Source organism: Canis lupus, chromosome 29 (genome assembly GCF_011100685.1).
Source record: "Canis lupus familiaris isolate Mischka breed German Shepherd chromosome 29, alternate assembly UU_Cfam_GSD_1.0, whole genome shotgun sequence".
Lineage (NCBI taxonomy): Eukaryota > Metazoa > Chordata > Mammalia > Carnivora > Canidae > Canis > Canis lupus.
In genome coordinates, this window is record NC_049250.1 from 11276986 (window position 1) to 11349074 (window position 72089).

A 72089-nucleotide genomic window follows, 5' to 3' on the forward strand; every position below is an offset into this window, starting at 1 on the left:
GATATACCCAAGCCTCTCATGAAGGTTGTAATGTGTGGGTGTTTCTAACCTGTATACATATATCACCTTCTGGGTTTTAATTCCAAAACAGATAATTATATGTAATATAATTTCCAGGCCTTACAATCCAAGCATTCTATACTCACATGTTCCTTAGTCTACCGGAAACTATCGCTATTGATAACATCTATGGGATGAGATCATTGTGAGTATCTGTGCATCATCACTGGGTACGTATTCATCTCCTCTGTAGGGATTACTGAAACTTTGATCACTATTTCCTTTGACTAACAAAACTGACTTTTCCACAATACCTCGGTTATTTTACAACTGCACTTCTTCCAAAGTTCCATAAGTTTTCTACAGTGTCCTCATCTCACCTATTAAACAGGCAATTTTTCTTTTCTTGGAGTAATTCAAATCTACCCCTACCCTTTGACTGCAAATGACTTCTAAAGGCTTTGCATGAGGACGACTGACTTCTATTGAAGAATCTGAGTCATGGACCACTCTCTAAGAATCCAGTATATGCCAATGGGTTATTTCACAACTCATGGCAAATTCCCAAAATTTAAATGAGGGAAAACAGTTCTAGCTCAAGAAATCACTTTGATTTTTAAAAACGGTGGCTTTACATTTATGCCAAGTGATATCATGATGTTGTGGGTGAGGTTCACAGAATGCTCACTCAGAGCCAGGTGGTTTTTTGCACATGTTAACTTCCTCATGCCCAAGCACCCTGTAGGACCGTCCTCCGTGTATTCCTAATTTTTTTTAATTTTTATTTATTTATGATAGTCCCAGAGAGAGAGAGAGAGAGAGAGAGAGGCAGAGACACAGGCAGAGGGAGAAACAGGCTCCAAGCGCCGGGAGCCCGACATGGGATTCGATCCCGGGTCTCCAGATTGCGCCCTGGGCCAAAGGCAGGCGCTAAACCGCTGCGCCACCCAGGGATCCCCCGTTGTATTCCTAATTGTTTGCTATTCTGAAACAGCTGACCAGCTCTAGGCCTTATAAATAAGGGACACACGTTCACAGGTGCACAATAGCAGTTATTGCCATCCAATTTTTGTTTGAGTGAGCAGATGCACAGAGAAGTAAAGCAAATTACCCAAGGTTGCGCAGCTGGTAAATGTGAGACCCAGAACCTAAAGCCAGGAAGCTGAGATCCAGAGCCAACCTCTGAACCAGCGGGTTTTGTTGTCTCTCAAGAGTGAACAGAGAAGAGTCTTTACCAAAAAAATAAATAGTGGCCCCATTTATAGGTAAAGCATGCTTTAAAACCAATGAAGTAAAATGTGCAACACAGCCAAAACATTTTACTACAAAGTTGCAGGAAATGGAATCATTGCTTTTCAAACACAGTAAGGGCAAGAGCACCACAGGCTGAGCCTTGGCCTCTGCCCCCAATGAAGGGAACTAGAAAGGCTAGAGTCTCCCAAGGAAAAAAGCAGGTGAGTTGTCCCGTTGCTGGGATGCCGCTCTGTAGAAGTGGAAGTGAGTGCATTGAGTCCAGATGCAACCTTCATACACACAATAGAGGCTGTATGGGTTGGAGAGCTTAGATAGAGAATAAGGCAAGGGCTGCCCTGGGGGAGGTTCACCTGGATGAAGCCCTCCCCTGCATATAAATCCTTTCACTGTTGCCATTTCCCTCAAAACCTGTTTGCATTCCTGCCCTCCCACTAAACAGGTAGGCATCTGGTGACTGTTGTTTCATGACAGCCAGTTGTGGAGTTTTTGCTTTACTCAGGTTTGGTCAGTGGGAGGTGGGGAAGCCAATCCACGAACTCTGCAGGGGAACAAAAAAGGTGCTTGTCTTAATTATCTATTGCTGATTCACAGGTTACTCTAAAATCCAGGGGGTCAGAAAATTTACCACCTTATGGCTTCCATGGGTTGGGGATCTGGGCACAGCCTGGATGGCACCTCTGGTTCTCGCAAGGCTATAGTCTGGGTGTGGATTGGGGCTGTGGTCATCTCGTGGCTCTACTGGGCCCAGATCCACTTCTGGCCTCCCTCCCAGGGTGGTTGGCAGCCTCAGTCCTTGCCAACTGTTGAGTGGAGACATCAGGTCCTTCCCCACATGGACCTCTCCACAGGGAGCTTCCAACATGGCAGGCAGTTCCCCTGAGAGAGAGAGAGAGAGAGAGAGAGAGAGAGGGGAGAGAGAGCACCAAGATGAATCCAGAGTCTTTTCATAACCTAATCTTGAAAGAAGCATGCCATCACCTCAGCCCCATTCTGTTTGCTAGAAAGGAGTAAAAAAATCCAGCCTGCACTCAGGGAGGGATTAACAGGAGGCCATGAATACCACAGGGGCTGCCTTCAAGACCAAAGAAGGACAATGAACCTGACGGATGTGATGAGGAAAATCTCTTATCTAAGCCTAAGACCATGATTTATAATACCAACACACTTCTCTGCCTCCCTAAGCTCCAAGAAGTCTATCAAATCATACAAATATAGGGGCACCTGGGTGGCTCAGTAGTTGAGCGTCTACCTTTGGCTCGGGTTGTGATCCCAGGGTCCTGGGATCGAGTCCTAATTAGGCTCCTCCCCACAGGGAGGCTCCTCTGCCTATGTTTCTGCCTCTCACTGTGTGTCTCTCTTGAATAAATAAATAGATAAATCTTTTCAAAAATTATACAACATATAAGAAAAATGCAGTGGCATTTTCTTATTTCTTGTCTGAGTTATCCACAAATCCTCAACAATTTTCCTACCCTACTGCACCACTTGACCCTTTAGAGTCCCAGGGCTGGTGACCTATCATTAGTTGTGCTGCCAGTATTTGAGGCATGCACGTATGTAGGGTAGTAATTTATCATCCATACTGGAACGTTTTGAGAGGAAGGGATACTGTTTCTAATTATACGGGGACAACCATCTGACCGGAATGCAGAGTCACCTCCTCTAAAGCCAAGGCAGTGATTTAAGGGATGTCTCTCCCTCTTCTGCTCCCCCTACCATCCTTTTCTTCCTTCATTCCCTCTTCACTGGCTTTCTCCATACCACTGATTTTAAAAGTGATCTGGGGGGATGCCTGGGTGGCTCAGTGGTTGAGCATCTGCCTTTGGCTCAGGTCATGATCCCAGGTCTGGGGATCTATTCCTGCATTGGGCTCCCCGCAGGGAGCCTGCTTCTCCCTCTGCCTATGTCTCTGCCTCTAGTGAATAAATAAACAAAATCTTTAAATAAAAAATTAAAATAAAAGTGAGCTGGGGGCAGAAGCATCATCCATGAGCAGCACTGCTAATATGCTCCCCTGGTCTGTTGCTCTCAGCCCTCATGGAAATCTTTTTTCTCCAGCTCCTTTGGACAATGAGACAGCAGCCCACTCAGCGGTCCCTGCCATGACTTGAGTTCCAGGCACCACTCAGTCCTGTCACTGTCACGTTTACCTGACACTTTTGCCACTTCAGTATGTGTCCTCCTTCCCATGGCCAATAATTCAGGGAGTGTGTGTGTGTGTCTGCCTATGGTGTGTGTACATGTGTGGAAGGGGTGCATCTACATGTATGGTGTGTGTGCATATTTGTGTGCATTATCTATATGCAAGCATGTGTGTAGTGTGTGCATGTGAGACTGTGTATGTGTGTCTGTGTACATAGGACTGTGTGTGTATGGAGTGTTCCTGGTCAGAGTATCAGATATCAGAAAAGATTAAGAGTCCTACTGTCAGTACTGCTGGGTTGATTTTTGTTGGTTTTTTTTTTTAATATTTTGCATTTTTATTTTAGAGAAGGAGAGAGAAACAGTGTGTGTGTGTGTGTGTGTGTGTGTGTGTGTGTGTGTGTGTGAGGGAGAGAGGCAGAGGAAGAAGGTCTACACTCTACTCTCTGCTGAGTGTAGACCCCAATATGGGACTTGATCCCAGGACCCTGAGATCACAACCTGAGCAGAAACCAAGAGTCAGGTGCTTCACCAACTGTGACACCCAGGCACCCTGATTTTTGTTTTTATAAAGCATTTCATAAGCATCTCCTTGTACAGAATATCCGTTAGCTATTGTACCATCCTTTTTTTAAGATTTTATTTATTCATTCATGAGAGACACAGAGAGAGAGACAGAGGCAGAGAGAGAAAGCAGGCTTTTCACAGGGAGCCCAATGTGGGACTGACTCAGTCCTCAACCCTGGGATCATGCCCTGAGCCAAAGGCAGACATTCAGCCACTGAGCCACTCAGGCATCCCATTGTACCATCTTTTTATGGTATTTTTTAAATTATGCACTTAAAAGTTAATACATCATTAAAAATACATACTCTGGTGTTTGCTCCTGACCTGGAATAGGAACTTCGTTACTAAAATTGAAGATGAAAATGAGGAGCCATTGACATCACTTATTATCCATTACGGCCAAGTCTGTCCCCTCTTTATGGAAACAATTTTTTTTCTAGTTCTTTTAACCATCACCCATGGATAGACATTAGCCAGATTGTTTTTAGATAGATAAAATGTAGGAAACTACATCCATCAACTGAATTATTCATTCAAATAATACTATTTCCCATGTTTTGTTACTCTCCCATATTTCTTAGTAACCATCCTTAAGCTCATTCTAAGAAAGCACATATATGAACAGAAGAATATTTTCTTAAGACTAAAAAAGAAATTTCATATGCTCTTAATAGCAATCATTTCTGGATCATAAACTCAAGAGCAATCCAAATTGAAATTAACAATTACAGTTTCTAATGATCTGAAGAAGCCATATGTCTTTTTAACTGTTCAGTTGTTAAGGACAAATGAGCACAAAAGTGGGGTTTTTTTTTTCCTTTTTCTCAACTCATCCAAATTGAATTGGCAACAAATATGAAATCATTTTTCAGAGCTATTACAGAGTGCATGTACACTATTATCAACTATAGTCTAGACTGCTATTAGTTTTGCAGCAAGGAAATATTTCTATCATATGGTCCTTATCAAGAAAATTAAATAGAAGGATTGATAACTGGTGGATAATATTCTCTCATAAGCTAGCTTTTAAATGGGTCACATTGTTCTCCATTGCATTGGAAACTGAAAATAGATGCTCTATCAGCAGTGTTTGTGAAAAATAGCACATTATCTGGAACTGACTGGTAGGGGTAGGGGGACAATATATTTCTTTATAAATTGAGCCTCCAGCAGAACCATAAAGTTTTAAAATCTGACAGGGGCTTTACAGCTCATCCATTCCAAGCCCCTCATTTTCTATCTAAGGAAAATGACATCCAGAAATATTAAGGGACCAAAGTAAAACAACTATTTCATATAAGAATTATAATTTCAACTATCAAAATTCCTGTTTCATCCTAAATTCATTGTATGTCATTTTTTTTTCTGTATATAGGTAGAGAGTGGGAGAAAAAGGGAATTTTTCCTTGGATTATCTTCTGTAATAAACATCCTTTAAGATTCTATAGATTTGGGGACACCTGGGTGGCTCAGGGGTTGAACGTCTGCCTTTGGCTCAGGTCATGATCCCGTGGTCCTGGGATCGAGTCCCACATCAGGCTCCCTTCAGGGAACCTGCTTCTCCCTCTGCCTGTGTCTCTGCCCCTCTCTGTGTGTCTCTCATGAATAAATAAATAAAATCTTTTACAAAAGAAAAGATCCTATAGATTTTTATGCCTGAGGATTCTTAATTATAATAAAAGTTGAAATGGAAGAACAAGGCAGAGCAACCATTCTTCCTCTAAATAAAACAGAAGTAGCTGTTCTACCCCTCTCAGCAAACAGGACTTGGCCCCTGCAGCGGTATGGGGCTGTGTCCTGTCCACTGAGCGCTGACAGGGCTTGCTACCCCTGCCCACGGGGGCTACCACAATTGTGCCTTCTGCGTGGACTCCAAGGGACCTGTGTCCTCAGCTTCAGCCACTTCAGTCTCCCTGAAGTCAGACGTTAGGGGGCGGAGAGAGGAATCAGGAGAGGCTTTTTCTTTCCCTGCTTCATAAAGGCCTGTTCCTGCCGCCCCAGAACCAAGGTGATGGGCAAAGCCAGCCTGCAAGAGCAGCTGTTGAGCAAGATCAAGTAGTCCTCGTGCCGGACTGCCTCTGACCTCTAGGCTTACTTACCATTTTCTAAGTACATTATAGGTTGTATTTCATGTATTTGGGGCCTGAAGGGGGCTGAAGAAGTGAAAGTTTTGTGTCCAGAACACATTAAATCAAGTTCCAATTTAGGACAACCTTTTTCCTGTCTCTTGCTTGCCATTTTGAAAAACAAGAAAATGAACAGCTGGAAGGCTAAGTAATTAGTATTTTTTTTCCCCTACATACTTGGTTTCCTGCATCTCAGCTCAAGGACATACAGAGAGACTCTGGGCTCTGCTAAATTAGTAGCTAGTGGAAGTCCCTTGATAAATTAAAAAGAAATGAATTAATATCAGTGCTTTGTAAGGTGAGGCCCGAAGCACCTCTCTGGCAGAGATAACTTAGGGTGACCCAGTTATGATTATAATGAAGAGCTGAACAGGATGATATTCCCAGCAGAATCTTACAACTTAGAAGACTGCACAGTAATGGTAACCCACATATAAACAACAGCTTACATTTGCAGAGCACGAAAAGTCTGCAGATACTTTGCGAAGCCATTTGCAAACATTCTCTCATTTATCCTCATGGCCCTGAGAGAGAGGTTTGATTACTAGCTCCATCTTAGAGATGCTGAAAAGGAAGCTCAGATAGGTTAACGGACTTGACGTAGGTCACACAGCCTCCATATAGTGGTATTGGGCTTTGAATCTATGTCATCTGACTCCTGAGTCCACACACTTAACTGCCATTCTAGAACTGTGAAAAGGAAGACATTTCCCAGGTTGTGATATGGTTGAGCACTTTGAATACACACAAAATTATTTAAAGACCAGAGTCAAAAGAGTTATAGTGGCTTCAGAGTTGAAATGTAAAAGGTTTACACAAAACGGCCTCATCCTAAGTAAGAGGGACGGTAGAAAAGCCTGTGCAGGCCCAGAGAGGATGATCCTGGTAGGTCATTTAGGAGAGAAGAAAGCAAGTGTAACACTCTGGGTTTTGTCGTTCTCAGAGATAGAATGACTTTCCTTCCACCAACAGGCCCTAATGCCAAGTAAATAAGTAAAACAAAATAATTTCGCACAGCGAGCTCTCACTGCATTTCAACCTCATTATTCTCATCCTTGAAAATGTAAGAAATGATTAAGAAAGAAATGGAAAGGGGAAGCCTGTGGGCCTCTGTCTCCAAAGTTCAAAATAAGTGCCTGGGTATGGGAAAATCTCCAATCTGGGTTTGGATCTTTTCACTGGAGTGAAGGAGTCTGAGCCTTTTGTTCGGGAGAACGTTCCAAAGATATTATGCAGCTGGGAGAATAGTGAACATATGTTAGGAACAAACAGCAACCTTAAATTGAAGTGAACCCAATTTTAACTTAGGGATGTGTGTAAAAAATCACCTATTTTATTTGCCTGAAAAGGCCTGTTTCAAAGAAGAATAACAGCCTTTACTCCAGACTGTGTCATTTATGTTGTTTAATCTTGGTTTTGTGCATCCGAAGAGTTCTAACAGATTTAGTGTTATTTTATGTAAATAGTTTCCAAACTTGAGTCAAATAGGGCTTCCCTGTGGCCGAGAAGATGGAACCCCCCACACTTGGGCAGTTCAGCTGAAGAATTCTGGAGTTCCCCATCCCTCTGCAGAACAGCCATTTGGTTTATGCAGCAGTGTTTGGACTAAATAAAACATGTTGCCAGCTCTTATACCAAATACTGGCAGTTTTATTACAGATTGCAAAACCAGAAAACCACAGGTATAAATTTTACACATTCTTAACTTATTTAACGTCATATATGCTAGTTGTCAGTTTGCCACAATTTCTTATTTCTACATGTTGAGAAGTTATAGGGGCATACGTTGGATTACAGGTTGCTTTCTAGTGATCCCCTTGTTAAAGGAAAAGCTATGGCATTGGAAACATACCCTGTGTTCATTTGCACCTTCTTTTCAATCGTACGTTGTGGCTTTTGCTGATTTCAGAGAGGCCAAGTACCTACAAAGTTCAATCTCGACTACATAAAGTCTGGTAATCTTCCAAAGCATTTAAGTCATGAATAACAGTGCCTGAACTATGCTTTAGAGGAACAGAGCTAGGCTTAGACAACAATAGTAGTATTTCATTTCCAAAAGCACTTGACAGATTGGAAAGGTTTATTAATAAATACAGTTTGACCCAAATGGAGAAAAATTGTATCAATTTAAATCCACCATGCAAGAATTTGCAGAAGGCTAATACAATGACAAATACATGTTGAATGCCTTCTCTGGGTCAGGTGCTCTTCCAATGATGTGGACGCTGGATACAGTGGCTTTCAAGATGCTTCCAGAAGGACCACCCCTTCTAGGGTTTATGGTCTAGCTGAGGACTGTTGGAGGGTGAGGGTGGGGGTAGGTGGACAATTATGCCCTCAGTGGCAGGTATCTGTGTTGAGTGTCATCCTCTGAGAAGCACAGGCCTCCACAGAAGCTGTGTGCATAGCAGGGAAGGGGAGGAGAGGGGGAGAGTCGGGGGAGGCAGTCCCTACCTCAGCTTGTGATGTGGAGAAGTATATACACATGTACTTATTAGGTTTTGCATGTAGGAGTGATCTTAGCGGAACTGATATTTGAATCAGGGATGACAGGGAAGGATCTCCGACAGAGCCAAGACTTGGAAGCATTAAGACACAGAGAGAATTTAGGGCACAGCAGGTAGCAAAGATAGAGAGCCGAGAGCATGCTGAGAAGCAGAACTGGCAAGCCAGGTGTACAGGATTTCACAGAGGTATCAGAACCCTGGGAAATGCAAAGCTAAGTTTTCCCTTAAGTGAAGATATAAGTCCCTAATATGACTAATCTCAATTTTAAACCATTAATTCAATATGAGAAAAATCGATTATTTTGCTCCTGAAATCTCTAAAATCAGAGGTCTCCCAAAGGCACAATTAGTATTTGGAAAATGCCTGAAGCGATTCCCATTCTCTTTCATGTTCTTTTTGCCATTGGATTATTTATTAGGCATTCAGAGAGTTCAATTGTTTCTCCTCTGGTTGCCTGAGGTAAGAGGATGTAGGCATCTCTTCTGCCATTGGCTCCCAATATTACAAGACGATCATTTTCTAGCAGAGAAAAGAGAAGAAGCCTCTGTCCTGTGTTGTAGCTACACCATATGCCAAGAGGTCAACATAAAATGCTATCTCTCTAAAGCAATCATGTAGAGACTTTTCTGGCTGTGGAACTTATGAAAATGATCCACAAGGTCAGGCAAAGTTTTACAAATCTGGAAGCCTCATAGCAAGTTTATCCCAAATAAGCAGGCTTTATCTGGATGTTGAAACCGTAGAAAATTCCATAACTGGTTCAAGGATTACTTTCCTCAGTTGAAATTACTCTGCTGTCAAGAATAGATTTCTCAAAAGCTAGACTTTTATTTTTTTTAAGATTTTATGTATTTATTCATGATAGACATAGAGAGAGAGAGAGGTAGAGACACAGGCAGAGGGAGAAGCAGGCTCCATGCAGGGAGCCTGACATAGGACTCGATCCCGGCACTCCAGGATCGCGCCCTGGGCCAAAGGCAGGCGCTAAACTGCTGAGCCACCCAGGGATCCCCAAAAGCTAGACTTTTAAATACTCACCATCTTGACAAATTATGGATGTTACAAATACATGACCTTATGTTTTCCCAGCTATAGAATTGGTCTTATATATGACCAATGGTTTCTGTCAAAGATCACTTTGTTGTTTTCCTCTCAGACGTATTAGGCTTTTAAAGTACATCCTGTAAGATTTTAACCCATTATTATGAGATACTGTAAATTGATTAAAGATAATAATGATGCATTTGAGTTTTCCTAACAATAATTGAGTTAAATTTGATTTAATAGATGAGGGAATTCAGGGACACCTGGGTGGCTCAATTGGTTAGAAGTTTCCAACTCTTGATTTCAGCTCAGATCATGATCTCAGAGTCATGAGATAGAGCCCAGAGTCTGGCTTCTTACTGAATACAAAGCCTGCTTGAGATTCTTTCTCACCCTCTCCCTCTGCTCCTGACCCCAGCTCAACTGTTCTTGAGTTCTCTCTCTCTCTCTCTCTCTCTCTCTCTCTCACACACACACACACACACACACACATACACACAAATACACACACCCTCACAAAAATGGAAGTAGTGGGTTTTAAAGAAAATCACCTTCTCCTTCATAGCACTTTGCATGAGCCCTCTACCTTTTCTTTCTTTTTTTTTTTTTAAAGACTTATTTATTTATTCATTCAGAGAGAGAGAGAGAGAGGCAGAGACACAGGCAGAGGGAGAAGTAAGCTCCTTGCAGGGAGCCCGACGTGGGACTCAATCCCAGGTCTCCAGGATCGCACACCCTGGGCTGCAGGCGGTGCTAAACCGCTGTGCCACCGGGGCTGCCCATCCCTCTACTTTTTCTAATAGATTTCTATAATGCTGTTTTAGTGTTAGTAAAACTGATCTCGTCTATAAGTATATTAACTTCAGCCAACCTCTAAACTGTCTAAAGATAACCAAAAGAATTATAAGTCCAATCATATTTCTACTAGGACTAAAACTGGATTTGTCCAGTTTAGCAGCTCAACAAGTGAGAAGTTTTAAGAATTCTAAGTGTTATTGTAATATTTCCAAAGTGAACAAGCTCTTAGATCTTTCAAGAGGCTATTCTAAGAATGAATCTGAGACCTCTTTGATATAGACTGAAGCCAGTAACTGGAAGTGCATCAAGGCAGGGTTCCAGAGAAGATGGAAGGTCATGGTGTTCTCTGAAGCCAAAAGTTGGCACATTCTATGGTGGCAGTGGTTCCATGGGTCTTGTAAATAGGAATCTGTGCTATCTGGCCCATGCATAGTCACCATGGTGACTGCATTCATGAGTTCACCATGTCCGCGCCAAGGTGATTAATAATAGAGGTTGGCTGATATAGACTTGCTGGATCATTCTGTCTGCTCAGTTGTTTTGTGCTTTTTCTATGGATCCTCTTCATGGGTATTAACATATGATACAAAGGTCTTCACATTCAGGCCCACTCCATATTTCCATCCACATGCATCTATATAATCTTCCATTCTTTACTCCCACACCTCTGACCAGCCAACCAAGCCCTTTATGATGTCCCAGAGTTCTCATTATTTCCTAGCCATGGGCCACTTCACTGGCTTTATAAAGTAGGTTACTAACTACATTGCCCATTGGGAGACTCTTCTCTCCCCCTACTCTATCAAGGCCCCCTCTGCGGGAACCTGCAGCATGGCTGTCATCCATTTACAGTTTGCACCCATATATCAAGCTCCCCCTCTGTAAAGCAAGCTTGGGTCTTTTCTCCCATCTATAGGATCCTCTATAGAGCCATAAGACTAGCAGAGGGAGCACTGAACAACACTTGTAGATGCATTGAGACCTGGACAACTGCTCACACCATTTGCTTATGCCCGCTCGTGTTGTTCGTGCTCAATCCTGGATGCAGCCAGTTCACCACCCGATACAGTGGACTGTTGCTGGGTCAGTCTGACCTTATGATTTCCAAAGTCTGCCCATGATGGACAGATTCAGTTCAATGATCACGTGGTGTTACTTGGTCAGTCATTCTGTCTCTACCAGAGCCCACCAACATACCAGGAAATGTTTCTTCAAAAAGCGTATAATTCCATGCTGCTGATGAAATGGCATTACTCCAGAACTCTGGGGAACTCCTTTTCAATTCTCCCACTAGGGCTCACCACAAATTTCACATAGCCATCTTTTCCCACCACTGATACCTCCAACACCTGCTGCAGAGACCTTTCCTCCTCTGGTCATATTCACAGCTGGCAGGTAGCCTTTTGATCCACTCAGTATTAGAGCTGGAGCAATATTCCCAGGTGTGGAATATGCTGCTCTGGAGCCCAAAGAAGCCCTGTGGGTATTGTGATGCCTTTTTCGTGGTAGAAAGAGCAAGAGGTAGTCCTCTGGAGAAGATGTCCTAGCACATCCCTAACCACCAGATCCTAAAAATCCTACAAATATGGCAACTGCTCAGTCAACTGCATTCCTGGATGTGCTTGCAAAAATCTCTATATTCCATTGTGGGACTGGCTTTATTCAGGGAATATCCAGAAACCCTTGTCTTTTCTCCATACCAATGGTTTTCAACTATAGAGTGCACAAGAATACAATTGCATTCTTGCTAAAATTCTTAAGCCCTGCCTATGAGTTTCTAATTCCAAATACATCTGCATGAGCACTGGAATCTGCATTTTGAGAAAGCACCACCCCCATCCCCTGGTGCTTCTGATAGACTTTGGAAAGCTCTGCTTTATGCCTTTGAACGTGCTGTTCACTCTGCCTGGGATGCTCTCCTTCTTTCTGCACCTGGCCAACTCCCACTCACTCTTCAAGACTCAGCTCCAACAAATGTCATCTCTTTTGTGAAGATTTTCCTAACTCTCCCCAGGCTAAAGTTAGTCCATCAAGATACCATAGCAATACCTCTTTTAATTTCCGTAGTTATTTATGTGAAGTCTTATGTTCCCACAAGGCTGTAAACATCTTCAGCACAGAGATTTTCATGCATCTTTTAAATTCAACAGTTATCCTGATGACAGGCACATGGTAGGCACTCACCGCATATTTCTTAGATTGAAGAGTGTGTGTATCCTGAGGATGTAAGCAAGAAAATTGTAACTGTGAATTGATTTGGTTCCACATTATAAAAAGTTTGCATGCCGACATTCACCCCTTTAATTTTCTCACCAAATGACTAATATATGCTTTCTCCAGAAATCTCATCATATACTTTCTTTAATCCCTTTATGGAGCTATAAGACAATGCCCTAATCCCTTAAGGACTGACATTTGATGAGCACCAAACAGCTCTAACCAAAGCATAGCTTTTTCCTGGACAGTTCTAGGAAAAGTTTTCTATGAGTTTCCCCTCCATTTCATGGTGAATTGTTTTGCTAATTAATTATTAATTTGCTTGACCTGACCCATTTCTAAAGTGCTGCAAGTTCAGTCCTCTGAGGATCCATGTTTTTAATAAAGCACAGCATGACTAGGAGTTCCATCTTTGCTCCACCTTTGCCCTCTGAAATCACACAAAAATGAATTTCTTTCAGCCCGAGCCATATCAAATTGTTGATGGTGTTGGTTGTGTTAATGCCCTTCCTGAACACTATGATCCATTTTATTTTATTTTATTTTATTTTATTTTATTTTATTTTATTTTATTTTAATTTTATTTTTTAAAAAGGATTTTATCCATTTATTTGAGAGAGAGCATGAGACAAGAGAGGGTCAGAGGGAGAAGCAGACTCCCCACTGAGTGGAGAGCCCAACACAGGGCTCGAGGCCAGGATTCTGGAATCATGACCTGAGCCTAAGGCAGATACTTAACTGACTGAGCCATCCCTGCTATGATCCATTTTAGAAAACAGCATAATGCCGACATGTTAATGGAAGTCCATATGGTGAATGCTATTGGTATTAGGAAAGAATGAATCAAATGAAACATCAGAGCAACATTGGATGCAACTTGAGAAATTAAATGAATTCTTCGGGAACAATCAAAGAAACTGAGAACCCCTGACCAGATCCTTGGTCTTGTGTGATACTTTACTACTCTCCTGAATTGTGCCAGGTACATAAACAAAAGCTGTAAGGCACATTCTCTTTAATGTCACTAAACTATTTTCTCATATTGAAGAAGAACCCTGATAGTTTAATTCCCCCTATGAGAAGCTTCTAGTGCATTGAAGTAAAATAAAGTCATTAAAATTGGGTAACAAATAAAATAAAAATATATATTAAGCTTTTACTGTACAATATATACTAACAACTGTCCTAAAAGAACAAAGAAATAATAATTATTTTAAATTATTTTCTGAGTTTACTCCTCTAAACAGAATTAAAGACATAAACACATGAAATGCTTCCTGTACATTTGAATGTATACTGCCTATTACCAAAAGGATAAAGTAAAATTTTCCTCTTAATAAACACATTCAAAATAATTTAAAAGATATATAATGTAAAATCACACTAGAAAAGCTCCTCTTTATTTGCATAGTCTCTTCAATCTTTCCTTGTTTTTTATGAGTGGATACTTGTAACTGAAAAGAAATTTGAATTCCAAAAGAACAGGAAGTGTTGCAGTATGAATAGAGGATCAGATATATTTATCTTGTTTATCACTGATAAACTTCAATATGTTCCAAACAGTGAGTAGGAATTGTAGCAAACTTTTCCTAGTTCAGAAAGAAAACAATGAGCTATAGAAACATTTCCAGGATAATCAAGCAGAAATTTGCTGAAAGGAAATGTGAAGAATTTTTTTTAACAATACAAGAAAATAGTCAATATTTTAATATTTATCAAATCTTTACAGCTTCTAAATTCTGCTCCTGTAATAGTAGGTGAATGGATGGAATATATAGAACTATAAACTTAAAGAGAATGAATCTTCCACTAACCACATGGCCATTTACACTGACAGTTTTTCAAAGTAATCAACAATCTCTTGGGCTGAATAAAAATAATTTCATTCTAGAGATATATTCTCTTCATGATTCTGACATTTTTCACCTTCTTACCACCAAAATGATTATATCTCTTTATAAACTTATACATAGCAATGGCAATGAAGCACACATTGTAAATTAATTATTTTTTTGTTAAGAGCATCATCCTTGTGGACCCACATTAAAATTAAAATATTCCTAGGAAAAAAAATAAAAAATAAAAAATAAAATATTCCTAGGAGGAGTAACATATGTTATTATCATCTTACTGAAAAGTTACTTATCACATCCTTCTTCTCTGTGACCCAGGTTGCAAGAGAGGAAGTGGGAAGGAGAGAAATGAAGTAAGTGTGCAAGAATGGGAAGCAGTAACCTCGAAGACAAACAGCCCTATGGCATAATGTTGCCAGCTCTGACAACCATCATTCGGGGTGCTTGCCATTGCTTCAATGAGTTTTAGTTGCAAGCATAGTTCCAGAGTAAATACCATTCATTGCCACCATCAGCTACTCAGAAGACAAAGGAAGGACCAAATTCTTGTCTTTGTGACAAATTCGGGCATGCATAAACTAATGCTGTGCACAGTAAAAATTTTCTTGATGAAACAGAAGAATGCTATTGCTCTCTGACACCTGATTTTTTCAAATCCCAAAAGGAACTTTTTGGTCTGACGTATAGACTGTGTGTACCATTTAATGGCATTTCATTCACTTCACATGCACATCATGGAAGGGGGAGTTGAGTGGGCCCAACTGTTTCTTTATTGCTGGATGTGAACAATACATATCCTGTCCCAGGAATTGATCATTAATTACTCTCTAAGTGGAAAGAATGATGTAGTGATGACGATGATGATTTTGGTTTTCTCGACGCACAATGGTCATGAATTAACCCGTGATATTGTACACTGATGACACAATAGTTATCTATGAAAACAGATGCAGGCAGTCTTTCGTACTAAATGATTTTATCTCATCGCCAGAAAGAGCTTACCCGATGGAGTTTTGCCCTGTAGGCAACTACACCTACTAGTTACTTTTCTAGAAGGTGTTCCAAGCTCTTGATGAGTATTTTGGGGGAATTTCACCAATTAAAGGAGAAAGGGCGGTTCTGAGTAGAAAATCAGTAAGAAGTATTCAAAAATCCCTATCCCATTTCAGCAGCAGTTTCAGGCCAAGTTCAAGTATACACCTTGAGTCAGAATGGTCCAGAACTTGCTGTGGGAAAATATGGGCCCCTGATGACAGCTACCAAACAGAGTTCCCACATATACACATTAAATCTGGTTCTAGCGTGCCCCTATCATTCTGCCATCAATACTTGGAAAACTTAAAAGGTAGTGATTTTTCTTCTAAAACACTGTCCTTGAAGTATATTTCTCTAAGCCTCACCCTGCCTGTCCCCCATACCACTAATATGTTTGCTGGCATAGAGGAAATTCAAAGGATGTTTGAATCCTAACCAGTATTTACACTGCTGCTGAGTGTGAGTCTTTCAAAGGCCTCAAAAATGTGCATAGTGTTGATGTACCAATTTCATTTCTAATAATTTTTCCAAAGAAAATAAACAGAGATTTGTGCAAGGGTTTATTTAGCTACAAGGGTTCTTATTGTAGAGTTGTTTTATAATATAAAAATAAGTTAAAAACCTGAATGAACAGCTATGTAAAATCTTAAAATAATCTGTGGTGGATCCATACACTGGAATATTTTGCTAACTTTTAATAGCATGAATCATATCTAACCAGATGGAAAAGTATTTCTAGTATAATATTACATGAAAAAGCTTAGAATGCAGCATTTTGAACTGTATAAAACGTAAGATGGGACAAGAAATTGGAAGGACACACACCCAAACACTGAGTGGGATTATACATGAATAATGAACTAATCAATATCTTCTAGGGTCTTCTCTTTGCTTTTCTGTATTTCCCAAATAATCTACAGAACAATATACATTAGCTTTATATTCACAAAAAAGAAATTTCCAAAACAATAAAGTGTAGATGCCAGTGATTGGAAGCTCAGAGCTTTGGGAGAGCCAAGCTGTATGTGTCACACATAAGTTGCAAATGTGTGTGTGTCAACTTTGTAATGGGTTAAGTGGAGATGTGTGCTGTTGCTACTTTTATGTTAACAAATTACAATGCCTTGATTCCCTTCAGGGAATTTTTTTTGGAGGGAAACTTTGGATGAGTGTCTAATGTTACTAGTGGGTCGAAACAAAAAAGCTGAGGAATATAATGTTGGCCAGGGAATAAAATGTTGGGAATAACACTAAACTTCCTGCAGGTGCTGTGTTTAGAATTTCTGGGAATGAGAACAGAGGTTGACAATTTCTCTGGCCCTATACATGGACTGGTTTTTCCTCTGCCCCCAGCACCCCATTGCCTACACTTTCAGGTGCTCTAGGCCCTCTGCCCTTGGGCTCAGGAAAGTGAGTGATGTGGTGGCTGAGAAATTCAGAATACCCAGCACTAATCTGGTAGGAAGCACCAGCCCACATGGCTATGGGCCCGCGCAGGTAGGAGTTGAAGCCATTTAAGCTCAGAGTGGAAGAAATGTTCTTCAGAATGCAAGTGGCTGAAGTAGATAATATAAACAACAGGAGACTGTGGGAAGGAGCAAAAGAACAATTTTAAACTAGGTCTTGGTGACTGCAAAGCATTGAAGTCATTCAACCCCACTAAGTTGGGGAGCTCCTGGGTGGCTCAGTCGGTTAAACGTCTGCTTTCAGCTCAGGTCATGATCCCAGGGCCCTGGGATAGAGCCCTGTAGTGGGAAGTGGGGAGCCTGCTTCTCTCTCTCCTTCTGCCCCTCCTCCCCACCCATTTTTTCCTCTCTCCCTTTCTCTCTCTCTCTCTCTGTCTCTCTGTCTCTCTCTCAAATAAAATCAAGCAATCAATTCCAACAAGTTGAATCCCATCTATACCACTAACCTACAGAAAACCCTTCGGCATATGACCCTAGGCCCCAGCCTCCTCGTTTGTGATACAGAGACACCAAACTGATTCTTATATTCTCAGGAGTTATGCTCTATAAAGTTGCTATAGATGCAGTGAACACTGAATCACTGTGCCATTGTCCCCACGGGAAATACAGGGTTAGGTTCCTGCGAAATTCTTGTCGTGATATTTTTGTCAACTTGTCAATACATAAGGCTTGTTTTATATGTGTTTTTTTAAAGACACGTTGCTAATATTGACTCATTAACCTCAGATTCACAGTCAACAGCCTATATAATCCATGCCCCTGAACGAAGCTTATCTAGCACATCCATTTCCTCTACAAGGCACATCATGGCCCTCTTGTTCTTGGGAACACTGGACAGCATGTCAGGACTTTTCACAGAGGCCATTTTAAACAACAAAATGTCCAACATAAAACACAAAAATGCAAAAAAGGAGTGCTAAATAGACCACAAAAGGACACTTGTTTACAAGTGTTGCTTGTTACCATGTGAGAACTGAAATAGGAAAGCAGAACATCACCTTGTCTGACCTCATCTGGAACACGTGCATCAAGCAACTCAAATTCTTGTTTGCTCTGCAAGTGTGCATGTCCACTAGTAACTGCAAAAGTGCCACAAGTATTGACTTGTGGTTACAAATAAATTTTAGCAAGTAGATGAATTTCCAAATACATAAGCCCCACACACTGAAGACTGATGGTAATAATTGCACCTACTTGAGCAAGTTATTGTAGAGGTAAATGAATATTTCATGTCACATAACATTTGGTACATGTATACCAAATATCTGCTGGGAAAAAAAAATGACCTTTTTTTTGGTAAAATATTTGAAGTTCCTGTTAGAGTATTAAGCATCTAACTATGCATATTCCCATATACTGTAAAAAAATACTCTAGAAAGAGGACTACAAAACAAGTTAATGTTAAAAATCACCTAATAAACTGGTACGGTTTTTTGCCATGACTTTTTTCGAATGCACTTAAAAAAAAAAAAAAACCACTTAAAATAATACCATCTATATGTTTTCTGTAATAGGTTGGTTGCGATATAATTAAGACCTCTGGGAGATCTGAAGTGGGGAAACAGGGGAACAAATTAATTGTTTTGCAAGAAAACCTGCCCTGACACAGATAATTAACCCTTATTCAGAAGTAAATCATGTTATTTCCTCAATAAAACATGAATAGGAGTCAGTAAAAGATGCTTCAGTGTAATTTTTTTTTAACTGTAAGAACCACCTTCTTTGGGATTTATTTCTACTTTGTCGTGATAATAAACACAAAGGATCCTCTCTATCTGGCATAGAATTTCCTTGCCAGAAAGCAAATATTTGATAATAATGTAAGGAGCTGTAAACTCAATTTCTCTAGAGGTCTTCTAGGAAGAAGTTTACCTGTCCGGCCAAATGAATCGAGAAGATTTAGAATCTAACCTTCCTGGATGTGACCAGGTGGCCATTTTCTTCAAATTCATTCCTCATGACTCTACAGCACCTGAACCTTTCTTCTCTTTACGGCTTGGAGCTCAAAACTTTGTCAAGCTTTTTCTTGCTGCTGTCATTACCTTGTAGAGTTCTAGCTATCATATCTGTAATATCTGCCTCAGTTGTCTCAACTTCCAGACCCACTCATCCTGCATTCCTGGCTCTGTTTATGGGATCACTGTCCTTGTAGTTCCCTGGACTTGGGTTCACCATTTTCTTCTTCCACTTCCTTGCCACATGCCAGGGCCATCCAGTGACTTCATCCTGAAGGGATCAGTTTGCAGTGTTTGTAACATCCACCCCCATCTCTCCATCCCCATGGCCTTTTTCCTAGTTGAGTCCCACAGTCTTATTGCCTGAGCCAAGGCAATCAGTTTGTAACCACCTCTCTGTGATCTCTTACTCCAGGCCATTCTACCCATGGCTACCAAATTCCTTTTCATAAATGTGTTTTAGGGGCACCTGGGTGGCTCAGTGGTTGATCATCTGCCTTCAACTCAGGTCATGATCCCTGGGGTCCCTCTGCCTAGCCTCTGCCTCTCTCTCTCTCTCTCTCTCTCTCTCTCTCTCATAAATAAATAAAATCTTAAAAAAATTTTTAAGAATAAATAAATTAAAAATAAATAAATAACCATTTTATTGCCACACCTGGACAGAATTCTTTAGTGACTCCCCAGCACCCACAAAATGCTAACTCTCCTTTGCTTGGCAGAGACAACCTTCAGGGACCTCTCCATGAGCCTCCCTTGCAGCCTCTGCTCCCATGATTGCCTTTCAGGAAGCCCAGACCAGGCCTAAACCTCCTCTTGCAGCAGTTGGTCCTTCCCTCCAGAGATCCCGTGTTTGGTCCTCTCCTGGTACATTCCTTCTGCTTCCAGTTCCCTTCCCTCCCTCTTGGGTACTCTGCTGCTAAAAGTTACTTCAGGTCCCCCTCAAATGCCACCCCCTCCCTGCCACCTTGCCTAATCAGGCCACCACAGTCACCTTCCTCCTGAGGTCACAGTGCAAGCTTTGAAGCACACTAGAACCTAGCTTTGCTGTAATGCAGATATTTGAGGGCAAGGTTCTTCATTGGGTGAACTGAGATTTTTCTCTACATTTTGGGAGTGTAATGGGAATGGAGACATCCAAGAAGAATGAAATTTGAGGTGGGAAAAATACCAAATGTATCCCAAGAGTGTTGTGGAGAGGAAAAACAGGGCTTTTTCTGGAGTAAACACCTTCAAACCATCCCTAAACAAAAAGGATTCACGGCTTGAGGTCCCTCAGCCAATGGACCAGCCCACATCTCTCGGTTGAGCAAAAAGTTTGTGGTCCTCACAGCATGTAAGGAGACAGAGAGATAGTTCTCAAAGTACTATGTCCTTGGGGTGAGTGCAGGATGATTTTTTTCAGTGTGCCCGGGGACAGGGGCAGGGAGCTTGACAAATAAGGAACTTCTACATATTTTGTTACTTAGACACTTCTGTTCCAGTGGACGTGCCTAGCATTTCAGCAGGCTAGTGCATAGGTTGTATGTTCAAAAGAATGATGGAGAACTCCACCCAGAGAAAGCGATCTTAGTGTTATCAGGAGCTAATGGTAACTTTAGGGTGACTCAAGGGGCTTCTGCTGAGGTCCTCAGCCCCAGTCCTGCTCAAACTGGCTTATGCAAGGGGACATTCCGTGGAACACCTGCCATGTCTCCTTGGGGGGATGTGTTTGTTCTGTGGTCACATTCTTTCCCTGCTTTTGTCCCTTACCCCTCCTCCCCTTCGCTGATAGTTTTCAGCCCTCTGATCTGAGTAACTCCCCATTAATTAGGTCTTAGCTAGCAAAAGAAAACCTTTTTTTTTCCTTCCAGTAATCATTTTCTGTAAGGGAACAGAAGAACAATGCCCCTTTTAAAAGGCATTTCTCTAATCCATAGGAGGGAGATCCAGCCTTATCTAATATTTTAGATAAAACGGAAGACTCCCTTGGCTCTGAAAACAACAGTGACGAAGCTACAGGATTTCTGATGAAAGGGTTGGTGGTTTGATACTTGGTGTGGTAAACCGAACATCTCCATCCCTAGAGGGAACCAATGACTTGGTATAAAGCAAGGCCCTGAAAAGCCTCAGGGCAAGGTAGCCCTGTGCATACCTTAGAACTGAAACTCTAGCTGCTGCCTGGCAGGCAAACATTCTACAGAAAAGGACAAGATGGGGCAAGAATCAAAATAGAAAGCAACCTGTTTGAGAGGTTTCTGGGGTCGGAATGTTTGTGTCCCACTAAATTGGTATGTTAAAATCCTAACCCCCAAAGGTGATGGTAGTAGTAGGTGGAATGGTTCAGAGGGTTTTTGAAGGGTAGAGACCTCAGAATGGGATTAGTGCCATATAAAGGAGGCTTCAGAGAGCCCTCGTAGCCCTTCTCATCATGTGAGGACACATGGTGCCAGGTGTGGACCAGAAGAGAGCTGTCACCCGACCCTGCTGGCGCTCTAGGACTTTCTGCCTCCACAACTGTGAGAAATAGCTGTTTGTTGTTGATAAGCTTCCCGGTCTGTGCTATTTTGTTATAGCAGCCCACAGATCAAGACAGAGGTGTTTTTCCATTTTTAGCTTGGGAAGGAATCACGTTCGGAAATAGAACAAGTTATATAAGAGAAACTTTTTACATGTACTAATTACTAGGTTGCGGAAATTAATTCTTCACATTGTCTTAATGTATCTCTCAGATAGAGATCTAGAAATAAAGAGCATAGTAGCAGGGGTCATTATTTTGGGGGTAGTGGAATCACTGTTTTGGCCTGACTGTTGTTTTTCACTCTTTCGGGACAGTTCCTGTTAGCCTCTAGAACCCTGGTTCTCAACTTTGGCTGTACCCCATAATCACCTCAGAAGCTTTTCTTTAAATGTTTAAGCCCCACCCCCAGGGATTCTGGTTTCTCCGCGGTAGGACCTAGGGGGCAGTGTCCTTTAAATGTCCTCTAATGAGGGATGCCTGGGTGTTTGAGCATCTGCCTTTGGCCCAGGTTATGATCCTAGAGTCCTGGGATCGGGTCCCGCGTCGGGTCCCTGCAGGGAGCCTGCTTCTCCCTCTGCCTATGTCTCTGCCTCTCTCTGCATCTCTCATGAATAAACCAAATAAATAAATAGCCTCTAATGAGCAGATGGGTTGAAGACACTTCTCCAAGAGTCCTTTCCTTCCCATCCAACCTCTTCACTGTATCATATGGAAGATCGTTCAGATTTTAGAGAAGGAGACAAGGGGGTTTAAATGAACAAATCTGCTCTCTACTCTCCTCTGGCAGGTGCAGTGGCTTCTTGTTCTACTAAAATGCAAGTTCCCAGACTTCCATGTGTACAGTGGGGCAAGTTAGACTGCGAACAGGATGCTTTGTTCCCAGGCTGGTCATAGTAAGCAGCCTCGGGGAATCCTGCCCTCCAGGGGGTTCGAACCAGCTCCTGCTCTTCTGCATGGGTCTTTGGAGCTAAAGCCCAACGAAAGAGAATGTAATTCTTTCCAACCTGATGCATCTATTATTCCTGGGAGTTAGGTCTCTCTTGATACTCTCAGGGGAAAATGAGAGAGCTTGGATCAAGAATTCAGAAATTGTGTTTCTTAATTGAATATAGGTCTCCTGTTCTCCAAAAGTTTGCCTTATGCCACTTTGCTTTTATGAAAGACCTACACTGGCACCTGTTTTCACTAACCCAAGGAAATTTGAAGAGGATTTTCACCTTTACAAAGCAGTATTTACTTCTTTGCTTCACGTTGTTTCGGTTTATGAAAGGTTTCATAGGAGCTTCACTTACAGATAGCAAGGAAGACCTGTACCATCTAGTACCAACCCAATGGAACCTTGACTTTTCACACATATGTTTTGCTTATGTAATAAAAAAATAATTTTAAGGTAAAAGAAAATTGCTGCTCATTTGGGGAGTGATTAGTACTGCTTATTTCAATTACCAGCAAATAATCCAGGGGAAATCGGCCATCCCCTGACTATTGATGGTGTTATATTCATTTCATTGGGCAGTTTTTCTATTAGATAGATTTAATGGAGATAGTACCTGAAGGAAGATGATGGAGGGAATGAAAAGAAGTTTCACTGATATTGGTAGAATTCATGCTAATGAGCCGATGAGTGTGAAGGATGGAATAAAATAGGTAGGAAACTGTGCTTTCATCAAGAGAATATTAAAATATGGGGGAGGGGACCCTCCATTAGAATAATTATTACAAAGAAGAAAACTCCAGACCCTTTGCTGACAAGTAACTGTATGGGACGTGGGGCCTGTTACTTAAACAATAAGCCAAAAATTGCCTAGTTCTCTTTCAATACCAAGGGCCCAATCTACTCTACCAAAATCTAAAAGGTTATGTGAGGTTTCTGTTTGCCTCAAATTTTGAGTCACCAAAAATTGCTTAAAATAAGTGAGCCATCAGCCTGAATTTGGGAATTTTCCTATATTCCAAATATCCAATGAGTATGTTTGACCTCTGTATGTGACACTTACGTGACTTCTTTCTACCATTTATATTCTTCAGGTTGATCCATTTTCCTCCATATAATTTGTAGAAATCCTTTAGATATTTTTATGTTCAGTAAGAATAACTAAAATAATATTACCACTTATTAGAAATTTGTATACTTCCGGTGCTATCTAAAGTACTTTCAGATACTATTTCATCTGCTCTTATAGGAGCTTTGTGAAGTAGATGCTATTTTCTCCATTTTGAAGATGAAAGCCAAGTTAGTTCAGTGACATACCCCGATCTGTGTATCTCTAGTAAACAACTATGGATCTTATTAATTGCCAAAGTCTCTGGATTACATTAATAATACAATTTTCTCTAACATAATGGAATCGTAATCTACAGAAAAACTAGAAAGTAACCCAAGATTTCCCAATAAATCAAAAATTCATAGAATAGTAGCAAAATCATTTGTTTTTGGAAAGAAAATTGAGAACTCAGGAGAAAAAAAAATAACTTACCATGATGTTGCATACAAAATTACATATGTTAGAAATAGGCAACTTTTAATCTTCCCAGTGACCTTATGGGATAAATATTAATATCCCCATTTTAGAGTCTCTGGAGAGGTTGAATAAACTTGTCCAAAGTCACAGAGCTATTAACTGTGGGAGTTTGTATTCAAATCTACAACTGTGGAACTCTCATATTTGAGTCATTAACTTCTATAATGGCTCCCAAAAAGTTAATGACAGAGCAAGTATGAGAATTAGGGGAAAGATCATGTTACTACCAAATCAAGGTCTTGTTTATGGAAAAGATGAAACATTTAGGGAAATGGTATTTCTCTTCTCTATACCTGGTCATAGGAGTAGCCCTGCAGATGTGGCGGGATCATGATCTGAGGTTCACCAGCCGCAACCGCCCTATAGGATATCCCTGAGATCAGATGAAATGAGATGGGGAAGATGGAGAAGAAGAAACTCATTGCTCAATAGATTTCATCATTCACTTCCTAAAACTAATACCCAGGGTCTAACCCAATGAACTCATAAAAAAAAAAAAAAAAAAAAAAAAGAGGCAAAAGCTTCATGCCTTCAAATAAGTCAGCCTCTCTATCTCCACTGCATCCAAAGAGGAGTCAGAGAGGCTTAAAGGGGTGTTGTTGTAATTTGATATCATTATTTTTATTTGGTGGTTATTCTTATTTTTAAAACTCTATGCAACGCAGAAAGTAATGATTAACTAGAGCCAAAATACAGGGCACTGTATTCTTCATCAGTTTCTATTTTGAAAATTTAGCTTCCATCCCAAATTAGGCTTTGGTACAGTTCTGTGAAGAATAATATGAATGCAACCTGAGAAGCATGTATCAGAGGAATCAGATTTTGTTGTCAACCCCTGAATGTCTGAATTCTGACAGAGACCAATTTGGATGTGATTCAAAGAAAGTTCATGGTGTTGAGAGAATATAGTTCTGTAATAATGGAGGGCAGCCCTAAAAACCTGCTTCTCAAAGAGCTTATCTCCCTTTGGAGGCAGGGTTAAATGAGGAATTGATGAAATTCTGTGACTTTAGGACACTGAAAAAAATAAAATTCAGACTTGGCAGTTCTTCCTATTTCCATCTAAACTAAATTGGCTGCTCTTCTGGGTGCAATAATTTTGTTTTAATTTTAGAATTTAAAAAAAAGAAAACCTTAATTGTATATAATAAAAACAAAGACTTTAGATAGATGTCTGTTTTCTGTGCTCAGTTGGTGATTTTTATATATATTTCTTTTCAACCTCCTGCTCTGAATTTTTTTAGGCATTCCATCCAACTTCACTATATTGGAAATTCTCTAAAACGGAAAAGTAGAAAAATAGCAAAAGTTGCCCCTGATTCAAAATCCTCTTTGAAAAGCTGACAGTAAGAATACTGAATCATTTGGTAAGTAGAAATAAAATACCATGATCTCCATTACCTGCAAGATATGATGTATCCTCTGAAAATGAAAGTGTAGCTAACTTGACCAACTTGAAACTGTTACAGTCTATATCAATTCTCCATTACCCCAACTCAAGGCTGAATCAGTGTCTTTACTTCAAAACTAAGTACAAAAAAGAGAGAAAGGACCTAGCCATTTGAGTGTCTAGACAAAGGGACAGGAAAGAAATTGCTCCTTCCCTAATCTCCCAATACTGGTCCTCAAATGAAGGAGTTTTCATGACCTAAGACTTAGTCGTCAGGATGGATAGAACTGAACACCCATGGGAAGTTATGGTGGCTCATTCTTTCCTCTTGACTTAGAACCTGACCAGGGAGACATATTCAGTCTTGGCTTGTTCTTTGTGGGGAATATTAGTGTCTAATTGGATCACAAACAGAATGTGAGCAAGTCAGTCATGCAAGAAAGAAACCCACCTTCTGGCCACCCTTGTAAGATTTCCTACAGTGCATCCTCCCAACAGTCCATGAAGGCAAGAGTAGCTTTCCACTGGTCTTTATTTCCTAAAGCAGAAAGCTTCCTTGTATACTTAGGAAGAAAAGATTTGGCAATAGTGGAAATCAAAATATTTCTTTAGCCAGTGCAGCATCATCTGTAATCCATTGTACCCTTTTAAGCCAAAGCACACTTGCTTAATAAGCACTATGCTTCTCTTTTTTCATTTTAGAAGAGAAAATATAAAAGTATTCTCTGCTGGAAAAACTTCATACACAGTCTGACAATTGCTACAGCTTTTTCTTCTCAGCCCACAAGCTTAGATAATGATTAAACAGAATTTTCACTTCTGTTTGTCAAGAACTTTTGCAAATACGTCATGATTCCTTTTAATGATCTTATTAATCAATTTATAACTCCAGCCATAGCTTCATCATGTCCAATGTATTTTGCATTTGTAATGACACTATATAAAGTATCTCTTTTTTTAAAGATTTTATTTATTTATTCTTCATGAGACAGAGAGAGAGAGAGAGAAAGCAGAGACACAGGCAGAGGGAGAAGCAGGCTCCATGCAGGGAGCCCGACGTGGGACTCGATCCCGGGTCTCCAGGATCAGGCCGTGGGCTGAAGGCGGCACTAAACCGCTGAGCCCCCCTGGGCTGCCCTATATAAAGTATCTCTTAAGTCTACTAGGTTCTATTTGTCTCTGAGACCAGGTATTGACCTCATATTTATTATCAATATGTCCTCACTAACATAAGCAATGAGATACAATAACCAGAATGCTTCCTATTAGCCCCAGTGGAGAAGAGAATGTATAGGTTTTCAGTACTAATATAGGAGAGCTGGACTAGCATAAAACCATGTAAGAGATACTCTTTTAATTTACACCTGAGTTTTGTAACAAAGGTAAATAAGTAAACCATGCTAAGCTGAGAATGACTACTATCCATGATACTTGGTAATAAAGAAAAAGGGTGAATTGGGGCACCCAGGTGGCTCAGATGGTTAAGTGTCTGCCTTCAGCTCAGGTCATGATCTTGGTGTCCAGAGATCGAGCCCCACATTGGGAGGTCTGTTTCTCTCTCTCTCTCCTCTCCCTCTCCCTCTCCCTCTCCCTCTCTCCTTTGCTCATTTTCTCTCTCTGTTTCAAATGAATAAATTTTTTAAAAATTAAAAGAAAAGGTAAGGGAGAGTTGAAGTGGGGATGAATCTCAGAGTAAAATGTGTTCAGGATATGTGGGGATGGATGGGGAATACATGAAAGATGTCATTGATCACTAATATGGTATCACGGTGAGGGGAGGGAATCGAGGACATGATACTGTCCAAGTCACACTGGGGTGTTGGGGACTTTTCAGTTTGAGTGTGAATATGCCTTTTTGTTAAATCTTAATATCTTAAAGAAAATTGAATGTCACATTCTTCTAACTATTGCTTCTTGGGAAGATTATTGCTAACTACTTTTTCCATTCAAAAACTGATAGTTAAACAATGCTCGTTGAAAGAACTGTAAGAGGGGAAACTGGGTGGGTGGCTCAGTGGTTGAGTGTCTGCCTTCTGCTCAGGGTGTGATCCCGGGGTTCCAGGAATGAGTTCCGCATTGGGCTCCCTGCAGGGAGCCTGCTTCTCTCTTTGCCTATGTCTCTGTCTCTCTCTGTGTGTCTCCCATGAATAAATAAATAAAATCTTAAAAAAAAAAAAAAACTGTAAGAAATCCAGACCAGCATTGTTCCCAGCTCCTCTTCATTTCCTCCCTGTTTTCTCTTCTTTGACATTCACTTCTCAGTTTCTTTCATTGCCATGTTCAAGTCAATCATGAAGAGACTATGTATTTTATACTTTATTTTGATGTGTCACTCCTATTTCTGTAAAGGAAATAACTCAGTGAAAGAGAAAAATTCAAAACCCAAACAAGACATATCCGAATAAGTAAAATAAGTAAGTGACAAAAACCACAGAGTTGGTCTTAAGGAATTTTCTTTTGCTATCTAATCTCGAGAGGAAAATTAATTCACCTTTATATATCTCATTTGTCCATTTGTAAAAATCTTGAGTATTTGTGTGTGTTTCCCTTTTTTAAAAGTCACAATAAACAGAATTATGTAACTGGTATCTCCCATTTACAATGCAATTAATTGTGCAGAAACATCTGGAGAGGAAGGAGTACTTACTCTCCCATTCAAGAGGTAAGCAAACAGGTTATAGAGATCATGGATCTGCCAGGGTCACTTATTCTGATTACATATCCTGGGTTCTTGATCTACAAGATACTGCTTCTAAGGAACGGTTATTAATCAGCACTTTTTTTTATATCACTGAGGCACCAGTATCTATTTTTTAGCCCAATAGGCTATAGGAAAATGCATGGAAGATTTGTCTTGGCATCTGAAGTAAAAAAGAAGAGATAGGTAGATAGATATCTTAGCTTGGGCTGCTATAATAAAATACCATAGACTGGGAGGCTGAAACAACAGAAATTTATTTTTCCACAGTTCTGGAGACTAGAAGATCCAAGATCAAGGTCCATCAGGCTGTATTCCTAGTGAGTCCATAAGGGTGTATTCCTAGTGAGAGCTCTCCTCCTGGCTCGCAGATGGCTGCCTTCTCCCTGTATCCTCACACACAGTGGAGAGATAGGGAAGTAGAGAAGCAGAGAGAGAGAGGAAGAGAGAGTGCTCTCTCTTCTTTTTAAAGATTTATTTATTTATTCATGAGTGACACCGAGAGGCAGAGACACAGGCAGAGGGAGAAGCAGGCTCCATGCAGGGAGCCCGACGTGGGACTCGATCCTGGGTCTCCAAGATCACACCCTGGGCTGAAGGCGGCGCTAAACTGCTGAGCCACCCGTGCTGCCCTCTCTTCCTTTTCTTATGAGACACTAATCTCATTATGTGAGTCTTCTCCCATGACCTCATTTAAACCTAATTATGCCTCAAAGGCCTCACCTCAAATAGCATCATATTTGGGGTTAGGTCTTCAATATTTGAATTCTGGAGGGACGCAAACATTTAGTCCATAACATAGATTTAAGGCAAATGTATCTCCATACTAGATTACAGAACACAATAATTACCAAAAGTGTAGTATTATAAGGTGAACTCACGTCACCTGACAAGTTTTCTCTTTACAGAGGACAGATGGGGCGGGGGGGGGGGGGGGAATTCAGTGATCTGCCCAACCATGGTCAATTTATCATTTGTATTTGGTTCTTTCCCATTTTTGTGCTACAACTCATAGCTAAACTCATACCTACATGTGCTTTCTTCCCTCTATGTGAAATCTCTGCTTCCAGCAGCCTGACTTACACCTTCACCATTGTACCGGATCGCCTACTTAGCCAAACCCATTCTTTAGGAAAGAACCAATGAGTTGCTGATTACTCCAGGAACCATTCCCCGGACCCCCAGACTAGTTCTACTTGACTAGTTCTACTAGTTCTACTAGTCAAAATCTCATTTAGAGGCTACCCTCTCCTGAAGGGGAGATGGACTCAGAGCCCCTGTGACACATAATGGAAATTCTATCCACCACCTCCCACCCCAGGGATCCCTGCAAAGTCCAGGAGCACTTACGTTCTAGTCAGCTCCAGCATCAAGTTTCTGGAGCCACTATACTAGCTCATCTTATAGTGCCTCACTGAGCTATGTTGCTCTGAACTGTGTTAGCTAAGTCCTGGCACTGAGATTTCTTCCTCCATATCCATTAAACACCACCTCACTCAAGACCATTGTGTGATTGGTAGTTTCCAGAGACAGATGGATTTATTTGGTACCTTTAACAACAGCTTAATATCACCTATTGACAGTGCCTCATGATGAGTCCTCCTGCCCTCTTCCTTTGCTCCCTTCTCCCAGCCACCTACTCAGCTACCAAGTGTACCTAGCCACATCCCCCTCTGGAAAGTTTATTTATCTTTTGTTTCCTTGGCTTTTTTTTTTTTCTTAAGATTTTATTTATTTATTTTCAAAAGAGAGAGACAGCATGAGCTGAGATTAACCTGGAAAGGGGAGAAGGAGAAAGAAAATCCCAAGCAGACTCAAGCCCGACATGGGGCTCAATCTTAGGACCCTGCGATTATTACTTGAGCTGGACGCTTAACCGACTGTACCAATGAGGCGCTCCTTTTTCCTTGGCTTCTGCTAAGCCATATCCTCCTGCCACACCATCGCTCACCATCCACTTAAAGACAGTTCTTGGGATGCATGGTGGCTCAGTGGTTGAGCATCTGCCTTCAGCTCAGGGCGTGATCCCTGAATCCTGGGATCGAGTCCTGCACTGCGCTCCCTGCAGGGAGCCTGCTTCTCCCTCTCCCTCTGTCTCTCTCTCTCTCTCTTTCTCTGTGCCTTTCATGAATAAATAAATAAAATCTTTAAAAAAAAAAGTTCTCTCTCTAAGAGCAACTCTGGTGCCTGCTGTAAAGAAATAAATGCTCCACCCCTTTTCACCAGGTTCAATTTTTGAGCAACAGCAACTAGACCCTCTGATCCCAGCCACAGCATTTCTGGCATCTCTACTTCATTCAAACTTCTAAAAGCCATCCCAGCAGAGCATTAAGTATTCTGGGTCCCTTGCCAGGGTGCCATTTACTGTGTCACCAAAGAGTATCCCTATGGTGACAACCTCACCCCTACCTAGATTTCTCGTTTGACCCTTTGATTCAGCATTCCTGGGCTCCACCTCCAGGCAGACGCTTCTGGTTCCTGCTGGTACATGTTACCAGACACTGTTGCTCTTTTGGAAAATAATCCCTTAGCAGGTCCTGCTCATCTGCTGTCAGGATACACTGAGATTTGATACTAAATATCGATGGAAGTCCAAGAGAGGAGGTAGGGGCAGATCTTTTTTTTTTTTTTTTTTAAGATTTTATTTATTTGAGAGAGAGAGAGACTGAGTGAGCAAGAGAGAATGGGCAAACACTAGTGGAGAGGAGCAGAGGGAGAAGGAGAAAGAGACTCCCCGCTGAGCAGGAAGCCCAATGCAGGGTTCAATCCCAGAACTCCCAAATCATGACCAAAAGAAGACACCTAACTGACTAAGCCACCCAGGTGCCGGGTAAGGGCAGATCTTAAGGAGGAAATGCATTGTTTTTAAAGTGCGTGCCCCACTGAAGACTTTTGCAGTCTTCAAATAAAGAGGAGCGTGGTGGGGGGGTCTATCTCCCAACAAGAGGCTGTGGGGAGGAAAGTTCAGGAGACTCCAGCTAGACATCTTATCTCAAATTTCAGAGCCTCATCCCTTCCTTATCAGCACCTTGACCTTGGTGTAGAAAACTGCCTTAGTTGAGAATTAAGTGTCCTCCGAAGGTCTGTCATTCATAATGCAGTCCTGTGCCTGACCTTGAGCTTTCTCTGCCTGTGGATGAGGGTAATTGAAGGTAGGGCTCGGTGTGGTGGTAGAGATCTCTTTAATTGTGCACTGAAGCTCTCTGATCCTCGCACTTCCCTATAAAAGTTGAGATTAACCTGAGCCTGCTATTTTCTTTCTTCATGCATTAATAGTGTTCAGCAATATCTACTCAACTCCACCAAATTAAGAGCTTGAAAATAATTAGCATACTCATTTTAAATTCAAAGTTTTCCTTGAAAGTTAAGGTTTCCAAAGCTTGATTCTTCTATTATTCTATTGATATAATGTTATATCATGTGAATAAAAATAAGAAAGAGAACTATAAGTTATGATCTGGTATGCAATAATGAAAGCCCCTAAATCTCTGGGTACAAACATAAATGATTCTTTAATGCTTAATTTTATTTTATTTTTTTAAATAGACTCCTCGCCCAGTGTGGAGCCCAATGCAGGGCCTGAACTCATGACTGTGAGATCAAGACCTGAGCTGAGAACAAGAGTCAGATGCTTAACTCACTGAGACACCCAGGAGCCTTGATATAACTCTTAATTTTACATCAAAGTATTTTCCATAAGTAAATTTATAGTCCAACTACAACTCATTAACTACAGAATGGATCCTGTCTGAAGTATCATGGGCACAATTTCTTATATGTTTTGTCAGCAGTAAATGAACAGAATGATTTTAGTTTATGGTCTCAGTACAACATTTAAAATTGAGGGGCGCCTAGGTGGCTCAGTGGTTGAGCATCTGCCTTTGGCTCAGGTCATGATCCTGGGGTCCTGGGATCAAGTCCCACATCAGTTTCCCTGCAGGAAGCCTGTTTCTCCCTCTGCCTATGCCTCTGCCTCTCTGTGTCTCTCATGAATAAATAAATACAAAATCTTTAAAATAAATACATACATACATGAAATTGAATAATATAGCCACAGACAATATAAACCATTATATATTAATGCCTACCAAAAAAAAAAAAAGAATGTCTTTTGTTAAATGTTGACAGACTTGTGCCTGAATACTCAGTCCTATATCTTGAAAGGTGTCTTGTTCTAAATTATAACCTTAAAAAAAAAAGAATCACATCCCAAAACATGTAAAATGGAAGTTTCAGAAAGAGACACAAGAGAGAAGGAGAAAGAAGAATATTTGAAGCAATAATGACCAAAAATGTCCCAAATTTGACAACAAAAACATTCATCTACACATCCAAGAAGCTCAATCAACTCCAAATAGGATGAAATCAACACTGGCAAGGAATTAACTCTGTTGGGGATTTATTGTTTAACTTTGTGTGAATAAAATTTCAAACGGAAGATTTTTTTTCCAAGAAATTCTTATCTGTAATTGAATGGCTTGGTTATTTTTGTCTTTACTATGTCACTCCAGGAGGAAAGATTATATTCTGATAGTGCATGGGACCGGGAGAGGCTGTAGAAGCTTAGCTCAATCTAATGTCGAAAATTTAATGTCATGGTGGGGAGAGGTGGAGAGAGGAAGAAGAAAAAATGCCGCCTTCAAAATCTGTATGTTATTAACAGTATAAAATGAAAGTCAATGAAAGCATTAATGTGCATGTGTATGGAATAAAAATCTGAGTTAAATTCAGCCTAAGGTTGAATTTTCTTAATATTCTGTAAGAAAGCTCATGGACCATGTCTCATTTGCTTGGCAATATTTCTATCAAGCTTATAGTCATGTCCTAGAAGTCTAATATTTTGTTAAAGTTTTAGAAGACCCTTTATTAGGACAATTTTAAGGGTAATAAATTTAAAAGAGCACGAAGTTAGAAATTTTGATATTGCAAACTGTTTTGAAAAGGGTTCATAAATCTTATATGTTGTAAGACACAAGCAGAGAGCCAAAAGCCATAAACTGCCTTGAAACGTTGTGATTCAAAATGAGATCATTCAAATCAAAAATCAATTTTCCTAAATTACAAAGAATATTTACAGAAGCTGAGTGATTACTTTTTAGCTTTTGCTGATTTATCTTGATTTTTCTTTCACCAAAAAAAAAAAAAAAAAATGGAAAGCTGTGGAGAATATTGTAGAAAATATTTTTGTTGGTTTTTTTTCTTAAAAAAAATCCAACTTATTAAAAACTTAATAGCATAAAGATTCCTATATACCCTTTGTTTGGTTTCCCCAACCGTAAATAGTTTATACACTTGTTTTCTCATTCTGTCTCTCTGTTGCAAGTGTGACTCTAAATATTTTAGTGGATATTTCCTAAAATGCAAAGACACTATTCTATATAATCACAGCACCACTGTTTATATAATGAAATTAACACTGATATATTATAACCATCTAATCCACAGAACACATTCACATATTGTAAAGTTTTACAATAATTCCATTTGTAGAAAAAAATTTCTAAAAATCCAAGACCAAATCCAGGATCACGTGTTGCATTTAACCATGAACTCTTTAGAATCCTGCAATTTAAAACAGTTCTTCTACCTTTCTTTTTTTTTTTTCTTCTATCTTTCTTTGACTCCCTTGAACGTGACATTTTTTTTGGTGAGAACTGACATAATTTGGTGATAACTTGACAGTTATTTTCTGTAATATTCCCTAATTTTTATTAACATAATAAAATAAATATTTCTAAAAATTAGCAGATAGAAATTTCAAACTATTATGAAATAATCAGCACTCTCTCTATGCCCTAATATCTCACCTCAGTGCTACAGTTTAAACAAGAAAGAGAAGATGAAAGAAAATCAGTAAGAAAATCTTCAGAACAAGAAAAATAACTTCCTATAGCTACAACATTTATTTAAGCACAATCATCTCTCATATGTATTAAATCCTAGATATAATTTAGTAACAAAATAGCAAATATCTATGCATAAATAAGGCACTCTAGTAAATAGTACAGTGTAGTCAGGTATCTAATGTCTCTTTCTAAACTTGAAATGCTGGCTTCCTCTTTGCAATTTGCATAGCCTAAAGCTTTTGCAAAACCAAACTGTGAGTGTCTCTCACCCAATTACCCCACAGAAAAGTTTTCACTTTATTAGAACTCATGTCTTTTACTTCTTCACTGTCTGATTTTCAGCTGGTGTCTTAGCAGTTTAACTATTGAGCATCTCAGTTATTTCATGACTGTAGTATCATTCTATCATTCTGTTATTTTGTTACTTATTTCTCAATAAATGTAATTCAGTCAACAAGTAAATGTCTCTTCCATGCAAACATTAAGCATTCATAATTACAAAAATTATTTTCTGGATGAAATTTTCTATTATGTATTTGTAGCATCAGCCTATAAATTTTTGGGAATTATATACATAAAACCTAGAAATGCATTTGCATCAATGATTTTATCATATTTTCCTCATGTAAATATTCACATTTGATTATTCTTTTAAATTACACAATGATTTGGGGCACTTGGGTGGCTAGGTCTGTTGAGTGTATGACTCTTGGTTTCAGCTCAGGTCATGATCTCAGGGCTGTGAGATAGAGCCACATGGGGCTCCACACTGAGCAAAGAGTCTGCTTGAGACTCTCTCTCTCTCTCCCTCTGCCTCTGCTGTTTGTGTTCTCTCTCTTTCTAAAATACATAAATAAATATTTTTTATTTTAATTCAGCTAATCAACATACAGTGTATTGCTAGTTTCAGAGATAAAGTTCAGTGATTCATCAGTTGCACACACATCAGGTGCCCTCCTTAATGCCCATCACCTAGTTACCCCATCTCCCTACCCACCTCTTCTCCAGCAACCCTCAGTTTGTTTCCTATAGTTAAGAGTCTCTTATGATTTATCCCCCTCTCTGATTTCGTCTTGTTTTATTTTTCCCACCCTTCTCCTGTGATCCTCTGTTTTAAGTTCCACATGAGTGAAGTCACATAATTGTCTTTCTTAATTGACTTATTTCTCTTAGCACAAAACCCTCTAGTTCCATCCAGGTCATTGCAAATAATAAGATTTCATTTTTGATGGCTGAGTAATATTCCATTTTATATATAAATAAATAAATATTTAAAAATAATAAAAATAAAATTATACAGTAATTTGATCAACATGGCAATGATTGATTAGGTTCTCATTTCTTTCATGAATCCTGTGGTTTGTGATACATTACTCACTGATTCAATTCACCAAGATTTTGTAAAAAATCTTTATAAAATATTAGCATTGAATCACATGGAGTTTTTATAAATCAGAATAATATTTTCAATAATCTAAAAAATATAAGCTAATTCCTTGGGATTTCCCTTGTAACAGAAAGATACTCTCCTTTTACCTCTACAGATTTATCATAAACTCCATATACCCAGAAGATGGAATGATATAGCAGACAAGAATTTTTAAGGTAATTTTATCCAACACTCTTATTTGGAAGGTAATTGAGAGGAGCACAGAGAAACTAAATGTCCAAGTTTCTTGACACCAGGTCTGCAATCTTGCTACACTACACACAAAGGGACCTGCCATCTTCATAAAGGTGATGTCTTATGCAAAAACAAAGCAAAACAAAAAACTGGCATAGAGTATGTTCTGTATGGCTTTGACATACAGAGCACAAAATAGACCCTTTGTTTGAAAAGGCTGAACTCATTGTGAATACTGTTTGGAGAGGACTAAGATGATAGCTGATTGTAATAGACATCACAGCCAGATCAGGCTTGTATACAGGTGAGCTGCCCAGGTGTCACAAACACCCTTCTATACCTCATCCTTAAATAAATATGTAACAAATACTTCATGAATATCTATTTGAAAGATCAGCAAATGATTAGAGGGCTCACATGTTTCCATCTAACCTTGTGATATTTGAGACCATTTCCTGTCCCAGGGGGCAAAAATAGACATAAGATGCAATTTTAACTATCCATTTAAGAAATTTTTAAAAAGATTTATTTATTTATTTATTTATTTATTTATTTATTTATTTATTTATTTATGAGAGAGAGCATGAGTAGGAGGGGCAGAGGGAGAGAATACCCCAAGCAGACTTCAAGCTCAGTGCAGAGCTCAGTGTGGGGCTCGATCTAATCAATCTGAGATGATGACCTGAGCCGAAACCAAGAGTCACACATTTAACAAATTGAGCCATCCAAGTGCCCTGCTATTTAAGAAATTCTTTTTTCTTTTTTTTAAAGATTTCTTTTTATTTATTTATTCATGATAGTTACACAGAGAGAGACAGAGAGGCAGAGACACAGGCAGAGGGAGAAGCAGGCTCCATGCAGGGAGCCCGACGTGGGATTCAATCCCAGGCCTCCAGGATCGCGCCCCGGGCCAAAGGCAGGCGCCAAACCGCTGCGCCACCCAGGGATCCCTAAGAAATTCTAATCAGGGAGTGGGCAGGATAACATTAAGGAGGGCAAGTGGTGTAATGAGTACTTGGTGTTAATATAAGACTGATAAACCAGGGATCCCTGGGTGGTGCAGTGGTTTAGTGCCTGCCTTTGGCCCAGGGTGTGATCCTGGAGATCCGGGATCAAGTCCCACGTCGGGCTCCCAGTGCATGGAGTCTGTCTCTCTCTCTCTCTCTCTCTCTCTTTCTTGCTCTGTGTGTGTGACTAAATAAGAATTTAATAAATTCTTAAGAATGAATAAATAAATAAATAAGACTGATGAACCACTGAGCTCTACCTCTGAAACCAATAATATATTACATGTTAATTGAATTTAAATAAAAGTTTAAAAATATTTACATTTAAAAAAGAAAGAAATTCTAATGAAACTTTCCATAAACTTCAAATAAACAAATCTAATATGAATTTTAAGAATTGTCTGAGAATTTAAAAGACAAGGAAAGAAAATGGGAGACCAAATAGAATAGGGATATAAGCATAACACAGAACAATCAGATAAGAAATGGAAATTTTGGGCAGCCTAGGTGGCTCAGCAGTTTAGCGCTGCCTTCAGCCCAGCGCCTGATCCTGGAGACCTGGGATCGAGTCCCACGTCAGGCTCCCTGCATGGAGCCTGCTTCTCCCTCTGCCTAGGTCTTTGCCTCTCTCTCTCTCTCTCTCTCTCTCATGAATAAATAAAATCTTTTTTTTAAAAAAAGAAATGGATATTTTAATCAAGTAACTTGCTGTTTTGTACAGCTGCAATTTGTTCAATTAACATTTACCAACAGATGAGGCTTGCCTTTGCTGAATTGATGTGAATAGACCATTTCCTTCTGTGTCACACAGACATGATATACAGAGGAAGCAAAATCATAATTTGCTTATAAGAAGACTTACATTAGCATCATGGTGGCAAAAGATGTCCTTCATTTTTGTCCCCCTTCCCAACAACAAAACTCAACATCCATGAACAAAGGTGTCTTTGAGGTCATTGTGGGATCCAGCACCATCTGCCAAGGGATCAAGGAGATCCCTAGTGCATCAGGCAATAGGCAGACAGATCATGGTCCTAGCTGTGGATCCTGTAGTAGTACATGGTCTGGCATCAGCCCCTCTTGGCTGTGGTCCAGAAGCCCCAAAGAACACTGACTTAGACAATTTCCCAGGTATGAGAGAGCCTTGGTGGAAGTCCAGGTTTACAGAGAAGAAGTGCCAGCACACTGCCATAGCAAAAAAGTAAGAGTTCCACTGCCTTTGAGTTGACAGTTAGTGAAGACTAGAGGAGATGACTACTACTACTACTTCAGTTGTGAAATTGACAATGCAAAATTTGAAGGAACAGGAAAATCAGGGTAATCTGACATCATCAGAAGATCACAATAGGCTTCCTGAAGCCAAACCCAAACACACCAAGATCTGCAGTTTACCAGGTAAATAACTCAAAATAGTTATTTTAAGGAATTCAGTAAGCCACAAGAAGACAAAGACAAGTCAACAAAATCGGGAAAACAATATAGGATTACAATGAGAAGTTTACCAGAGAGATAAAAATCACAAAAAAATAACCAAACAAATTCTGGAGCATGAAATGAAAAGTGTAATAGAAAGCATCAACCACTTGATCAAGCAGATAAAAGAATCTGCGAGATTGAAGACAGGGACTTCAAAATTACCCAGTCAGGAAAGAATAAAGAAATAGGAATCAAGGAGGTGCAAGATGGCAGGAAGAGTAGGGTCTCCAAATCACCTGTCTCCAACAAATTACCTAGAAAACCTTCAAATTATCCTGAAAATCTACGAATTCGGCCTGAGAATTAAAGAGAGACCAGCTGGAATGCTACAGGGAGAAGAGTCCGCGCTTCTATCAAGGTAGGAGACGGGGAAAAAGAAATAAAGAAACAAAAGGCCTCCAAGGGGGAGGGGCCCCGCGAGGAGCCGGGCTGAGGCCGGGGCGAGTGTCCCCAGGACAGGAGAGCCCCGTCCCGGAGGAGCAGGAGCTGCACCGACCTTCCCGGGCGGAAAGGGGCTCGCGGGGAGGTGGAGCAGGACCCAGGAGGGCGGGGATGCCCTCGGGCTCCCGGGGACACTAACAGGCACCTGCGCCCCGGGAGAGTGCGCCGAGCTCCCTAAGGGCTGCAGCGCGCACGGGGGGACCCGGAGCAGCTCGGGGGGCTCGAGGGGCAGGCTCCGCGGAGGGGGCTGCGGGGCGGGAGCAGCTCGGGGGGGCTGCGGGGGCGGCTCCGCGGAGGGGGCTGCGGGGCGGGAGCAGCTCGGGGGGGCTCGGGGGCGGCTCCGCGGAGGGGGCTGCGCGGCCCCGGGAGCAGCTCGGAGGGGCTCGGGCAGAGGAAGAGGCTCCGTGCGGAGGGGCCTACGCGGTTCCAGGAGCAGCTCAGAGGGGCTTGGGCGGCAGCTCCGCGGAGGGGGCTGCGCGGCCCGGGAGCGCGAATCCACCAGCGCAGGCTCCGGAGCACAGGGCGCCGGGACACAGCCCAGGATCCCGCCTTCCCCGGGACAGGCAGAGGCCGGGAGGGCCCAGGACAGCAAGGACGCTCCTGCCCCAGCTGAGCAGATCAGCTGCCCCGCCCGGAGCCTCCAGGCCCTGCAGACGGAGTTCCTGCCGGAGCTGAATCCAGGTTTCCAGAGCTGCCCCGCCACTGGGGCTGTTCCTCCTGCGGCCTCACAGGGTAAACAACCCCCACTGAGCCCTGCACCAGGCAGGGGCACAACAGCTCCCCCAACTGCTAACACCTGAAAATCAGCACAGCAGGCCCCTCCCCCAGAACACCAGCTAGACGGACAACTTCCAGGAGAAGCCAAGGGACTTAAAGTACACAGAATCAGAAGATACTCCCCCGTGGTTCTTTTTTTCTTTTTTTTTTTTTTTTTTGTTGTTGTTTTGTTTTGTTTTGTTTTCTTTTTGATGTGTTTCCTTCCCCCACCCCTTTTTTTCCTTTCTTTTTCTTTCTCTTTTTCTTCTTTTTTTCTTTTTTTCTTCCTTTTTTTTTTCTCTTTCTCTTTTCTTTCCTTCTCTCTCTTCTCTATTTTTCTCCTTTTCCCAGTATAACTTGCTTTTGGCCACTCTGCACTGAGCAAAATGACTAGAAGGAAAACCTCACCTCAAAAGAAAGAATCAGAAACAGTCCTCTCTCCCACACAGTTACAAAATCTGGATTACAATTCAATGTCAGAAAGCCAATTCAGAAGCACTATTATACAGCTACTGGTGGCTCTAGAAAAAAGCATAAAGGACTCAAGAGACTTCATGACTGCAGAATTTAGATCCAATCAGGCAGAAATTAAAAATCAATTGAATGAGATGCAATCCAAGCTAGAAGTCCTAACGACGAGGGTTAACGAGGTGGAAGAACGAGTGAGTGACATAGAAGACAAGTTGATAGCAAAGAGGGAAAGTGAGGAAAAAAGAGACAAACAATTAAAAGACCATGAAGATAGATTAAGGGAAATAAACGACAGCCTGAGGAAGAAAAACCTACGTTTAATTGGGGTTCCCGAGGGCGCCGAAAGGGACAGAGGGCCAGAATATGTATTTGAACAAATTCTAGCTGAAAACTTTCCTAATCTGGGAAGGGAAACAGGCATTCAGATCCAGGAAATAGAGAGATCCCCCCCCTAAAATCAATAAAAACCGTTCAACACCTCGACATTTAATTGTGAAGCTTGCAAATTCCAAAGATAAGGAGAAGATCCTTAAAGCAGCAAGAGACAAGAAATCCCTGACTTTATGGGGAGGAGTATTAGGGTAACAGCAGACCTCTCCACAGAGACCTGGCAGGCCAGAAAGGGCTGGCAGGATATATTCAGGGTCCTAAATGAGAAGAACATGCAACCAAGAATCCTTTATCCAGCAAGGCTCTCATTCAAAATGGAAGGAGAGATAAAGAGCTTCCAAGACAGGCAGCAACTAAAAGAATATGTGACCTCCAAACCAGCTCTGCAAGAAATTTTAAGGGGGACTCTTAAAATTCCCCTTTAAGAAGAAGTTCAGTGGAACAGTCCACAAAAACAAAGACTGAATAGATATCATGATGACACTAAACTCATATCTCTCAATAGTAACTCTGAATGTGAACGGGCTTAATGACCCCATCAAAAGGCGCAGGGTTTCAGACTGGATAAAAAAGCAGGACCCATCTATTTGCTGTCTACAAGAGACTCATTTTAGACAGAAGGACACCTACAGCCTGAAAATAAAAGGTTGGAGAACCATTTACCATTCGAATGGTCCTCAAAAGAAAGCAGGGGTAGCCATCCTTATATCAGATAAACTAAAATTTACCCCAAAGACTGTAGTGAGAGATGAAGAGGGACACTATATCATACTTAAAGGATCTATTCAACAAGAGGACTTAACAATCCTCAATATATATGCTCCGAATGTGGGAGCTGCCAAATATATCAATCAATTATTAACCAAAGTGAAGAAATACTTAGATAATAATACACTTATACTTGGTGACTTCAATCTAGCTCTTTCTATACTCGATAGGTCTTCTAAGCACAACATCTCCAAAGAAACGAGAGCTTTAAATGATACACTGGATCAGATGGATTTCACAGATATCTACAGAACTTTACATCCAAACTCAACTGAATACACATTCTTCTCAAGCGCACATGGAACTTTCTCCAGAATAGACCACATATTGGGTCACAAATCGGGTCTGAACCGATACCAAAAGATTGGGATTGTCCCCTGCATATTCTCGGACCATAATGCCTTGAAATTAGAACTAAATCACAACAAGAAGTTTGGAAGGACCTCAAACACGTGGAGGTTAAGGACCATCCTGCTAAAAGATAAAAGGGTCAACCAGGAAATTAAGGAAGAACTAAAAAGATTCATGGAAACTAATGAGAATGAAGATACAACCGTTCAAAATCTTTGGGATGCAGCAAAAGCAGTCCTAAGGGGGAAATACATCGCAATACAAGCATCCATTCAAAAACTGGAAAGAACTCAAATACAAAAGCTAACCTTACACATAAAGGAGCTAGAGAAAAAACAGCAAATAGATCCTACACCCAAGAGAAGAAGGGAGTTAATAAAGATTCGAGCAGAACTCAATGAAATCGAGACCAGAAGAACTGTGGAACAGATCAACAGAACCAGGAGTTGGTTCTTTGAAAGAATTAATAAGATAGATAAACCATTAGCCAGCCTTATTAAAAAGAGAGAGAAGACTCAAATTAATAAAATCATGAATGAGAAAGGAGAGATCACTACCAACACCAAGGAAATACAAACGATTTCAAAAACATATTATGAACAGCTATACGCCAATAAATTAGGCAATCTAGAAGAAATGGACGCATTCCTGGAAAGCCACAAACTACCAAAACTGGAACAGGAAGAAATAGAAAACCTGAAAAGGCCAATAACCAGGGAGGAAATTGAAGCAGTCATCAAAAACCTCCCAAGACACAAGAGTCCAGGGCCAGATGGCTTCCCAGGGGAATTTTATCAAACGTTTAAAGAAGAAACCATACCTATTCTCCTAAAGCTGTTTGGAAAGATAGAAAGAGATGGAGTACTTCAAAATTCGTTCTATGAGGCCAGCATCACCTTAATTCCAAAACCAGACAAAGACCCCACCAAAAAGGAGAATTACAGACCAATATCCCTGATGAACATGGATGCAAAAATTCTCAACAAGATACTGGCCAATAGGATCCAACAGTACATTAAGAAAATTATTCACCATGACCAAGTAGGATTTATCCCTGGGACACAAGGCTGGTTCAACACCCGTAAAACAATCAATGTGATTCATCATATCAGCAAGAGAAAAACCAAGAACCATATGATCCTCTCATTGGATGCAGAGAAAGCATTTGACAAAATACAGCATCCATTCCTGATCAAAACTCTTCAGAGTGTAGGGATAGAGGGAACATTCCTCGACTATCTTAAAAGCCATCTATGAAAAGCCCACAGCAAATATCATTCTCAATGGGGAAGCACTGGGAGCCTTTCCCCTAAGATCAGGAACAAGACAGGGATGTCCACTCTCACCACTGCTGTTCAACATAGTACTGGAAGTCCTAGCCTCAGCAATCAGACAACAAAAAGACATCAAAGGCATTCAAATTGGCAAAGAAGAAGTCAAACTCTCCCTCTTCGCCGATGACATGATACTCTACATAGAAAACCCAAAAGTCTCCACCCCAAGATTGCTAGAACTCATACAGCAATTTGGTAGTGTGGCAGGATACAAAATCAATGCCCAGAAGTCAGTGGCATTTCTATACACTAACAATGAGACTGAAGAAAGAGAAATTAAGGAGTCAATCCCATTTACAATTGCACCCAAAAGCATAAGATACCTAGGAATAAACCTCACCAAAGATGTAAAGGATCTATACCCTCAAAACTATAGAACACTTCTGAAAGAAATTGAGGAAGACACAAAGAGATGGAAAAATATTCCATGCTCATGGATTGGCAGAATTAATATTGTGAAAATGTCAATGTTACCCAGGGCAATATACACGTTTAATGCAATCCCTATCAAAATACCATGGACTTTCTTCAGAGAGTTAGAACAAATTATTTTAAGATTTGTGTGGAATCAGAAAAGACCCCAAATAGCCAGGGGAATTTTAAAAAAGAAAACCATATCTGGGGGCATCACAATGCCAGATTTCAGGTTGTACTACAAAGCTGTGGTCATCAAGACAGTGTGGTACTGGCACAAAAACAGACACATAGATCAGTGGAACAGAATAGAGAATCCAGAAGTGGACCCTGAACTTTATGGGCAACTAATATTCGATAAAGGAGGAAAGACTATCCATTGGAAGAAAGACAGTCTCTTCAATAAATGGTGCTGGGAAAATTGGACATCCACATGCAGAAGAATGAAACTAGACCACTCTCTTGCACCATACACAAAGATAAACTCAAAATGGATGAAAGATCTAAATGTGAGACAAGATTCCATCAAAATCCTGGAGAAGAACACAGGCAACACCCTTTTTGAACTCGGCCATAGTAACTTCTTGCAAGATACATCCACGAAGGCAAAAGAAACAAAAGCAAAAATGAACTATTGGGACTTCATCAAGATAAGAAGCTTTTGCACAGCAAAGGATACAGTCAACAAAACTCAAAGACAACCTACAGAATGGGAGAAGATATTGCAAATGACATATCAGATAAAGGGCTAGTTTCCAAGATCTATAAAGAACTTCTTAAACTCAACAGCAAAGAAACAAACAATCCAATCATGAAATGGGCAAAAGACATGAACAGAAATCTCACAGAGGAAGACATAGACATGGCCAACATGCACATGAGAAAATGCTCTGCATCACTTGCCATCAGGGAAATACAAATCAAAACCACAATGAGATACCACCTCACACCAGTGAGAATGGGGAAAATTAACAAGGCAGGAAACAACAAATGTTGGAGAGGATGCGGAGAAAAGGGAACCCTCTTACACTGTTGGTGGGAATGTGAACTGGTGCAGCCACTCTGGAAAACTGTGTGGAGGTTCCTCAAACAGTTAAAAATATACCTGCCCTACGACCCAGCAATTGCACTGTTGGGGATTTACCCCAAAGATACAAATGCAATGAAACGCCGGGACACCTGCACCCCGATGTTTCTAGCAGCAATGTCCACAATAGCCAAACTGTGGAAGGAGCCTCGGTGTCCAACGAAAGATGAATGGATAAAGAAGATGTGTTCTATGTATACAATGGAATATTACTCAGCTATTAGAAATGACAAATACCCACCATTTGCTTCCACGTGGATGGAACTGGAGGGTATTATGCTGAGTGAAGTAAGCCAGTCGGAGAAGGACAAACATTATATGTTCTCATTCATGTGGGGAATATAAATAATAGTGAAAGGGAATATAAGGGAAGGGGGAAGAAATGTGTGGGAAATATCAGAAAGGGAGACAGAACGTAAAGACTGCTAACTCTGGGAAACGAACTAGGGGTGGTGGAAGGGGAGGAGGGCGGGGGGTGGGAGTGAATGGGTGACGGGCACTGGGTGTTATTCTGTATGTTAGTAAATTGAACACCAATAAAAAAAAATAAAAAAAATAAAAAAAATAAAAAAAATAAAAATAAAAAATAAAAAAATAAAAAGAAAAACATTTAAAAAAAAAGAGTAAAAAAGAAAATTGACATTTTTCCTTATGGTTATTTAGATGACCAAAAGATACATGTAAAGGTGCTTAACATCACTCATTATCAGGGAAATGCAAACCAAAACCATGGTGAGATTTCACCTCGCATCTGTTAGAATGGCTACCATCAAAAAGACAAGAGCTAACAAGTGTTGGCAAGGATGTAGCAAAAAGGGAACCCTTGTGCACTGTTAGTGGGAATGTAAATTGATACAGACAGAATCATTCTTACTGGTGAAAGTTTAAAAGCCTTTCTTCTAAAATGTGAAACAGAATGGAGGTTCCTCAAAAAATTTAAAAGAACTTCGGTATGATTCTTCCATCCCATTTCTGCATGTATATCCAGAGGAAATGAAAACAAGATCTTGAAAAAATACTTTCACTTCCATGTTCAATTCAGCATTATTCACAATAGCCAAGATATTGAACAACCTAAGTGTCCCTCAGCAGATGAATGGATAAAGAAGATGTAATTGTGATATATCACATTATTATATTATATTGCAATGTAATATATAATGGATTCAGCCATGAGAGGGAAGGAAATCCTACTATTTATGACAACATGGATGAACCTTGAAGGCATTAGGCTAAGGAAGATAAACCAGAGAAAGACAAAGACTGTACGATATCACTTATATGTGGAATCTAAAAATACTGAATTCACAGAAACAGAAAGTAGAATGGGGGTTACTACTGTTGGTTGAGGGGTGGGGGAACACAGAGTTGTTGGTCAAAGGGTACAAATTTCCAGTTACAAGATGAACACCTCCTGAGGCTCTATTGTATAGCATGATGATTATAGCTCATAATTCTTTACTATATATTGAAATTTGCTAAGAGAACTAAATCTCTTAGAGTCTCATGGGCAAAAAAAAAAAAAAAGTAACTATATGACACGTTGGAGATGTTAGCTGATGCTATGGTAGTAACAATCATTTTGCAATATAGAAGTTTGTCAAACCAACATGCACGTCTTAAACTTATACAGTATGTCAGCTATATCTCAATAAAGCTAGAAAATAAATAAAAAATTCATTGAGCAATTTCACATTCAGTTAACACTCCTTGATGACATCATATTACTGAGGATTCTGCTAAATCCTTTTGTGTGTGATTTTATTTAATCCTCATAGTCATTTAAAGAAATATGATTTCTGTTGTGTGTACAAACCATCATCCAGATTGCTACAGAGGTTAGGAGTCAGGAGTCAGCAAAGGAATGAAGATGAAAAAATATCTACACATGAACTCTCATGCACATTTGTATTGGTTAACCATTTATTGGTGCATAAATGAATTCACTTAAAACTTAGTGACTTGGGGATGCCTGGGTGGCTCAGTGGTTGAGCATCTGCCTTTAGCTTAGGGTGTGATCCTGGAGTCCTGGGATCAAGTGCCGTATCAGGCTCCCTACAAGGAGCCTGCTTCTCCCTCTGCCTGTGTCTCTGCCTCTCTCTCTCTCGGTCTCTTATGAATAAATAAATAAAATTTTTAAAAATAAAAAAAATTTTAAATTAAAAAATAAAAACTTGAAGGAGTGCCTGGGTGGCTCAGTCAGTTAAGCATCTGCCTTTGGTTCAGGTCATGATCCCAGAGTCCTGGGATTGAGCCCCACATCAGGCTCCCTGCTTGGTAGGGAGCTCCCTTTCCCCCTGGCGCTCCTCCTGCTTGTGCTCTCTGTCAAATAAATACAATCTTAAAAAACACATACACACATACAAAAAACCAAAAAACAACTTAGTGATGTGAAAAATAGTAGTCCTTTATTATTTCTCATAGTGTCTGTGCATCAGGAAATCAGGCAGGGCCTGGAGGTTGTATCTAGCTCTCCTCCACAACGTCTGCAGCCTCAGGTAGAAGACTCAAAGTCTGGTGTCTGGCGTCATCTGAAGATTTATTCACATGCATCTGAGTGTTGATGCTGGTCTTGGGTCACAGATCTAGCTGAGTCCTAAGCTTCCTTACAGCACAGCTCTGGATTCTGAGGTAAGTGTCACGGAGCGGGTAGAAAGAGAGGAGCTTTCTCCTTTCCATGCCTCAGCCTCAGAAGTCACATGGGATCCCTTCAGCCACACTGAAGCAGTTGGGACATCACAAACCTCACCCTGATTCCAGAGGAGGGATTATGACCTCATCTCTGGGTGGGAGGAATGGCAGTCAGACGATGAAAAAAGTCTGTGGGATGTGATAAATACATAGGAGCAGCCACCAATGAGAAATACAATTCCCACAGCCTTAAACTTTGTTAAAGACTTCAGGGTGGCTTTGGAGTTAGTCAACACCAAGAAACATGTGTCCTACAGGGCTCCGTGGGTGGTCAGAGAAGGGAAGCATCAGAGACGAATTCTGACCAAGGATTAAGGCGGGCTTCATAGAGGAAGCAATATTTGAATTTTATCCTAACTGGGTAGAATTTTGCTTTATTTATTCATTGAGTGCCTACTTGGTGTATGGATAGTAATGTGCTAAGTGGAGAATGTAAAGGAAAATTCTACTACCAAAAGCACAAAGCTGAAGGTGATCTCTAGGGAGGGGCTCAGGATTTCCCCAGGATGAACTATTCATTTGCATCCTTGCTTCTCTCCTCTCACTTTCATGTTCCTTCTGGTGTTGCTGGAAGCGCACAGTTGTTCAGAGATCATGAATCATACTTCTTTGGCTTTCCTTTAGTCTTTATGCCAATAGAGAGCAAGACTATGGGAGACACGGCACTAAGGAATTTGAGGACCAAGCTAGAAATTGTTTTATATTTCTTTTTTAATTTTTTTTAAGTTTTATTTATTTAAGAAATCTCTACACCCAATGTAGGCTCGAACTCACAACCCCAAGTTCAATAGTTACATGCTTTACCAACTGAGCCAACCATGCTCCCCTGTCCTATATTTTTCTAAAGGGAAAAAAATACTATAAAAGACTGAATGGAATGAAAATCTATTTGTAGACCATTGAACTGCCAGTTTTTAAATCTTCAAAGAAATCAAGTTTCTTATGATGTGTGAACTTGACAATTTAAAATACATAGAAGCAAATATCTTTATAATTTCCAGTTTATTTCAATCTTCCCTATTTCTTATCTCTCCCTATCCATGTGATTCCACATGGAATAGAGATCAAAAGCTTTTACTTGCTGATGAGGAAATGCATAGAAAAATCTAAATGACATTTATAATAATTAACAACTGGACCAAAAAAACTAGAAATATCAAAGCCATGACTGCGGTTTTTTAAATCCCATCAACTGTTCTGTTCCTAGTGAAACTTTCAAAAAATACTACGGCATTGTTTTTTTAATAGTTCCAATCCTTGTATTTTACTATAGAACAACTTCCTAAAGTAGGATATGCCCCACGTTTATACATCAGCAGTTCAGTAAAATGTTCAGTGTTTTTAAACCCATACATATAAATAACTGACTTTGGGAACTCAGTGTAAATTCCAAGCCTCTTCTCTGATAATGAAACATTGACCATAAATCAACTGTGATTTCTTTCCTCATATATATAAGATTAGCTTATAACTTTAGACTTATCTTGAAAGTAGATCATCAAATACCTTCACAGTTAAGAACTTTGCAAATTTTACTTCTAATAGAGGATCAAGGCATGGTTATTCAAAACCACAGTGATTTTGAAAGGCTAAGAGTTTCATAGGGTAAAGACATTAATTTTCTAGTTTGGAGAATATTTTTTTAACGCAGAGATGGAATGATCCTAAACCCCCAATTCTCCCTTCTGAAGCTCTTTAGAACTGGCTCAGAGATAAAGTTCAAATACAATAAAATTTAGATAAACCGGCTCATCAGGTTTAGGCAAATTCAGAGGCCTTCCCACTGTGAACGAAATCCTGGATAGTCTGTCTGTTATCTCCCCTCTGCTTCAGAAGCAGCATTCTGTGATTCACATCAAGGTTTAAAAGTACAGAATGATTACTAGGTGTGGTCTGAGAAGCCCAAGGGTGCCACATATTTATTCACAGGGTGATCTCTGGGGTAAAATCACACTACCAAAAGGATAAGGACCTAAGAATAGTAGGATATTTTATAAGAATATATCAAAATAGGGGTGCCTGGGTGGCTCAGTTGGTTAAGCACCCAGCTCTTGATTTTGGCTAGAGTCATGATCTCAGTGTCATGAGATGGAGCCCCAAGTCGGTCTTCCTACTCAGCTTAGAGTCCCTTTGAGGATTTTCTCCTTCTCCCTCTGCCCCTCCCCCTACTCACACTCTCTTTGTCTCTAAAATCTAGAGGTGCCTAGGTGGCTGGGTGGGGTAAGCATCTACCTTCAGCTCAGTTCATGGTCCCAGGGTCCTGGGATCAAGCCCCACATGTGGGCTCCTTGCTTAACAGGGAGCCCCCTTCTCCCTCTCCCTCTGCCTCTTTCCCCAAACTTGTGTGCCCATGTGCTCTCTCTCTCTCTCTCTCTCAAGTAAATGCAATCTCTAAAAAAAAAAAAAAAAAGTTTAATAAAAAAAAGTTTAAGAAATAAAATAAAAATATTTTTTAAAAGAACATAAGGATCTGCAATAAAACTAGCTGATAAGAACCCTAAAACCCTAAGGATGAACCAGCAACAGAGATAAGACCTACTTGATGTCTGCTCTTATGTGGGAGGAAATGGAAAGAGGAAAATGGGGCATCTGAGTGCCCTGAGAAAAGGGGAATCCAAAATCACCAACGGTTACTTACTCTCTAAGCATGAAAAGACTGCCAGGGGATTCTATGAGCTCTCATTCACAGGTAAGTGCAAGGTAAACTGTGGAAAGGTCTGCAGGTGCTGAAATGGTCTTGGTCCTTGGAATTACCAAAATTTGTAATCCTGAACTCACTTCTAGAGCAGACCTCTCACTAAGGAGAAATTGATGACAATCTAGATTGTAGGACATCAAGGCAAAGAAAAAAAGAAATCCAGGTAAATATGGGGAAAGAAAGCAGAGGAACAGGAGCTCAGAAAGAGACCATGTCCACAACAGACAGTGGAGCTTTATAGAGTTACAAAGTTAGAAAACATATTTGGGCCCACCCCTACCTCTTAAAAGTATAGTATAAAACCTTTCTCTTTGCTCCCCCTGTCTCTCTCTTCTCTCAAAAAATTAAAAAAAAAAAAAATTAAACTAAAATAATTAACATAATCGTGGAAAGTATTAAAGAAGATCATAAATCAGAACTAGAAAAACTTGGAAATAAAAGTGATTGGAGAAAAGGAATATTTGAAAAAGGTGATGGAACTAAAAAAAATACATTTCTTATTTATTTAGAAAAATTTTCAAAAGAAAGAAAAATCATGCAAACTTCAATAAATACAATACAAAATGCCCTAAAGAGAGTTATAAAAGTGAAAGAATATTTTCAAAACAAAAATGTAATTTTTGAGGACAAAAGGAGGGTCCAATTTATATATAAGGAGTCTCCGAAGAAATAAATAATGGACGAGAACAAATAAATCTGTAATTTAAGTAAATTTTCCTGAATTAAAAAGGATTTGAGATCTTGGGTACTTGAGAAAATTAGCCCACATCTGTCAATACTGACACATAGTCCAGGAATACAGTCTTCAAAAGCAAAAATAACTTTTGGGGATTTAGCAAAACTAGTAAGTCACTAATAAAGTACAGAAAATCAATTGTCATCTCACTTTTCAAGAGCAACACTATACTCCAGAAGACAATGGAATATTTTTAAATATGCAGAAAAAGAAAGTGCAAGCCAAGGATTTTGTATTCCATAAATTGATCTTCAAGGTTTTTTGTTTTTGTTTTTTAGAGATTTATTTATTTTAGAGAGAGAGAGCACAAGCGAGGAGAGAAGGAGGAGAGAAGTAGATTTCCCACTGAGCACGGAGCCCAAGGCAGGACTTGATCTCATGGCTTGAGATCATGACCTGAGCCAAAATCAAGAGTAAGATGCTTAACCAATTGAGCCACCCAGGCACCTAGATCTTTAAATTCAAGAACCATATACTAATGGCTTTGAATTCCAGGAATATGGTTTAGAGAAATCCTCCCTAAGAATTTATTAAACAATGAGCACAGACAACCAAAATGGAAGAGATACATTGATGTAATACAGAATAGTATTTATAATATGATCTGATTATGATATAAAACAACTATCAAAACTTGGCAGAAGAATGGTCAGAGTATGAAAGTATAATAATTTTGTTTACTGGCATTAAGTAGTAAAAGGACACAACATCACATCGGATGACTTGATGATGAATAGAAGGGAAAATAAGAGGACACCAGCTAATTTCAGTATTGCTCACAGTGGAAAAAAATGGACAATAACCAAAAATGAGAGGACTGTTTTATATGTGGTTTAAAGACAAGCATGAGAACAAAAATGCAAACCTTTCCAAAGAACATATTCATATATACACTTAAAAAAAAGAAAGAAGAATATTTTAGTGATCCCCAAAGAATGAAGGTTAAAATAAGGTAGAGGAATTATATGTTGGCCCTCTTCTGAAGATATCTTGTTTTGTAGATTTGACTTTGGAACCATATTAATATTTTATATAATCCTAAAGCAAAATTAAAATTCTAAAAAGCAATTTCTGGAATTCCACTTCTGGGATGAAAACATGAGGACCTCCATGGACCCAATCTTCAGTGAAACAAGATAAGTTCATGAAAATTATTATTTTTTTATTCTTAAATCTCTGAGAATCTCCTAAGGGCATACAACAAGTGAATCATAATTTAATCAAGAAAATCTAAAACTCGTAGGAAAAATAAGAATGTGCACCTGAGATATAACCTAACCACCCCCACCCCTCTGGCAAATGAGTTGGACAGAAGCTCCACTCTGGGCAGATGTGGCCAAGAAGATAGGCCTCCCTTCCTCCTCAATTCCCAACCAAAGCTTAGAGTATCTCACCAGGAGAGGCAGTCAGCCAGCATTTCTCATCCCCACCAACTATAAGATAAAGAAGCCAAATTCGTGGTGAAGACAGCTGAGAGGTCAGGGCTCCCTACCTCCCCTTAGTCCCTACCCATAGGGCAGAGGCTAACTCCCAGTCATAGCATACCAAAAATACTGGTGCTCTGACCACCTTCACCCCAGCTCACGTGTAGGGTAGGATGCTGGGGGGAAATTCATAGCTGCAAAGGCCTACATTAAAACAAGAAGAAAGGTCTTAAACCCACAACCTTACCTTTCACCTTAAGTCACTAGAAAAGGAAGAGAAAACTGAACACAAAGCCAGTAGAAGAAGGGAAATAAGGATTAGTCATGAAATGAATAAAACAGAGTATAAGAACAATAAAGAAAATCAATAAAACCAAATGCTGGTTCTTTGAAAAGATCAAAAATGTTGGCAAAACTTTACCTACAAGTAAGAAAAAAAAGGAGAAGTTTCAAATTATTAAAAACATAAAAAGGAAAGATTGCTACCAATACATAAATAAAAAATGTTTAAAGGAATACTGTGAACAACTGTAAGCCAACAAATCAGATAACATACATGGAATGGACACATTCTGGGAGATATGCAGACTACCAAAACTGACCCAAAAGAATAGAAAATCTGAAGAGACCCATAGTAAGTAAAGAAATTGAATTAGTAATCAAGAAAACTTCCCACAATGAAAAGCCTGGGACTAAATGGCTTCACTGATGAATTCTAGCAACATTTGAGGAACTAGTACCAATTCTTTACAAGTACTTTCAAAAAAACGGAAGAGGGAACAAAGAAGCACTCTTCGACCTGTTTTACATAATCATTTATCAGATAAAAGACTTGTTTCCAGAACTCATAAAGAACTCTTAAAACTCAATTTAAAAAAAAGCAACCTAATTTAAAATTGGACAAAGTTTCTGAAAGAACATTTCTAAAAGAAGATACATACATGGTCAATAAGCACATAAAAAGATGCTCAACATTACTAGCCATCAGGGAAATGCAAATCAAAAACAAAATTAGACACCACTTCACACCCACTGGAACAGCTATAATGAAAAAGACAGATAACAAATGTTGGCAAGGAGGTGGAGAAATTGAAACCCTCATATGTTGCTGGTGAGAATGTAAAAGATGCAGACACTTTGGAAAACAGTCAGACAGTTCCTCAAAATGTTAAGCACAGAATTGTCATGTGACCTGGCAGTTCCACTCCTGCTATATACTCAAGAGAAATGAAAACATATGTCCACACAAAAACTTGCACACAGACGCAAGAGACAATAAATAATTACCCGACATAATTAAGTGAAACACACTTCAACATGCTGAACTATAATAGAAAATATAACTTGTAAAGATTTGATAACTGGAAAAAATCCACAAACTCGCAAGCTCACTGCGGGAATACCAGAGTAACAGTCTTTCTCTATACATATATGTGTACATTTTTTTTTTTTTTTTTACTGTTTCAGGCTTTGGGTTTGGTTCAGGATCCAGGAGGCAATATTTTTAACACGGAAGGCAGGTGCAGCTCCGATGAAACAGGAAAAGGACTTGCGGCGTCGCAGTGTGCTCAGGGCATCTCGTGCCGAGGAGAGCAAAAGCAGAGCCGGAATCCCCTCCTGTTGGAAGTACAACCATCGGGGAGTCAAAATCATAGGCTGTAATCCAATGTCGTAGACGGTTGCTTCATTAGGACGCTCCTTCGTGCATGTGCATGTGCATGTGCATGTGCATGACCTTTTTGAGGTCTGAGGCAGACCTTCTGGAGTATCTGACTAGCCAGTTTGCAAAAGCAATTCTGAAGATTTTAACTGGAGAAGCCCAGTTACATTTCAGGTCCAGAAATACTGAGCAACGCGGCGCGGCTGCAATCGCAAGCGCGGAAGGATGAGGCTGGCGGCCCAACCCTGGCGGCCTCCAGCTGGCGCCCCATCGGGCCGCAGCGGCCACACTCAGAACAAGGAGGGCAATCTACCGCTTTCAAGGGGCCGCCGGGGGCACCCTCCCCATAGCCCAGGGCGAGGACCTCCGTCTCACGGGAGAGGACAAAGGCAGAGCTGGACCCTGGGCAGGCAGCACCGGGGACGGGAGGGCTGTGCGCCCATCTCCTGTCTCCTTGTCTCACTCAGCTGAACCCCGCCACGGGCTGGAAGACGAGGGCTGTGTGCTGCTGCTTGGGGGTCACGGGGGGCCCTAGGACCTGTGCACCTTATTTCTGCACTGTGGCTTCAGCTGAGACCTGTGTACTGCTGCCCCCCACACACCCCTCACCCCAAATGGACCTGCTCTGCCTCCACCATCTGTGTACATAGGTTCCTTATCTTTTCTTCCTGCCGCTAGGCTAGGCTGTTTAGTTTCATATTTTATATAAATATATAGAGACATATATAATATGTAATAACATGTAATGGTATCATATAATACATAACAGTATATGTAATATTAAATAATTATATATAATATAAAAACCATATGTATATGCTTTCATATATATATCTATGAAATATATGTATATATATTTACATCGTGCAGTGTTCCCAGAGCCAAGAAGTTTTAGAAGAGGCCTGAATTTGGAGGGATGCAAGAGGCAGGGAGCCAAGGGAGAAAGTGTTCAGATAAAGAGACAGGGCTCAGTGTGTGAGTACCACCAATACGCTTCAATCAAGAAAGCTCTGTTGGTGCCTATTTTATGCATTAGAGTCCCGAATAAGATTTCTTTTGAAGAAAGCATTTCCTTGCTTTAAAAAGAGAAAGTCCAGGGACACCTTGGGTAGCTCAGTCAGTTAAGGGTCTGACATTTGATCTCTACTCAGGTCTGGATCTCAGAGTCGTGGGTTCAGGCTCTGTGTTTGGCTCTGTACTGGACAATGGAATCTACTTTGAGAAAAAGAGAGAGAGAGAGAGAGAGAGAGAGAAGAGAAAGTCCAAAAACCACTACCCGAAAGAATGGATATGTTTTCCTTACAGTAGAGATCATAAGAAATTTGTAGTTAGTGGTGTTTAAGAAAATAACTCTAGACTTCCCTGTGAATTTAGGTGGGGGATTTTTTTTTTTTTTTTTTGGTTTTGCTTTTGCTTTTTTTTTTTTTTTTAAGATTTTATTTATTTATTCATGTGAGACACACAGAGAGAGGCAGAGACACAGGCAGAGGGAGAAGCAGGCTCCATGCAGGGAACCTCCCTGTGAGTTTAATTCCACTCTGTCTAAGCCATTCTGGTACCCACCGCTTTTTGGAACAACCTCTTCATCTTACACTGCCCAGTAAACACACACCACACAAACATAGAATCATATGATTCCTATAGCAGATTTAGGGTTCTGGTTTACATAAGTATTGTGTATCCCAGAAACACCTAGGATGCTATCTCGGTGGGTACTTTGTTCCTTCTGATTCTAGATTTAGGTGGTCCCTTCTCATGTCCTATGCCTGCTAATAATGGGAAGTGCAGTTTGACAGGCTGTCTTCTTGAATATAATACTGTCCCATATAGAAACAATCTCAGCTTCTCCCATGTCACTAACAGACCCCTACACTACAGTAACACACTACAGTAACTCTGTCTCCCCTTCAATCCTTTGGCTTTCTCCATGGACCAAACCTCCTGAATAGCTCATTTCAATCTAAAAGTTATGTCTCCTAGTTCCAGTCTTGAAAGTGTCCTGGAATACATGTGTCAATCTTTCCGTCCCTCCATGGGTATGTGGATGGTCTTCCCTTGAGACCTTTCTCGGATCCCTTTCCACACCCTGTAACCATAATGCCAGGTCTTCACATTTCTGCACAAGGTTCCATGTCCTGTTGGTGAGACATGCCAAAGTGCCAGCTGTACCCCGGCATCATTTCTTTTTCTTTGTGCCACCTTCATTTCTCAGCTCTGTAGTCTCCACAAGTGCAAGAAAAACTGTACTCAGACTGAAAACATTACTTAGCAATAGAAGTTTTTCTATTGCACAGGAGAAATGGAAGAGAGAGATCCAGCCAGCCCACACTGTAAAGTAAACTACTTTAAAACTCTTTGTGGGGTGCCTAGGAGGTTCAGTTGGTTAAGCATCTACCTTCAGCTCAGGTCATGATCCTGGAGCCCCAGGATCAAGCCCCACATCAGTCTCCCTCTTCATCAGAGAGCCTGCCTCTCCCTCTCCCTCTGCTACTTACCTGCTTGTGCTCACTCTCTCTCTCTCTCTCTCTGCAAAATAAAATAAAATAAAATAAAATAAAATAAAATAAAATAAAAAGCCCTTTGTTGAATAGATCAGTCTCCAAGCTCCAGTCCTTCCCACTGGACCACTCCTGGCTTCATGCCCCAACCTCAGCAGCCTCCCCACTTTGTACTGAGAAAATCATCCTTGCCCCATCTCCATCTTTTACCTTCAAACATAATCTTCACAATGGTTAGCAAACAAAAGGCTTTCTGGAACCCAGAAAACCCTACCTGTCCCCCCAAAACTGTGAGATCATAATTCTTTTTCTAAGTCACCCTCCGGGGTAGAATTTGGAATGGAATCCCAGTATTCACATGATGTGAATACTGATGCATCTAAATAAACTCCATGTAACAATAAGTTACAAACTTATTACAGTTAATGGGTTTGTACTACATCAAATCCATACATGTCTTCTCATTAAAGAAAAACATATTACAGGTACCTGTAGAGAATTCCTGATAAATGCCAACTATAAAAGAAGTGCTAACTGTGCAGTTAACAGATGGGATTTTAGAGATAATATATCACTAACATCCCACTAATATGCTTTTTTTCTGCAAATAACACACAATATTTTCCATTAGTCAAGAATGACACACGAGACTACGTCCACAATTACAGTCAGAAGATTGAAGGAAGCCCAAAAGGGTGCCGAATGACCATTCCTTTACTTTCAGGCAGCTTTGTCACTTGACAAACTATAATCAGCTGCTTTCCAGAACATCCCAAAGGTAAGAGTCCCATAGAGTCTTTACATAAGCTCTGTTGTCATTTGAGAAAGAGTCTGGTGCCCTTTCACAGAGAAAGCCTGGCTTCCCTGAGCCCCAGCAATGTTGGCAACCCGTGTTCAAATTCAAAAGATGAGGACGCCTGGGTGGCTCAGTGGTTGAGGATCTGCCTTCAGGTCAGGTCGTGATCCCGGAGTCCCGGGATCCAGTCCCACATCGGGCTCCCTGCAGGGAGCCTTCTTCTTCTCCCTCTGCCTGTGTCTTTGCCTCTCTGTGTCTCTCATGAATAAATAAATAAAATCTTTAAAAAAGAAAATTCAGAAGAGGAACTCCTAAGATTTTGAGCACTCTACTCTCTGCATCAGAAGAATGAGTAGCTGGACAAGACATCACCAGAGATTTAGGTATCAAAAGAGCAAAAATAAAACCATAAGCATTAAATACTAATGACAACTTAATTACTTTCTCTGAGAAGGAGAACCATTTGAGACCATCGGAAAGCAAGTGAGATAATAATTCAGCAAGAGCTTTCATTATGTTAGATTCATTATGTTAGATGCTAAGAGTATCTAGCAGATGTGCCCAACCTCTGCCCATTGTCCTCTAAAGCTAAAATATGCCAGAGCCCTTTACAGGACATCTGGGACTCATTTACAAATGATTACAAATAAACAGATTCCTTTTCTCAACAGTTGGCCTTTGACACTACTTCTAGAACTTCTGTATGACCTACATATCAGATTGCTAGAATTCTAAGGACTCTTGACAACTTAAGTATCACACTGGATAATAAATCGGCAAATTGATTTGCAAAAAATGAAAACCAAACGTAGGACTGGCTGCATATTGAGGAACATTGTGGTCAGTGTCTTTGGCCAACATCAGCCCAACAGTGCAGGACCATAAGTACACCCCTCTTAGCGCTTGGGAAGATGGAGCTGCATGTGGCTTGGATTCATGGTTCAGATACATCCCCCAGAGATGGGCCTATATCCTGTAGTTAAAGCCTCAAAGGGAAATCCAGGTCCTTTATCAGGAAGAACTGATTGTGGAGCTCAGGCTTTTATTTGGAGTAAGATCTGTGTCTGTTCTGACATGGGTGGTCAGCCTTCATGGAATAGTATCTGAATCTCAGGGGCAAAGGGCTGAGAGCAGAAAAGGCAAAAGGCAGTGTGACCCCAAGTCCTCATGGGGCCTTGGAGCATTCTTGTGGGACCATCCTGACAAGCATAGAGTTAGGTGCATGGGCAGGGCTGAGACTCATGGCATCCAGGCAGTGGCACAGGATGACATCAAGGAAGACCCAGGGTACCAGGCCCACAGCAGCACGAGTAGGGATGCCCCCCCCCCTCAGCTTCTCAGGCAGGGAGGCCTGGGTCTTAGATCCCTTAGAGGTGGCCATTTACAGAGACAAAACTAGAAACTACTGTTGCTGCCACCGGGGCAGGTAAAGGAAATTCTTGGGCATGTGAGTTAAGCTCCTTTTGAGAAGAACCACAACTCATATGGAGACATGGTGCTTGGTACAGAGGCGGGAAAGGCATCTTTCTGCTTGGGCTACTGTTAGTGTTTGTGTGGGATCTTAAAGTGTTGTCAGTAGGGAACAAAAAAAAAAAAATAGCCATGAAGTCTCAGAAGAGGAAAAAGACAAGGCAGGGAGTGTAAAGGAAGGGCGGAAGAAAGTAGGAGTTGAGTGGAGTGAGCATTGCCATCAGTGAAAGCAATGTTGAGCATCGTTAGCAGAAAAGTCAAAATTGAGGACTACCTTCCCTGACATACAACTCTTAGCTGCCTTGTCTAGGTTTTTAAACCAAATAATAAGAATTCTGTTCTGTTATTGTGACATTTCTCAGCTCCTCCAATGCCAGGCTGACTCCCACCTCCCCTGCACTGGCCCACGTCCCATAAGAGGGAAGATTCACACTTTCCTCTATATTTTCTTTCATGGCCCCTTCTGGACATGAAACAGTCTGATGGGCTGGTTGTTTCCTGATTCCCATAGCAAATCTGTGTTACCTCACACCCACATGATCTTTAACAAAGGTCCTAAAAATTCCGGGGTTTCATTCTCGGGGATGAGTTTGAAGCATGGCATTTCAGTCTCTGTAGCCGGTTGATGAAGAGAGGGTTTCCCTCAAAATTCATCGCGAATTACTTCATGGGTGACCCTCACCTTTTTCTCCTTAGGCCATCTCAATTTTGAGTTTAAAATAAATCTGTGCAGACAGCAATTATATGTGTACCCCTGATTTCTCCTCCCCATCTGCATTTATAACACCTTCCATTAGAAAGCCCTGCCTCCAATCATTTCTAGAAGGAGGAAGGCTCTTATTCTATCTGATATCACCCAGCACCTGTCATCTTATTGTGCTTCTATGCCTGTCCCCTTCTGTGAGGGCCACAGTCTGCTGTCTGCCAAGCTGTTGAAGGCCCCACCCACTGCCACGAATGCTGGCGTCATCTCCTGCCACTGCGATTACCCCTTGTGCACATTTTCATTGGTTCTAAACAAACAAAAAAAAGTAATTAGTTCTGTTATATCTTTATTTGTGTTTAATCTAGTTCCAAAGGATTTAAAGTCCAAAAATAAGTACAATGAAACAACATAACAAGTGGAGATTGACTTTATAGAAACATAATAGTAGGAAGATAAAAATAAAGCTATTGGGGGCACCTGGGTGGCTCAGTCAGTTAAGTGTCCAGCTCTTGATTTCAGCTCAGGTCATGACCTCAGGGCCATGAGATTGAGCCCCAGATTGGGCTCCACACTGGGCATGGAGTCTGTTTGAGATTCTCTCTCTCTCTGTCCCTCTGCCCCCCTACTGCTTGAGCACATACACACACTCTCTCTCTCGCTAAAATAAGTTAATTAATTAGTTAATTAAGCATAATTAATTTAAAAAATAAACCTATTGAGGAAATTAGTGCATAAAATATGTGCCATAAAATCATGTACACACACTTGAAGTGACCTTAACATTTGACTCTGAGCTTTCTAGCAGCCATTACAAAAAGGGCATCGTTTTTTTAAGATTTTATTTATTTGAGAGAGAGAGAGAGAGAGAGAGAGCAAGCATGAGCAGAGAAGAGGGGCAGAGAGAGAGAGGGAGAAGCAGACTCCCCACTGAGCATGGAGCCCAATGTAGGGCTCGACCCCATGACCCTACATTCTACATGGGATCATGACCTGAGCTGAAGGCAAATGCTTAACCAACTGAATCACCCAGGTGCCCCAAGCAAAATCTTTTTAATTCTCAGTATCTGAAATCCAAGACAAATGTCTCCTATGGATAGATCTTTATAAACAAGTTTCCCTTTAATTTAATACCCTATTACCTTCATCAGTGTTCTTAGAGTAAACACAAGAATATGCATCAGGTCATTTGTAGTATTCCTTCAAGGTGTATCAATGGCATGTTATATAAACTGAGTTCAGAAAAGTAATTTCAGTGTAGGAAAACAAAAACAATGTGGTTTAGGTTTGGTGCAGAAATAAAAGTGAGAGTATCTAGAAAATAGGCCAATTAAAATCGAACGCATAGACTTCTACAGTCAGCTGTGTGAAGGATGAGGTTGATAGGTTTTTCTAAAAGCTGAGACACCCAAAAAAGTCTGTATGCAATATCAGTACTACTCTGTGATGCAGCAAGATGAGAGTACAAGTGGACACAGGCAAGATTTTCTGCTCCAACATGCAGAAAAATGAGCAATTGAGTCTCAAAGCTCTATTATTTAGAGTGTGAAAACAATCATCTTTGTATGGAACACTTTATGAAACTGGGCAAAAACAAACAAGCAAACAAACATAACCCAGACTGAGGCACCTACTGAGCATCCACCTTTAAGCAGGGTAACTACTTACTGAACCCCCCAACATAATTTCCTGAATTGACCCTAACATGATTGACTGGATTTACCTGTTTCATAGGGCTGTTCACTATCAGCCAGTTATAGGTTGAGAAAGTCTAACAAAAACTAGGAGATTTTTGTTTCTCAAGTCCTTCTTTCTGGAAATATTTGCAAAGGATAGTCAGTTGCCAATTAAGGTCACTCTTTGTTCATTGAACTAAAACATGTGATCTGCTTATAATAAAAGGCTAATATTTATTTTCATATCCTCGGGATGGGAATTTTATTGAGTCCTTTTCAATTTGGGTATGTTCAACTGAAAAGTAAACATTTCCTTCTATCCAAACTTTGAAAAAAAATGCAGACCCCTTTCCAAACTCAATTAAAAGAGTCTGTACTTTTTTCAAAAGGGTGCATAATAATTCAAATGTAATATTTTCACATTAAAAATAGTAATAAATCTTATTAGAAGGTGCTAGTAAGATATTGTGGATGAATTTGAGTTTAAGAAAACAAAAGAACTGCCTGGGGCTGTTTATTTATTTATAACAGCTTCAGCAGGCAGGAATGTTTTTTTTTCAGAGAAGACAATGACAGAGTCATGACAATCTACAATTAAACACCTTCTCCTCAATTTCATTTAATTAGTGGCCCAAAGTAAGAGATGTGAGAACTCCTATGTGGAGTTCAACCTTTAATCTATGAACTTGCTGAACTGTCTGAGGAGAAACTATGTCAGCTTTCCATTATTTGGCCTATTTCACCATCTGTCTATCTTTACCATTGCAGAACAAGAGAAATGCCTATTTATTTTTAAGGGCTTAAAATGCCCTGAGACAATGTAAAATAGAAAAGATGGGAATTGACCATCTATGTTTTGTAACTGCAAACTCTTTCATTCTGATATTAATTGTGAAGCCAGATTTCTATTCATCCTACACAACTCTACCATTATCTCATTATCATTTGTTATATGACTAGGAAAGCCAGATATTCAAATTATGAAGCTTTGTTTCCATAATAAGTGATTTCAACATCATTTATGGTTTATGGCTTATGGGTTATGGCTTAGAAGAAAATCACATAATTAAGTTCCACTCCTAAATGTTCAAGCATCGTAGATACAATCCTACTTTTGCCAATAAAGGTATTAGGAGTGGGGTGCCTGGGTGGCTCAGTTGGTGAAGTGTCTGACTCTTGGTTTCAGTTCAGGTTGTGATCTCATGGGTTGTGATATTGAGCCCCATATTGGGCTCTGCACTCGGCAGGGGGTCTGCTTGAGATTCTTTCCCTCTGTCCTCCCCCCACTCCCATGTGTGCTCATTCTCTGTCTCTCTCCCTCTCCTAATAAATAAATCTTCAAAAAACGATATTAGGAGAGAAATTCAGGCCTCTTTCTGAACCCTTAAAGAGGGAAAGTATATCCCAAAAAATCAAAAACAAAGCCACCAAAATAGTCCAAGAAATACTGAAGGTACAGTGACCAAATAGAAAAGAGTATTGTTCTTTAGAAGAGGTGAGTTATAGAACTATAAACATCAAACTAATAGTTTAATGTAGCTATACATGTGTTTCACAGATGAAACAATAATACTGGCCTAAAAAAAAAAAAAAAAACAGATGAAACCTGGACACATAATCAACACTTGAGATTTTGCAGTCATTTTAGTTCAAGACCTTCCAGAACTATAACTTTCATTCTTATAGTGTCATTAAGAATCCCTGACAGTATGAAAGAGAAACCAACATTAGCTCTCACTGCCAGAGTTCAGATTGATGTTTAAAACCCAAGACTCTAATACAGTCTTCTCTGATATATCCCAAGTTGAAGAAATAAATGTCAAGAGAGCAGAAGGCCTTTCAACTCGATAGAACACTGTGCTAGAATGAGAATTAAGGGAATTTGATTCTGACATGACCCCATCAAACCCCAAACCTCATTTTGCTGATAGAGATCGGAAGGAAAAACAAAAAGGTTGAATCTACACGTGTATGCCAGTAAAAAATGTACTGCAGGTTTTACAGAGAAAACTGGGTGTATGGGAGTGTATAGGGAACGTGGTAAAATGCCAAATAGAAGTTGGCAAGATTAAATTTGTACTTCCAGCAAGTATTTAAGCAACAACGACTAGGAAAAAAAAACACAGGAAAAGCTCATTATTAGGAAATCTTTTGTTCCTATTAGCAGCATATCTCAACCTGAGCTATTGTATTTGTTAGTGGGAATACACAACAAAAAATACCTGTAACAAGCAAGGTCCTGCCAAGGTCTGCTGTTTCCATGAAGACTTTCTTGTTGGTGATTGTGCAAAAGACAGTCTTCAAAATGAGGTAACATGAAATAACAAAGGATCATGAACTTTATGAATCATTTTGTAAACTGCACCATATTCCTGTTAATGTGCTCTTGGGTCTTTGTTTAAAAACGTTTCAAGAATGTTCTAAAAACTTTCCATTTTGCAATACTGGTAACTCAAGAAAAATAGCAAATTCTCTTATATACAGATTGCTCTTTGGTCCTATTGAGTCCTGAAATCCATGTTGGAGTTGAATAAATAATTTTACAGGGGGTATCTTTTCGGATCTTTCATAGTTACCATGATTCCTAAGTCTTTTACCAAAAGAAATAGTTGCCAAGGTTTGTGGTGGGAAATATACATGTAACACCCAGCAAACTTGACTACACAGCTATAATGGATTAGGCCCTGGAGATCAAAAGATAAGCCCCTGCCCTCAGATGCCTTGGGAGGTAGCTTGGAGACAGACACTAACCATATTTAGTGGCAATTATAAGACAGTGTTGCATGCTTCTTGTAATCAACCCAATCCTGTCTCTTGTGAACAACGGTTAGAGAACAAATGCAGTTAAATAGGGATGTCCTAGAAATGACAGACAGAAATAGACTTAACATGGTTTCCATAAATAAAACTGAGGACATTGAGAGCAAGATGCTGAATCTGGAGTTTCCTAGAAAAAGGGTGAAAATGTGTGCTATAGTCTTTTGTACAACCCCGTTATCAACCAATATTATGTGAGATCCAGAGATTATGTTAAGGGCTTAGACCTACACTCTCCAATGTAGGTTATGTGAAGTGGACATTTGGAATGTGGCTACTGACCAAATTAAGATGTAATTTAAATATAAAATATATACCAGATTTCAAAAACAGTGTGAAAGAAAAAATGTAAATCATCTTGTTAACAATTTGCTTTATGTAGATGACATGTTGAAATGATACTGTTTAGGATATATTGGTTAAATAAAACATATTGTTCAAATTAAGTTCATTTATTTCTTTTTGTTTCTTTAATACAGACACTTAAAATTTATTAATTTAATAGATGGTTCACCTATTATTTTTATTGAACAACACTAGCTAAGACTCTTGAACCAGAGGAAACGGAGTTCAAATCCACATGTTGTTAGTTGTGTGGCCTTGAGCAAGTTACTTAGCCTTTCTAGCCATTTGCCACAAAAGGATACTGTTTGAATGAGTAGGGATACCTAAAAGAATTGTTTAGGATGAAGCTTACCAAATGAGTTGTTCAACATAAGTCTGCAATTTCAGGAACCATTTTCAAAAAAATCTCAACTTTGCAGTGACCTTTTTTTTCACTTTACTACTGGTCTTCACTTTACGAATCCCATGATCTAAGTCAACCCAGGATCTTTACAAAGAAAGTGGCATTTTCCAATGTCATTTGGATTATTGTTTTCTACCTTCACCGTTTGATAAATTTCTACTCAACCTTCATGACCTAGCTTAGATACTTCTCCTGTAACAACTTTCCTGTCCAATGAATTATTCTCAACACAGTTCATCTCGTATTTAACAAGTTTTTATTGAGCGCCTACTATGTGCCATCTCTGCTTTGTAGTCAGCATACAGAGCAGTGAGCAAAGTAGTGTTTTTGCCCCAACAGTGCATACCTTCTTGTGGAAAGGATAGACAATAAACAAAAACATACATAGCATAATCCCAGCTAAGGAAAAGGTTAGGGACAAAATTAAGTTAGTAAAAGAATAGGAAAGGACAGAGTCAGAGTCTAAAACAATGTTTTCGATAGTGTGGCCCAGCACAGCCTTTCTGGAAAGTTAACATTTGAGTGAAAGCATGGGATGACCCACCTGCCACACTCAGCATGTGGACAAATACCAAGAATGGAGACAGCTCTCTCATTTGGAGAGGTATGAACACAGCAGTGTCCTTGGACACTGGCTGGAAATGTCACTGAAAAGGAACTGAACAATTGTCTAAAGTCTTTATTCTCTGCAGTCTTCTAGAAGAATTAACAGAGAAATCTGTGAAAATGTCTTGCCCTTGAAAAAACTGCCCTGTTGGCTAATCATGAGGACATTTTCCTGGATTTATCAAAAATCAGGGACTGACTAGTGGTGCCTGGGAGGTTCAGTCGATTAAGCATCTTCCTTTGGCTCAGGTCATGATCTCAGGGTCCTGGGATTGGGCCCCATGTCGGGCTCCCTGCTCAGCGGGGAGTCTGCTTGTCCCTCACCCTCTGGCCCTCCCCATGCTCATTCTCTCTCATGCATGTGCATGCACGTGCACTCTCGTTTTCTATCTGTCTCTCAAATAAATAATTAAGATATAAAATCTTAAAATAAAAAATCAAGGACTGACTAAAGCCTTTGAAGGCCCTTGACAAAGCCATGTGCTTACATTAATATATATTTCTTAGTGTTAGAAATGATAATTTTTGTATAATTTAGTTATATTGCTGCCTGAAAAATGAAAGAATTAGCAAACTCAAAAAGCATCATTTAGGAACACATGAAGCATGTTGGGAGCATCATAACATATCAGAATTCCATCATGTTAGAAGAATCTACAACTGGACGGAATATTAGAGACCGTGCTATCAAACATAATCATATATATGAAGCAACTGACTTACCAGACTAACAGTGAGCAACTTTCATATCAGGGTCAACCATGACATCCTACTAATATAGTTCAATTTAAGTATTATCAGAAGACCCATCTTACCTCAAAGTAGCCCCATCAGTGTCTGTTAGGATAGTTCAGATATTCCTGCCATTTTTAAGTAAAGTTATTGTGTTTCTAGAAAGTACACATTAAGAAAAAACCTGGGGCACCTGAGTGGCTTAAGCATCCGCCTTCAGCTCAGGTCATTATCCTAGGGTCCTGGGATAGGGTTCCCTGCTCAGCAGGGAGCCTGCTTCTCCCTCTCCCCCTGCCCCTCCCACTGCTTGTGCTCTGTCTCTCTCTGTCTCTTTCTCAAATAAATAAATAAATAAATAAATAAATAAATAAATAAACCCTTTTTTAAAAATTAAATTTAATTAATATATACTGTATTATTTGTTTCAGAAGTAATATGCAGTGATTCATCAGTCCTATATAATACCAAGTGCTTATTACATCATGCGCCCTCCTTAATGCACATCACCCAGTTATCCCATCTCCCCCACCCCCTCTTCTCCAGCGGCCCTCAGTTTGTTTCCTACGGTTAAGAGTCCCTTATGGTTTGCCTCCCTCTCAGTTTTTCTCTTATTTTATTTGTTTTTTTTTCCTTCCTATGACTTTCTTCTTCCTAGTTTATGCCATGTTTGGCTAGACCATACCCTCTAAGCAACTTCCTCAAAAACTATATGTAACAGATGAACTATCTAAATCTTTACATATCTGAAAATGCATTCTATCCTCATTCCTGATGTGGTAGCTTTCCTGAGTATAAAATATGAGATTGAAATAGTTTGCCTCATAATTTTGAAAGCATAGTCCATTATAAGCTGACCTTCCAGAGCTGATGAGGGGAGGTTCAAATTTTTGTTCTTGTTTGTTTTTTTCTGTCTCTCTCTCTATAAATTTTTTGATGTCTTCTTTTAACTATTTTCTGAAACTTTATAAGAGTAAGTCGAGATGATTCTGTTACCTGTTCAGTATTCTGGGATCATTCAGCTCTGGGAATTCCTTTTTTTTTAATTTCTTGAATTCTTTTCTGTCATTCATTTTGGTTTGTTTCTGTTCTCTCTTCTGAAATACCTGTTGGTCAAAATCTACTTTGGGTTGATATTCTAGATCTCTTTCCTTTTCATTCATATTTTTCATCTCTTAGCCTTTATGTTTTACTTCTTAAAAGAAAGAGTGAAGGGATAGAAGCTGGTCTTAGTCTAGAGGACCACCAATGCCAAAACTGCTTCAGGGAAGAAATGCTCATTCTTATGGCTCTGAATTTGAATTTGTTCAATTTGTTTGTAGTAACATGCTTTGGTTTGTTTGGAGGTAAATGACTGACCATCAGGTGTTTTGAATATAGGTCTAAGTGGAGGTGGAAACTTTCTAAACAGATTTTCAATGACCCTCTTGGTTTCAGCCCAATGACTCATTCTTGGCCCCCCAATAAAATTGGTATAACTGAATCCCAAATTCCCCCAAAGTCCTACATATGCTACGATGTAGTTTACTCTTCCTTGCAACACTTCATCTACTTTCTGCCACCCAGAAGTTTCTTAAAATCTCTCCTTCCTTTGCTGCTGATCAACTCCTATTCTTTTTGATTTTGTAATTAATACCTTTAAGACTTTTACAGTAGTTTTAATAGAGGTTTTAAAAGGAGCAAAAATAAATGAAGATGGGCAACCACTCATTTTGGACCAGAATTCTATGACTCATTTTAGAATAAGCCACATTTTGTTTGTCTTGCACATCATGCAATAGATTCTTTTTTATTTACTGCATCTCAAAGAGCATCACTTTGGAGCATGCTAAATCTCCTTGAAAAAAATGAAAAATAATAAAGAGAAGCTTCCTAAAGGAACTTTTAGAAGAGTAAAGATCATCAGGGTCTGATGAGTAACCAACCTAACCAGAAAGGCCAAAAGAATGGAATTATAAAAATCATGCTCCAGAGTCTAATTGATTTTATTTCCATTTTAATTGATCTATCCAATGACTAAACATTTATTGATTACTTAGTGTTTCAGTGTTCTTTAGGCATTACTATAAATTAATACACACACACACACACACACACACTTGTCTTTCAGAGATTTAAGTCTAATAAAGGGCATGATGCCCATTCTTATACCATATGATGACTTACAGTTATAGTAAGGGTTAGAGAATGACCCTTGTGTGAGCCAGAAAATCCTAAAATAATTTATTAACTATTAAGTGGTTATTATATTTGTTCACAACTGTGTAAGAAATTAGCCATGGTTTCCACCAGAAGGATTTATCATCCAGCAGTGAAAGAGATTCATGCATTCTAAGCTTTGGCTTTGGAATTACACAGACCTGAATTTTTATCAAAATTTTCCACCTCTCACTAACTTTGTAAACTTATGGAAGTTTTCTTGCCTCTCTGAGACTCGATTTTCTCTTTTGTTATATGAGTTATAAAACTACAATAAGAGTTCTCTTAACCAACCTCCACTTAACCAACTCTCCAGATTCATGAAGACTCTTCTTTCTCCTTAAGACATATTGACTGTTGCTCAATCACATTGAAAGCACACAGTTTACAGACTACATGAGATTATGCCTCTCCAGCCAACTCACATCTATGAAGATACAATTATGTTTATTCTTAAATATATCTACACTGATTTTAGTTATTTTAAATACAAGAAGATTAAAAATTTTACTACCAATGAAGGCAAAGAATAAAAGGTAACTTTTAAAAATACTATCAAATTAGTTGGTAAAACAACACAACAATATGGTGTGGAGAATTTGTAAAAATCTAGAAATATTCTATACTCAAAATGTTTTGCAGGTGCAGCTGTATCCTGGACATTTCAGATGTCATAAATAAGGCAATAAGTGTAGTTTATGCAAAAAAAACTAAGGGAGTTTAATCAGTGGACTCATAATCTAAGATAAACCCTTGGTCTTATGTATGACATGTGAATAAAGTGTTATATGTGTAGGAGTAAAATAAAATTTTGTGGACTCATGGGGTGAATTAACTAGAATAGGTACAGCATTTACTATAGTACCTGCACATAGACATTCCATAAGTGATAGGGATTATTGTTGGTAGCTAAGGACAGGTATTATTTTATTGACAGAATATTAAGAGTCTACATTGTGCCAGATTCTGAGTGTAAAAAGGTGAGCAAAAAACCCTGGATGCTGCCTTTGTGAATCTTACAGGTGTAGAAGGAGAGTGTATATTTGATGGAATCATCACAGGAAGCCATTATCACAGTGTAAGAGTAGGGCTATAAAGGAAGAATACAGTAGGCAATGACAACATACAGCAGAGGACCTGATTTATGTTGAGGGTCACCAGGAAGTATCCTTTGAACTGAATTCTGCAACATGAATCAGACCTAGCCAGACTAATAAAGAGCAGATTCCAGGCAGAGAAACAGCATGTTCAAATACCCTGAAGTAGAAGAGAACTTGACGTAGTAAAGAAACTGAAGAAGGCCAAGGTAGTTGCTATTCAGAAAAAGAGAGCATGGCATTGAAATATGCTGAAGAGATCAGCAGGACCAAATCTAGCAGTGTTTTGTGGGCCATGATAAGAATTTGGGGCATTAGCATAATGCAGTGCAAATTCAGAGGTTACAATCTACTTTAAGATCAAATTGCATAAAACATCTCCATTCCCTTTGAAATCATGTGTTAGTTACCTTCTGTAGTAAATAAACACCAAAATTTCAGTGGTCTGACACAAACTGAAATTGATTTCTTACTCGGTAATACCCTTATACAGATATTCCTGGCTGGTGGGAAGCTTTCTTCCACATGGTGATTCAGGGACTCAAGTTCCTTCCATCTTATGACTCTGCCGTCCCACTAGACTTCATCAACCCCTGCACAGCTGCATTCAGCTAACATGAGGGAGAGAAGAGCAAGGGGTAGGTACATCTGATGTACATCACTTCTACTGACATTCCATTGATGAGAGCCAGCCAATGAACACATTGGGTAAAGAGAGGAAAGCAGATCCACAGCTTCCCAAGGACATCTGCTTTCTGTGGTAGGGGAGGATGACCCAACTCTGCCACAAACCAATAAACATGAATTAACATTTCTGCCAAGTAAGTTTTCCTTTTATCTTAGAAAATCTCCTTTACCCCAATCTAAGTACATTCTCTCAATTTGAGTTAGTGTTCAGTAATTCATGTGGCTATTTTTTTTTAATTTATTTTTTATTGGTGTTCAATTTACTAACATACAGAATAACCCCCCGTGCCCGTCACCCATTCACTCCCACCCCCCGCCCTTCTCCCCTTCCACCACCCCTAGTTCGTTTCCCAGAGTTAGCAGTCTTTACGTTCTGTCTCCCTTTCTGATATTTCCCACACATTTCTTCTCCCTTCCCTTATATTCCCTTTCACTATTATTTATATTCCCCAAATGAATGAGAACATATAATGTTTGTCCTTCACCGACTGACTCACTTCACTCAGCATAATACCCTCCAGTTCCATCCACGTTGAAGCAAATGGTGGGTATTTGTCATTTCTAATAGCTGAGTAATATTCCATTGTATACATAAACCACATCTTCTTTATCCATCCATCTTTCGTTGGACACCGAGGCTCCTTCCACAGTTTGGCTATCGTGGCCATTGCTGCTATAAACATCGGGGTGCAGGTGTCCCTGGCGTTTCATTGCATCTGTATCTTTGGGGTAAATCCCCAGCAGTGCAATTGCTGGGTCGTAGGGCAGGTCTATTTTTAACTCTTTGAGGAACCTCCACACAGTTTTCCAGAGTGGCTGCACCAGTTCACATTCCCACCTACAGTGTAAGAGGGTTCCCTTTTCTCCACATCCTCTCCAACATTTGTTGTTTCCTGCCTTGTTAATGTTCCCCATTCTCACTGGTGTGAGGTGGTATCTCTCATGTGGCTATTTTAAGAGGCATAACAAATATTAGATTTTTCTTTCACATGCAATGTACCACATAATAAATGTTAATGCATTTGGTCGGCCTACTAGTCTGGAAACATAGTACCTACCATTTTTGCTAGACCACAGATGGGTAGTCTGAATTCTAAATTTCTGATGTTCTACCATTAATGAAAATCTTTACTGCATCCGACCAAACATCACTCCTGGCTATTACCAAATGAGGTTATGGTGTCCTGAGTATGTCTTCCATCTGCTATACCAAGTATACTTTAAAAACTTCCACCAATACTCAGACCCCCCCACATATATACACAACTACAATCCCCTCTTAAAAAAACAAAAGTAAATTTTAAGCCTGTTGTCATGTATCTTTTCCTCTACAAATTTGTTACCCAATTTTGAATAGATAAAAGAAAAACAAAAAGCTGTCTGTAAAATCTTCTTTAGATTCTCTAAACTCAAGCCTTCAAATGAAGAGGTTCAAATCTATAGTTCCTCTCTCAAGTCTAGTTCTTTCTTCAAATAGGTTTTGCTGGGTTTGCATCCTATATTATTCATAGACATATGAATGTTCATAGACTATATGAATATACATTCATACACATAATGAACTCTAGCATATACCATATGTTCCTTCTGTAGAGTAAGATATGACCCTTGAATATGATGTCAAAAGTACAGGCAACAAAAATAAAAACAGATAAAACTTTTATGGATCAAAGACACTACCGAGTGAAAAGGCAGCATGTAGTGGGATAAAATATTTGCAAATTATATGTCTGATAAAATATTAATATCCAAAATATATGAAGAACTCCTACAACTCAACAACAAAACAAACCAATTGAAAAATAAGCAAAGAGGGATCCCTGGGTGGCGCAGCGGTTTGGCGCCTGCCTTTGGCCCAGGGCGCGATCCTGGAGACCCGGGATCGAATCCCACATCGGGCTCCCGGTGCATGGAGCCTGCTTCTCCCTCTGCCTGTGTCTCTGCCTCTCTCTCTCTGTGTGTGACTATCATAAATAAATAAAAATTAAAAAAAAAAAAAAAAAAAAAAAAAAAAGAAAAATAAGCAAAGGACTTGAATAGACATTTTTCCAAGAAGATACATAAATGGCTCATACGTACATGAAAATGTGCTCAACATCATTAACCAATAGGGAAATGCAAATCAAAACCACAAGATACCACTTCACCTCTATTAAGGTATTAAGCAGAATGGTAGTTACCAGAGACTGATGGGAGGGAGAAATGGGGACTTACACTGAATTATCATATGAGTACAGAATTTCAGTTTGGGAAGATAAAAAAGCTCTGGAAATGGATGGTGGTGATAGTTGTACAGCAACGTGAATGTAGTTTTTGCACAGAACTTTTACTTAAAAGTGATTAAAATGGGAAGAAATGAAGGAATAAAGGAAAGAAGGAGGGAAGGAAGGAAGAATAAAAGGAAGGGAGGAAGGAAGAAGGAAGGAAGGAAGGAAGGAAGAAGGAAGGAAGGAAGGAAGGAAGGAAGTTAGTGAAAGAAATATATGATATTTGAGACAAAGCCAGGTGGAAGCCACGGCCCCAAACAGAACTTGACATCCTAAGATGATGTCGTCCCCTTTGCTACAAAGAATTTTCAGTCGGAAGCCCTTGGATCCTTTTGTTAACCAGTAACATGGACTTGTTTTGTTGTTCAAGCTTCCGAGCTGAGCACAGGGCATCTGGAGCATCCCATAACCACCCACTCACATGCTGAAGCTTGAGTCGGTCTGTAAAAATGGTTAGCTCAGTAGAGTTCATGCCAGTCCTTTATGTTTTTTTATCTCTCTGACCAAAATAGATAAAGAATATATAATATTTAAGTTGAACAATATATGT

General features: G+C 39.9%; 1 long non-coding RNA gene across 1 annotated transcript; it reads right to left on the reverse strand.

The window, feature by feature from the left end:
* Nucleotides 1-1299: 1299 nt before the first annotated feature.
* LOC111093142 lies at nucleotides 1300-12652 on the reverse strand. Its single transcript, XR_005380852.1, has 3 exons — nucleotides 12489-12652; nucleotides 1883-2130; nucleotides 1300-1792 (listed from the first exon to the last, which is right to left on the reverse strand). It is a non-coding gene; the product is annotated as an uncharacterized LOC111093142 (long non-coding RNA).
* Nucleotides 12653-72089: the final 59437 nt, after the last annotated feature.